The 71,890-nt window shown below is 47.2% G+C and overlaps 3 protein-coding genes across 3 annotated transcripts; all 3 read left to right on the top strand.

The window, feature by feature from the left end:
• Nucleotides 1–1,798: 1,798 nt before the first annotated feature.
• Nucleotides 1,799–9,698, top strand: LOC135902313 (spidroin-1-like). The gene is made up of 3 exons (XM_065432282.1): nt 1,799–1,831; nt 5,004–8,192; nt 9,109–9,698. Exons 1-2 carry the CDS (start codon nt 1,802–1,804, stop codon nt 8,160–8,162), a joined length of 3,189 nt encoding a protein of 1,062 aa, XP_065288354.1. The 5' UTR covers nt 1,799–1,801; the 3' UTR covers nt 8,163–8,192; nt 9,109–9,698.
• Nucleotides 9,699–38,766: 29,068 nt separating this feature from the next.
• Nucleotides 38,767–42,393, top strand: LOC135902311 (uncharacterized). Its single transcript, XM_065432279.2, has 4 exons — nt 38,767–38,918; nt 39,053–39,143; nt 39,349–41,290; nt 42,219–42,393. The coding sequence occupies exons 1-3, from the start codon at nt 38,904–38,906 to the stop codon at nt 41,265–41,267; spliced, it is 2,025 nt and encodes a 674-aa protein (XP_065288351.1). The 5' UTR covers nt 38,767–38,903; the 3' UTR covers nt 41,268–41,290; nt 42,219–42,393.
• A 7,087-nt stretch (nt 42,394–49,480) lies between these two features.
• Nucleotides 49,481–53,927, top strand: LOC135902312 (cuticle protein 16.8-like). The gene is made up of 3 exons (XM_065432281.1): nt 49,481–49,743; nt 50,610–50,795; nt 51,406–53,927. The coding sequence occupies exons 1-3, from the start codon at nt 49,735–49,737 to the stop codon at nt 51,763–51,765; spliced, it is 555 nt and encodes a 184-aa protein (XP_065288353.1). The 5' UTR covers nt 49,481–49,734; the 3' UTR covers nt 51,766–53,927.
• Nucleotides 53,928–71,890: the final 17,963 nt, after the last annotated feature.

The following is a 71,890-nucleotide window of genomic DNA, read 5'->3' as shown; positions in this document are numbered from 1 at the left end:
TCTGGCTCTGCTTCTTCTGGCTGTGAACACTGAGAGCAACAATGTGCATTCGTACAGTACTTTCAAACCTCATTAAAAGTGTTTAAAAGAAGGATTACTCTAAATTACCCGGTCTTGTTTTTACGAATATATACGTAGGGACAGAAGAATATGTCGCATTATTATGGGTGAATATGTATGTTGAACATGAATGATGTAGATGGCGATATGGAAATTGGAGTGAATGACTATATCGCTCATTATCATTGCTCTCATGTAGAAGGTAGACCCCATAATGAAAGTAGTAGCAAACCTTGGTTAACATTCCTGCATTTCCGTGTTGTCTCTCTCTCTCCCATGGGCGGAAAAGACTGCAGGACAATTAAGGCCAGAAAATAACAATGACGTTCAGCCTTCAGCGTAGTCTTGTTAACCGGCACTGATTTCAGCGGTGCACTGCTTTGGTCGCGTGAGCATGGCCGTAAAACTTCAACCTAGTTCCTCGGCGGTGCATTACGCGTGTGTTTAAATGTAATCTGTTTGTTTTTGTACGCTCTTTATTTCTCTTTAATTGTATGTATTCACATAATATATTGTTTTGATGGGGTCAGATGGTCCTGGTCACAATACTATAGAAAAATTAAACCTGTTAGAATGTATTGTGCTGTGTGTGTGTTTTTTTTTCTTCTTTGCTCTTACTTCATTGGTAAAACAACAGGAATAGAAAGACTACGACAAGCTCTTGTCTAAAAGAGGCAAGGAAACTATACATAGTCTAATTCCTATGCAATGCTGTTTCTTATACCTGTATGAAATTTCCAGGCGCTGATGAAACCGCACCGCTTAGATACGAATTGGTCTTCAAGAGGCGAGATTTTTAAGCGAGATTTTTAAGCTTTATACAACTGAGAAGAAATGTGGTGTTCCTTGAAGTGCTAGTTGTTCTCGTTTAGGTTGCCAGACGCAGTACTTGAACCCGCTAATTTTCGTGTGTTGTTTCTATTACTGATCGTGAAACAAAAACAAAATTAATTGAAGGAGGAATAGAAGTAAGCTTTTAACGACGCTTGAGCATTATGGCTACATAGTTTTCTTTTAATCTTTGATCTACATCATTTTTTTGTCGCCTTTTTTCTCTACCTTAAAGAAAGGGGGAAACGAATGTGCCACAGGTGGCACTGATTCCGATCGTTAGGAAATTATCTTTCAGCTTCAGCACATTCATTGACTTGCAATGACCACCCAGCTGAACGTCAAGTAGACTTCCTCTTGTAGCTGCGCGCTCGTGTTACGCGTGCATGTAGGGTGAGCCTGCCCCCTTCTTCGCCACGTCAAGACGACGGTGCACCCACTTCTGTCGCGCCCTTGGTCGCGATTATTGCGATTAAGGTCGTTTGTTGAATATTTGCCCCAGTGGCAAGAGAGGGTATCAGTGCTGTCCACTGGCCGCATGCAAAAGAGGGGCGCCGCGTGAAGAAGAGGACACTGCAGAGCAGCGTCGAGAGAGCGTGAGGGAGTGATCGCACGAGCGTGGGTCTGCGCTCTCTTCCCGCAGGAACCGTTCTTCGCCCAAAGAGAAAGGAGCGGGCCAGGGGAGAGGGGACGACCGAAACTAAGACCTGTGTGTCCTCTCGCCCCCGCCAATCTGCGACGTCGCCGCGCCGTCACTTTCCCCTTCTTCAAGCCTCCTTACAATGAAATGACCCGCAACAACGTCAGAGGGCTGGAGGGGGTGGGGGGTCGCGCCTCTCATCACCGCCTAGCGCGGGGCCGGGGTATATATACGGAGGGCCATTCAGCCATGGCCACAAACCGCACCGCCATGGCTTCTCCGGGGATTAGGACGGGCAAGGTAGGCAGACGCATGTGTTGTTCTGGCGCCGTCGTTTCCCGACGGAAACGCGTGTTCGCGTGTTCGCGTGTGCATCGACAAGCAGGGTCACGTGGATGCGAACAAGGATGCTTTTGTGACGGGACGGCGTGAGATGTTTGAAAGGGCCACGTTCGCCGGTGCTATCCCCGGTAATCGATAGTTTCAGCATTCAGTGGACATATACGTCTTCTGCTCCAGGCTTGCAGTACGTGTTAAAAAATTACTTTCTCGTGGTCGGAAACCTACTGACATTGTTCCGCGTAAGGGTGTTGAATGAAAACTGCTCGAGATGTACCACCTACCAGCACTTCGAAAGTACAAGCGCCACACTTGGTCTAGTCGTGGAAATCAGGGCACGTGGCCCCAAAGCAATTCGTAGTATGTATCAGCACATACAACAGGGGACGGAAAGTCGTGATAGTCAGTGCATGATTCAACGAAGGCAACGTCTTTGACGCGAAGAACGCGAAAGACCGGACATGTGAGTGGCAAACACACACGCACTCATAAATACACGACGTGCGGGTGTTTATCACTCGCTTGACCCGCCTTTTGCGCTGTCCTGTTCAAAGGTGTAAGCAGAGTCCTTCAATACTTTGAGGGACCCTGGATTAAGCTTACCAACTATCTCGGAACCAGACCTCAGTGAAGTCAGCCGGTTGATGGCAAACATTGTTTACGAATGAAAACATTTACCGACTTGGTTTCAGAGACGCTCGTATCTTACCCAGGGCAACAAGACGCTCCGATTTTCCATCCACGCTTCACAATACTTGCCTTATTGGCCATCGGGATTTTTATTCAATACTGAATGCTTGCAAAACACATTGATAGTAAATTAAATTAAGGCACGTGTATGCTTCTGTTGGAGGCACTTGTTGGTGCAGTGAGCAAGTAGGCAGAATGTTAATTCCTTAATTCATATTAAACCTTCAAGGTTACTGCTCCTCGCAGTATAAGGTATATATATATACATGGATGAGAGGGAGCGTGAATCCCAAAGTATTCACTGCTGAATTTTGCTTAAAAAAATTGATAGCCCGCCAATCACAAAATAACTCCTTCATGAGAAAGTTTATTAGTTGAGCTGATGTCTTACGCTTACGTCTAATTGAATGACCGCATCATAGGTGCGATTACAACCAGTAGATATAAAGTACGGGCTTCTTTACCTAGATGATTTATTTAACATAGCTGCATTTAAGGATACGATGACCCTGCCTCGAAAGTTCTCGTAATTTTAGGGCAGTTCTGCACAATAGCACGCATACATATATTAAAGTACCTTAACCAGTGAGTGGGTCCTTAGTATACGCAAGCGCTAGACTGTGTAACGGCACTTGTCAATATTTAGTTATAAAACAACAGAAATCAATAATACTTCATATTTTATTTTGCAATGCAAATTTCTGGTAAAATTATTCACATCTCTCCTCGCTATCTCGGGGAAAACCGGCTTCTTAACGGGGCCATGTATGGCTGTCTCGCGCGCCTTATCGGTACTGTCGATGACGAAGCCAAGTGGAATGTCTCGCTGCATGTAGAGGAGGACCTCTTGTCATCCGTACCGAGTGCCCCAGAACATCCGCAGGCATTCCCGGAAGGTATAGGTTACCAGAACAGCATGCGAACACTCTAGCCATAAAAGTGTGGACGACACGGCTGCTAGGCCAAAATATTATAGCAGTATGGGTCATCTATTTCAATAGAGTGCACTTACAACAATAATGCAAGGTTACCTCTTTAAGCGAGAACTTCAAAGAGCAGATTACATTGGCTATTTTGTTAGCATGAGGATGGTTGGTTTCTATTGCGGTTATGTGGTCCTTAGGCTGCTACGCGCAACAACTCCTCATTAAATGGCTGTTTATTGAGCCCAAATGAGATGCCCTGACTTTCCAGGGACGCGGTTGTCTTCATCTTTGCCGTCCCTATAGAGGCGCCCAACCAGTTTTCTTCTTCGTGTTCCCCAATTTTCTCTTCTGAATCGTGGCTTTCTTCTGAAAAGAACAAAGAAGGAAAACAAGCTCTCGCGCCATAAAATTAAGTCGCAACAGATCGTTCTTCCATTGGGCAACTCTTCAATTGTTAGTGACTCGCCCTCGACAACAACATTCGAGGGGCCCTCTTTACCATCGCGCTTTGTTAATGCGCCCTCCCCTCGACCAGAACGCACTTGTACGTTCTCCGCCGGTCGCTCTTCATAACGAGGTGCATTGTGCAACAGTTACGTGACGGATTATCTTCACCGCCTTCTCCTCCCGCACCTTCTGCGGTCTTCACAGCGGCGAGGAAAACAAAGCCGTTGTGAAAACACAAGGATTTCAGACAGCCCGGAGCGTTACGTTTAGATTCGTCTTTCCTCGTTCAACACTCTCCGGTCCTCTCACCAACGAAAAACTGCGAGGGCACTGGCGTTTTTGTTAGCTCCACGACGACCAGCGAGCAGCGGCCCCGTTTCTATCAACAGTGATGTTCACTCAGCCGTGACTGAGGAGGATCGGCGACATCGGAAGTGATTCTGCATGCATGAGTGTTCGCTACCGGCGCACGGCCGCCTCTCTGGCCATTCTTGTCGGCCCTCGTGGACGGAGCGCTCAGACGCTCCGCTGCCGCCCGTCTACCACCGCGTTCCGAGCGTCGGCCCTTCCTACTCGGAGCACCCGTCTATGGGCTCTTTTGTGTACCGTTACACTGGCCACTTACCTCTCTTTTTTTCCGCCTTCTGAAGCTATTTTAATCAATGTCGCCTCGTTACCGGCTCACATTGTATCTGCACAGCACCAGTTAACGAACCGACAAAAGGGGTTCGATCTCTCCCTCTGGCTTAGAAAGACTAAACTCTATTATACCATGCTATTCGCTTTGTCTACAGATGTTAGTGCGCGCGAGAAACGTAAGTAACGCTGTTCACTGACGGTCTTGTCAAGCTGGCCGGCAACATGCACTGACACTTAGAGTTCCTTTTTTTCACGTTCTCTCCATTGAAGAAAATGTCTGTGCAGATAAAGCTCAAGAACTTCTATCACAAATACCTTTAGCCGTAGGACAAACAAGCGGAATTCATTTGTCCGGGGTGTAGAAGTATTGTTGATTTGCTTGAGTGTTGTGCAAGACAAAATGCTTAACCCATATCGCATTTTTATTTCAGGTGGTGACATTTGTATTTCTAATACTCTTCGTAAACGCCGCTCGTTGCGAAGGAAAGAAAGCAGAAACCACCAACAAAGCAGCTAAAACACCTCCAGAGCCACTGAAGGCGTCAGCGACTGCACAGACGGGCTGGTACGAAGGTGCCGGCGGCTCTTCATCCTGGTCTTCGGGAGGACAAAGCTATGGCGGCGGGGGCGGTGCAGCAGGGCTTGGTCCTTGGGCTGACTCTGGCAGCGTATCGTCGGGCATCGGCGGAGGAGCAGGCGGATCTGGACCATGGGCTGATGCTGGCAAGGGCAGCGGCGGTGGCGCTTTTGGCGGTGCTGGGCCATGGGCCGACTCCGGAAGTGGTGGATTCGGCGGTGGTGTCGGACCATGGCAAAGCTCGGGTAAAGGCTCGGGTGGCACTGGCTTCACTTCGGGCGCCGCACCTTGGGCTGGCGCGGGAAAAGGATCGAATGGTGGCTACGGAGGTGGTGCCGGTCTTGATTCATGGGCCGGAGCAGGGAAGACCGGTGGATTTGGTGGCTCTGGCAAGTCGTTCGGAGGAGGAGGTGCTGGCGTCGGACCGTGGGACCAAGCCGGAGGATTTGGCGGCGGCAAGCTTAGCGGTGGCGGTGGTGCGTCATGGACCCAGAACGGCGACTTCGGGGCCGGTGGCAAAGCAACTGGATGGGACTTTTCACAAGGATCGAAATTCTCTGGCAACACTGGCTCCTGGGATCAAGGTGGTTTCGGTGGTGGCAAGCTTGGTGGCGCCGGTGGTGGTGCATCGTGGTCTCAAGGACAATTAGGTGGCAACAAAGCAGCGTACGGGGGAGGTGCGTCGTGGGACCAAGGCGGCAAATCATTCTCCCAGAATGCTCAAAGCGGGCCCTGGAGAGGCAAGACAGCCGTAGCTCAAGATTCGTGGACCCCGAGCGGCGCAGGAGGCTATGGAAAAACGTCTGCTGCAGGCATCGGCCCATGGACTCAAGGAGTTGGTGCAGGAAAAGGATTCGGTGCTGCCGATGCTTGGCTTCAAGACAGTCCTGCAAGTGCAGGTCCGTGGGCACAAGGCGGAACCGGAAACGGCAAGCCAGCCTCTGGAACCGGTCCCTGGGCGCAAGGAGGGAACGGTAATGGCAAAGCGAGCTATGGATCTGGGCCTTGGTATGGAAGCTTTGCTGGTGGTAAAGGTGGAAATGGAGGCGGCGCTGCCTCTTGGGCCAATGGTGGAAACGGTGCTGGAGGAACGAAGGTATCATCACCAGGGCCTTGGGACTCAGGAAGCTTTGGAGGCGCTGCCAAGGGAGGAGCGGGGCCTTGGTCACAAGGGGGAGGCGGATATGGAAATGGTGGGACTAAGAGCTTTGGTGGGCCAGGACCATGGACAGGTGCAGGAAATGGTGCAGGAACTAACAGCTTTGGTGGGTCAGCGCCCTGGGCTGGTGCAGGAAGTGGTGCAGGAAATGGTGCAGGATCGAAGAACTTTGGTGGGCCAGGGCCCTGGGCAGGTGCAGGAAATGGTGCAGGACCTAAGAGCTTTGGAGGGCCAGCGCCCTGGGCAGGTGCAGGTGTAGGCAACGGTGCAGCACCTAAAAGCTTTGGCGGGCCGGCGCCCTGGGCAGGTGCCGGTAATGGCGCAGGAAACGGTGCAGGACCTAAGAGCTTCGGTGGTGCAGGGCCCTGGGCAGGTGCAGCTAATGGTGGAGGGCCAAAGAGCTTCAGTGGCACAGGACCATGGGCAGGTGCAGGAAATGGCGGTGCCTCTAAATTTAATTCTGGAGCTGCATCGTGGGACCAAGGAGGATATGGCAGAAACGGAAGAACGGGTGGACCCAAACCTTGGGATGGAGCAGGCGCCATTGGTACTGGTGGCGGATCTTGGGCTGGCCAGGGCGGCTTCGGTGGAGGTGCGCCGGGACCTTGGGACAACGGGAAGGGAGCTGGAGCTGGAGCATCATGGGACCAAGGAAGATTCGGTGGTGGCAAGGGAGCAGCGCCTGGCCCGTGGGCTGGAAAAGGAAAGTCTAATGGATTTTCTCAGCCAGACCTTGGAGGAGGCCCTGCGTCTGCAGGTCCTTGGGATCAGGCATCATATGGAGGGGCAGGAAAGGGAGGCGGTGGAGGAGGCCCATGGGACAGCGGAAGTGTTGGAGGGGGAAGAGGTGGGCCTGGCGGTCCCTGGGCTGGGGCTGGAGGCAATGGAAAAGTATCTGGTGGACTCGGAGGAGGTCCCTGGGCTCAAGGAGGCGTAGGATCAGGTGGTTCTGGTCCGGGACCTTGGGATCAGGGTGGATATGGTGCGAAAAAGGGTGGGAATGGTGGTGGAACAGTTGGCCCATGGGACAGCTCCTCAAAGGTTAACGGCGCAGGTGCCTCTTGGAGTGGAAACGGAAATAATGGCTTTGGTGGCGGCAAAGGCTTTGGCAACAGCGGTAGTTCGTGGTCTCAAAACGGCAAATTCGGAGGCGGAAATGCAGGCGTATCGTGGACGCAGACAATGTTCGGAGGCACTGGAGGTGGGCCATGGCAACAAGGCGGTTACGGTGGTCAAGATTCATGGGCTACAAAGGGCGGTAATGGCAACGGTAAATTTGGCAATGGTGGTGCTGGACCTTGGCAAGGCGCCGGTGGGGGAGGAGACGGCGGTGGATGGCAGGCCGACCAGGGAAGCGTTGGCGTCTGGATCGGAGATGTCAGTCAGAAGGGCAGAGGCAGCTTCGGTCAGCAGGCTGGAGGAAGACGGAAGAACAATTACCTGCCTTCCCAAGGCGGCGCTAGCTGGGATGGACAGGCAGGTGGGCAAAACGGTGGTGGTGCAGGTGGGGGGTGGGATGGTGGCGCATTTCAGAAAGGTCGCGGGGGATTTAGTGGGGGACAGAGAGGCGGTGTGGGTAAAGTTCAGTGGAGCTTCAGCAGAAGCGATCCATGGGCACAACCACAAACCTGGTCAGGTTCCTGGACAACGGACGGAGCAGCGCAGCAATACACTTCAGCGGGAGTCGGGCAGATGATGTTCGGTGGTGTAGCAGACTGGATGACGGCAGACAAGTACAGCGCCAAGTACGGAGGAAGCAGCGCCGGAGGAGGATGGCAGCAGCAGCAGCAGCTTGGAACTGGCAATCGGGGCTCCTGGAGTGGAGGTGGTCGAGGCGGTGGTAACAAGTGGTGACCAGACATCTTGCACATTGCGTGAGCTTTGGTTAGTGCCTCGCGGCTTTAAGTCACTGCTGCTTCTACAACCTTGTTTATTTTAGCAGATTATCTATCTTAATAATATTTTCTAATATTTTGTGCACAGTAGACATCAGGCATTAGGAAATGCAAATTATATTTTTTTAAGATGCGACACTTCGATGTTATGTGAGGTGACTGTCGGAACTTTATGTCAAAGCAAGTCATATTTTAACAACCTGAAATCTTTAGACATACGTTTTGTTAGTAAATTTTTTTACATTCCCAGCGTCCTTTCATAAATAACGAGTACATTCCAACTTTCATTTTGGTTAGATTAGGAGAGCGAATTTCATAATAACGAAAAATATTCTATGCGATAAGAAGAGGCTAGATAGCAAACATTCACTCTATACTTTAATCGTTGAGAAGAAACTCTATGAAACTATTACAAACTAGTGAGAGGTGCGGTAGTCTCGAACTGCAGCAATCTTAAAGTGATGGCTCAGCAATTTCTTCCAATTTGCGATAAATAACTAACGCAGGACGCTTTTGCAATAGTAACCCACAATACGCGTAAAGGCAGTCACCATATTTTTAACAACTTACAGCTGCGTCCATCAGGCGAGCTAGTAGCGTGGGAATGGGACAGGGTCAAAAGAAAAGAATGCACGAAACACGGAGTCCCTACACTTCCCTAGTGTTCAGTCATAATTTCATGCTTGTAGTTTAATTACGTTGAACCAACTAGCCCAAACCTGCACTCTGCTTAGAAAGGAAACATATGTATAGATGGGTTACGATCGCGGAACATAATTACGCCATCATTCAGAACAATGACGTTACGCCATGGGCGAAACGCTTTACTGTTTATATTATTAAGCTGCTTTTGTGGCTTCATAATTAAGTGCCTAATCAAATTACTCATTTTCCTTTCTGAACAGATGCCATGAACCACCAATCTTTTGAAGAAGGGATGCCGTCAGCCGGCATGCAATGGCTCATCGTTGATGAAAGCAATATTCTACGCAGCTTATTGTCGTCGTTTGTCCAGAGCGATGCTGTAATGTATGAAATTTCTAAATGATTCAATTGTACAAATGCTTAGTTATATTGTACTGACACGCATTTTTATCGCAATCATTATGATCAACTCCTTTAAAGACATCCTGCGCATTTAAATACAAGATATGTTATGTTCAATTGAGTGTTGTCTGTGTTGTTCAGCTGAATGGTATTTTATTTTCGCATACTCGAATCGCCCTGTACCATAAGAGTTTATCATCTGTTGGTTGTATGTGTGCCAAGACTGATTTTTTCTGTTGACAGGATGGCAAACATCATGTTTTACAGTTTTTGGGTGCGCTGATTATTGTTGGACTTTTTTGTTGTCACATCAAAGCCAGCAACTACGTTTGTTGCTGCTTAGATGTTTTCTGTGTGAACTTTGTTAATTCCAGCAGGCACACGAACACTGCGTTCTCGACGCCTGTGCTCGATTGTAGCTGATGAAATAAAACTGCACACCAATTTACTCGCTTTCTTGTCATTACTTTTTGTTATTCAAATATTACTGCGTAGGATTTCGTACTCGTATATCTTCCACGATAGAAACCTACAGTTCAACAAAGTGGACACTGTGAAAGAGTGAGCGGCGAGATACCGAGCGCACATGTCTAACTGATGAGAGAAAGCACATTCATTCAGTCCGTGTAGAAAGCTGTACTAATAAGGACGAGTGAACCAGCGCGCTCTATGTAGCGAGTTACTTTTGCTGACAGTGACAACGAAAGCCGACAGTACTGCCCGTGCGCTTCGTAGCTTCAGGATACGGTGGTTGGCGAACTCATTGCAGTCGTGGTGGAACCTCATTCACTCATTTCAGCTGCAGATGCAAAAGCTCAACGTCTTTTGAAAACCACGCCTCTTTCCTGACGCAGTCGACGCAGTGAAGTTAACAAATCGCCGTCCTTGTCGCACGCATGAAAGAGGGCATGCATTTATGATTTTCCAGTGAGAAGGACGAGCTTTCTTTTATTGTTACAGAGATGTGTGCTAGTAGCCCAGGAGCAACGAATGCGTGTCACGGTGGACAAACATCATCAGCTACTCGCAGAGCAGTCACGCAGATCGCACGCCCAGAACAGTTCTCGAAGTACAGTAACCGCATTGACGAGCCATTACGCACACGCTTAATGCTGATCGATAGTCCAATGTATATGGTTGTTAACTCTATGGGGCACGACGATATGCCCAATGAAGAAATCGCGGTTTCATGGTGTCTAGGACAGTAACCGTTCGTCACCGCTACATGATTGTGCAGTCTATCCGACGCCTCTATGTCATATCTTTGCTCACAATGCGACAAGAAATAAACGCAGGAAGAACACACAAAGCCACAGGATACATTAATTGCACACGTTTATTAGAATAAAAGAGCCTATGTGCACAGAGAGACGAAGGAACGAAACTTGCGAGATTATTAAAGAATAAGTAAGTATACGAAACACTGAGTCAACAGCCATACGAACGCAGACATATGATGGAAGTTTCTTGTAGAAACTGTCAACTTCCATCTAGATTACATTGTAGATTCATTAAGTATAGTTTACACACAAGGAATCCACAGATGGGCGAATTTCTTGCCCTAATTTCTTCCATGAATAAACGCCCCAGAGCTTTTATTACGTCATGGTTAGCTTGACATCGCGTTTGAAGAGAACGTGTATTTTGAAAAGATGGTTCACATGTTGACTGCTGTAGTGTTATGCAATGCGAACTTTCTAAGTACCTTCGCCGTATGCCGAAAGAATGTTATTTATTTATTTATTTATTTATTTATTTATTTATTTATTTATTTATTTATTTATTTATTTATTTATTTATTTATTTATTTATTTATTTATTTATTTATTTATTCTTATCGGTGCATAATATGTGCTCCGCACACAAGAATGCCGTTTCGATATGCGCACCAATATTGGGCAAAGAGAACCGATGAAATGCTCACGCGAGACACTCATGTTTCCTTTACACCATCGACATATATTTGCTACCTTCATAGAAAAAGGGCGTTTTCTGCAACTGATCGAAGCATAAACCTTAGAACTGACTAACTGACTACTCGATGTCGCAATGTTCAGAAAACGTACCGGTAAACTGTGGTAATGACTATTATATGCCATGTAGTGCCATCAACATGTAACATGTTCTGCTGTAGCTTTTATTTCACTCCCTTGTTTCGTTTTGTTTTTTTCTACAGACGGCTTCCAAGCCATCGGTGAAAAGCAAACGCCCCTCCCATCACAGTAAAGCTATACGTTCAATAACAACATTAGGGCTCCCAGGGGCCCAAAAAGTATAGCTGTAGGCTGCAGTTACGGCAGGTACAATTCATGGCCAGATGGAGAAAGAAAGGGATAGGACATTTGACATCACGACGCCTGCTTCAAAGTGTAACATGTTCTGCTGTAGCTTTTATTTCACTCCCTGCTTCTTTTTCTACAGACAGCTTCCAAGCCATCGGTGAAAAGCAAACGTCCCTCCCATCACAATAAAGCTATACGCCCACTAACAACATTAGGGCTCTCAGGGGCCCAACAAGTATAGCTGTAGGCTGCAGTTACGGCAGGTACAATTCATCGCCAGATGGAGAAAGAAAGCGATAGGATATTTGACATCGCTACGCCTGCTTCAACCATCTAAAACGGATCCCCATGGCAACAAGCACTGGTGCAGCCATATTACGATGACTCTCGTGTGGTAAGGACGGTGCTTCTAAATGAGGTTATACAGTTCCACGCCGCTGGTCCTCACCAATTACGCCAGGGGCCACGTGACACACCGGCATTAAAGTGTGCGACCCGCATGTCGTGTGGACGTAACAGCTGGCGTTTGTGAAACACCGTTCGGAAAACCAGCTCGTGGTTCAACGTTTGCCTCTTGTAGCAACGGGTCACCGACCAGACGCGCAAAACGCACTCTACGTGTGTGCCACCGGGCCTTGCATAAGTGCTGAAAACATTTTCCTCTACGATTCCCCTATATTGCTGCTCAGCCAAATTCAAGCAATCTAGAGGGACTGTACTGTAGGTTAAGCAAAAGCTACGTTTATTGTCAGCTCTTGGATAGAATTCGACAGGCAGCCAATGTCGGCTATTACAACGACGACGCACTCTTTGGGACAGTTAGCAGGCTACGCTACAAACGTACGTGGCACGTATGCAGTCATCTCAGTAACTATTTATACACTTGCAAGGAAGTAGGAACCTCAGCAGTAAAACTCGTTGTGGGGCTAGTTAGTTCATAGGTTTCAAAAGATGAAGCGTCAGCAGAGACAGCACACTAAGAAAAAACAAAGGCAGGAAAAGGCGCTACTTGCAACTGTTTATTGAGGTTAAAGGAGGCTGAATATATAGCCATGGGGAGAGGGGGAAGAAAAAAGAGGGAGCACTGATTATGTGAATATGAAATTTATTTGAAAGAAGGCAGAGGTCGGCCTAAGTTGACGCGCTCTAGCCTGCTACTCTGCACAGGAGGGGGAACGCGGACATGAAAGTGTGAGGAGGGATGATGACGACATAGAAAGAGGGATTCGCCACGGTGAAAGCAAATTCAACATTCTGATAATAAACATTCAGAAAGCTCGTCCACGAAGCCACTATCGGGTTCTGTATCTTGTCTGTAGCCGCCAATATAATTGAACTTAAAGATAAAGGCGCTAGGACGAAGGTGGTGTGTGGGCCTCCCTTGTGTGAGCAGCACGAGCTCCAAACAAAAGCTTTATAGCATGTAAAGAGCTGCGATAAGCGGCTCCAGCACGGCGAGCACCTACAGGGCACTTTAGCGGCCGGATTCTGGAGACCACCGAGAATCACGCGCATTGACTCTACCAGGTGCTGAACGCTTTCCTTTTCATCGCGTCCATCTCCTTGCTTGCCCGTAGTGTCATCGTTTTCATTGACCCCATCATTCTTGGCTTCATGGCACAGAGGACCACTATGGCCCTCTGGCATGGCCGTAGGCCTAGAGGGCAGCAAAGGCCATTCCGTGTCTGTGTGAGCCGGTGGGGGTGAATGTTTGCCGCGTGTGAATGTTTGCCACGCACAGTCAGAGGTGTTCGTGGCGCCTGTGCCCCGCTATGTAGTTCTTCTGAAATTGCTTTGTGACGCTTCTTTCGCGAGCGTTGGTCAATTAGGCGAACAGATTGAGCACTTTCTTTACGTGAATATTGGTCTCTTGCCATTTTTCGAAGAATACGAACTTCTTCTTTTATCTTTGGGCATTCCTTCGAAGTCGCTTCGCGAGGGCCAGTACAGTTGGGACATTTAAATAAGGACGCATCATAGTCGATGGTATTATGCTCTCCAACGCTACGCGAGCAGGTGGCTTTATTTCTACAAACAGCGCTCACGTGTCCTACCTTGAGACATTTGCGGCACTGGAGAGGCCTCGGAATGAATGGTCGTACAGGGTGTATCACGTAGTGCACTTTGGCAGACGCTGGTAAAGTCGAAGAAGCAAATATTAACGTGATACATAGGGAGTTCCCCAAGCGGTGAATCTCAAGAATGCGCACCGATGACCTCAAAGGACTCCTGAGGTCCGCGTGTTTGATTTCGAGCTCCATGTCGGAAATCCCACCAGTCATTGTCTCCTTCCCGTTAGTAGTAATGGAGCGGACGGGAATTGCGGTTAACTATGGAATGGTCTTTAACTTCTCCAGTATTGCGGAATTTTTGCCATTTATTGTCAGGATGTCCTTGCGAGCATTGATCCTGATCTCGTTAATTTGCCCTGGGGCCACACTTTCAAAATATTCTGTTAGAAACTGCCTGCTGAGGGAATTAATGCTATGTGACGTCGAGAGCGGCACGTAAGAAACCATGAAGGATTCCTGCTCACTCTGATTCAACGAAGTCGTCTCAGTCGACATACGGCGCATCTTCTTTATACGGCGGTCCATGACTATGATGTACTCGCTGTCAGAGTCCATGGCTTCTGGCGTTGAGCTCTCCCAGGAGTTGAGCTGGTCCGAGCTTCCAAAGGCACGTCGTCCAAATATGAGCGATGAAGCAGAAGACTGACCTTGTTCAGGTGCTCGTGGGAACATCTTCTTGCTCATCCTTGATGAAATTACTCTCAGGAAAATGGCAGAAACGTAAAAAATTGTATAACAGCGAGAGGCTCAGAGCACCAGTGAGCTCTGCGCACTTCTTTCCCTTCCCCTCGCGAACACACAAGATGTATATGAAGGGAATCACAACATTACCCAAAATCTAAAACTTATCTAAGAACATGCATTCATTTGTGTAAATATTCAAGCGTTCACTCTTTTCTTAATCTGGTTGGCCTCCAACAGTTCACGCGCCACAGTATCTTTGCTTCTAAACACGATTGTTGTATCATGAAGCCTTGCTTCACATATATGATTATTCACATTCCCGCAGGCCTTGCTATGAAGCGACAAGTTTAAGCCATAATCATTCTTCAGCGAAAGCTTGTGCTGCCTCGGTCGTTCATTAATACATCGGTCAGTTTGGCTGATATACTCTTTTCTACACTTCAGTGCTATGCGGGATACGACCCCTTCTTCCCACTTCACAAAAGGGTTTGTATGCTTAGCAGAACACTGCTTTCTTAGAGTCATCAGATCCAATGAGGCGACAGAAAGTAGGTAGTTTTCGGGGTGCGGAAAAAAACCACAGGAATTTTGCATTTCACGGTGACGTGTTTAAGATTATGTGCCACATTGTGAGAATACGCTATCACCACTGGTTTAGCTTCCTTTTCCAATGTTTGACCTTCTTTATTGCTTCTTTTTCTTTCTTTTTTCACCTTTTTCAATAGCGCCTACGAAACTGAGCTCAAAACTAAACAAAGAAAGTTAGCCTTCCTCAACTTCAACGAACATCCTTGACGAACATCCTCCTTTGACGAACATCTGTTCGTCAAAGCTTTCGTGTGCTTCATGACAGCACGCTTTTTTAAGAAGGGCGGATTCAAGGCAGGCAGTGGCAATCGCACGTTTAACAGCCTTGTAGTGTGTGGACTTATCCGGCAACGATTGCTTGTGGGCACGGAGTCGGTACATCCAGCTGGAATCTTCGTCAGTGAGGGTTATCTCAATATCTAAAAACTGCAAGCTGTTATGCTTGGCTAGTTCAAAAGTAAAATCTAAACCTTTCCGTTGCTGTTTAAAATCAGATAAAATGCCCTGAACAGTAAGCGAGTAAGTCATGGGAGGTCGTTTCGTCAGTAAAAATTAAAAAATCTTCAACATACCTGAAAACCTTGAGCACTTTGCCTCCGTCAAACACCCTGGATTGCGCTCTGTCGATGCCCGCAAGGAAAATGTTGCAAAGTACGGGAGCCACGCACGAGCCAATACAGATTCCTTTCTTGTGAAAATCAAACCGTCCTCAAAAAACGTCCTAAATTCAGCTTCGAGCCGAAATCCTGGCACATGAGCTTCTAAGCTACAAAGAATACTTCATGAGCTACAAGGAGAGGTTTCTGATGGACGGAGTTGACAGCCTGGCCAGAACGGTGTCTAACAAAGGAACTCGACCAAGAATCCCCGCAAAACGTATCGCCAATTTTTTCAAGGGCAATGACCTTAGACTCCTGCAGGCCGACAAAGAAGGAGGATTTGTAGCCATGCAGTCGGGCATGTTTAATGAAAAAGCTTCACAAGCCATCCAGAAGAATTTCAAGTTAACGAAACTGAAGCCAAGAAAGAAAAAGAGCCATGCCATTTCTTTGTGTGAAGGCCTTGGATACAGAAACTCCCTATAATGGTGTCCAGAAATGTAGGGATAATAGTCTAAATGTATTCTTTAGTGCAAAAATGCACAAAGATTATGTACCGTTCAGATTTATTGTGAGTGAAAGAAGTTCCTGGTAAAACAACGTTAGCCGTTACCTTCTAAAGCAGCTTAACGTCTTGGTTGTAGATGGTCCGTTTATCGCCTTGACATCATAGCTTTTCTACATGAGACTAAGCCTCTAGGATGCTTATTTTCAATAGATGTTCTTGATCTTTTCTACTCTATACCGCAAAAAGAATTGTTAGCTGCCGTCCTGAGCTGCATTGAGATGAACGGGTAGGTATCCTTTGAGAATATACCGCGGGAATTTCTGTGAATAACTTCATAGCACTCCTGTAGTTCTATTTGTATTCAACTGCTGTTTGTTGTCAAGGCCAGTTTTATGTGCGAAAGAAATGAATCTCCATTAGCTCGTGCGTGGCTCCCGTGCGTTGCAACATTTTCTTTGCGGGTATCGACCCAGCGCTATCCAAGGTGTTTGACGGAGGCAAATTGCTCGAGATTTTTACGTATGTTAGTTTCTTTAATTTTACTGACACAATGATCTGCCATGACCTACTCGCATACTGTGCAGGGCATCTTATCTGATTTTAAACAGCAAGGAAAAGGTTTAGATTTTACTTTTGAAGTAGCCAAGAATTACGGTTTGCAGTTTTTAAATAATGACATAACCCTTACTGACGAAGGTTCCTGCTGGATCTACCGAACCCGTGCTCGCAAGGAATTGTTGATGTGTGAGTCCACACACTCCAAGACTTTTAAACGTGCGATTGCCTCTATGCGCCTTGAATCCGCCCTCTAAAAATCGTGCTGTCATAAAGCCCACGAAAGCTTTGACGAACAGATTTTGAAGTTGAGGAAGGCTGGCTTTCTCTGTTTGGTTTTGAGCCCAGTTTCAAAGGTGTTGTTGAAAAAGGTGAAAACAGAAAGAAAAAGAAGCAGTGAAGAAGGTCAAACATCGGAAAAGGAAGCTAAACCAGTGGTGATAGCGTATTCTCACAAAGTGGCACATAATCTTAAACACGTCACCGTGGAATACAAAATTCCTCTGGTTTTCTTCCGCACACCGAAAAATATCTACTTTTTGTCGCCTCATTGTATCTGATGACTGTTAAGAAAGTAGAGTGTTCTGCTAGACATACAAACCCTTTTGTGAAGTGTGAAGAAGGGGTCGTATACCGCATATCGCTGAAGTGTGGAAAAGAGTATATCAGCCAAACTGGCCGCTGTATTAATGAACGCCTGAGGGAGCAATAGCTTTCCCTAAAGAATGGTTATGGCTCAAACTTGCCGCTTTATTGCAAGGCCTGTGGGAACGACAACAAGCATATGTGTGAAGCAAGGCTTCATGATAAAACAATCGTGTTTAGAAGCAAAGATACTGTGGCGTGGGAACTGTTGGAGGCCAACCAGAATAAGAAAAGAGTGGACGCCTGTGTCAGCGCCCCGTCTCTGATTATTTACATAAATTAATGCATTTTAGATAAGTTTTAGGTATTGGTTAATGTTGTGATTCCCTTCATATGCATCTTCAGTGTTCTCACGCGTACACACTCACATAATCAGGGCTCCCTCTTTTTTTCTTCCCCCTCTCCCCATGGCTATATATTCAGCCGCCTTTGTCCTCAATAAACAGCTGCAAGTAGCGTCTTGTCCTGTCTTCGATTTTCTTAGTGTGCTGTCTCTGTTGGCGCTTGATTTTTTGAAAGGAATCAGAACAGTGTGCGTCAAGATTAGAATTCATGGTTGTGCTCAACCAGCCTGCAGCAATCTGTACCGGGTAGTGGGATGTGCTAATACCACTGGAGTTTACGAGACCTTCAAAAAGTTATATATATATATATATATATATATATATATATATATATATATATCTTTCTATTTCTTCCTGTCTATACTTAAGATCGCCCAGACGCAACCAGTGCTCCTAATGAATTGCTATATAATGGCAGTATTCGGTAAGAAAATATCTAAAACTCCCCATAACGTAACCGAGAAAAGGTTGCAATGCCGCTCTTTTTCCATTCTATATTGGCCGGCAGATTTTTTTTTTATGCGAAGCATATTACGAGGGCTCAACCCAGCTCCTCAGGCGCGGCGGTGACCATGAAATCACGTGACACCGTGACGTCACGACAGAGGAGAAGTGGCTTTGGCTCAACTCTTGCAAGACGGGCTGGGTGGGAATCGAACCAGGGTCTCCGGAGTGTGGGACGGAGACGCTACCACTGAGCCACGAGTACAACGCTTCAAAGCGGTACAAAAGCGCCTCTAGTGAATGCGGTGTTGCCTTAGAAACGCGCTGTTTCTAAGGCGTGCGTCTCTTGCTCAGGCGCACATTTCGTTGCCGCGCCGAACGCTGCTTTGCTCGACGCTCACCGCGTCCAATGCGGGGCGCGTAGTCGCTGCCCTGTAGCCCATTGTCTTACACCCCTTGGCGGGTCGACGGGAACGCTGTCGCGTTCCACTCTTGAAGGCGAAGAAGTAATGCATGAGTTGTTTCTTCGTCTAGCCGAACCAAATATAGCCAAGCAACAGCAGTTCACCAGGCTAAACAGTGGTTCAACAACTAAAATAAAGGCTAGTATGCTTCGCATCCTGGGCTTAACCTTACCTAAGCCACAGCCATTTTTTCACCACCCGGTATGACACATAGGAGATAAGACAGCACTGTAGTTGAAATCGGTCAAAAGTGAAAAGAGATAACTGTTATGTGCCGGTAACTCGCATCTACGTCACCGTCTGACCATCTTCACTCTGCGAGGAGGGATCAGCCCGAGTGAGAGTCAAATGCACCTTGTACTGGAATCTGAATTTTGCCAGTACTTGGTAAAGGTGAGTAGATTTTGCTGAGAATCTAATTCTTCTGCTGCGGTCGTGTTTTCTACCTCAAGTCTATGCAACACCTCAGTATTGAAAACGATTAGAGGTAACGAATTTGTGGTTCGGTTACGCAAGGAAACAATTTAAGACAGAAACAACAGTTACGGGTGTGTGAGAATACGAAAGCAAATTATTAACTTGTCGTACAATGTAATGACTGAGCTTACTGATCGATAGAGGTAAGTTCAGAAGACCTCCTATACTTTACACCTCTAATTTATTGTCAGAAGAAAATTGAAGTATCTTAATTCGGTGTACTGGCAGTGCAATCAGAAATTTAATTTCATGGCGGCTAAGAAAATATATTTTATCAATTTCGCCTTCATGAAACTTACTTAAAAAGATTCTGGATGGTATCATCGGGAAGTAAAACAAGCGTCTTTCTCTATTCTTCTTCTCTCTTGAGCCAGAGCGCGCGAACCGGAAACGCCTTTCTGGGTAGCCCACATTCCCTGTCAGCTTTTGTCAAAAGCTGCATTTTATATAAGTGCCGCTCAACGTCGTCCGGCCTTAACGTCGCTCTTTTATAACCCTTCATTATCTACAAAGCGAATTACGGGACGGCCTGCATAGGCTTCATCAAGAGCACCGCGCCTTCGTGTGGGACGCAACTTGAGCCCAGCTCCATCGAGTGATTTGGTACTTGTTTTCCAATGTCTCCAGAAACGCACAACGCGGATATCCGCGTTCTCGGGCTTTCAAATATTTTGGTCTGAAGTGCTCGAAGCGCATGGTCGAACCACGGTTTTCCAGAACGAGGCAAACTCCTCCAAGAGGTTATCCTTTGAAAGTTAATCTCGACAAACGAGAAATTGACTTTATATAAGACGCAGTTTTACTTTTATACATTGTGGCTCATATTTCGTCATATATATGAAAAGTACACGTGCCACACAAGGCTTGTTAATAATAAGACAATACCATTTGGAAGCAAATGCTGACAGTGTGGCGATGGCTCAAAAGAGGAATGTATGAGAATCATACACATTTTGTCGCGGTGCAGTTGAGCTTGTTTTGTCAAAACATATTCGCTCGGCTGTATTTTCATCGGCAGCCTGAAGTTATAGACCGAGAAGGATGTCGGTGCGATGTATGAACACCAACATAGGAACGCGAAAAAATATTGAGGCAGCAACATTGTTGGTGGCTATTAAGGGATGTAAAAAACGCTTTGTTCAGAGCGATATTTTTGTGTATCATTCACAACCTATTTTAAGTTCACTGCAGGACTAAGGCCTCTCCCTGCGATTTCCAATTACCCCTGTGCTGAGCCAACCGTTTCCAACTTGCGCCTGCGAATTTCTTCATTTCATCATCCGATCTTGTCTTTTGCCGTCCACAACAACGTTTTTCTTCTCTTGACACCCGTTCTCTAATGCTAATGTCCCATCGGTTATCTAACCTACGCATTACAAGTCCTGCTCAGCTCCATTTTCTTCTCTTAATGTCAATTCGAATATCGGCTATAGCCGTTTGCTCTCTGATCCAAATCGCTCTCGTTCTCTCTGTTAACGTTATGCCTATCATGTTTCTTTCCATAGCTCTTTGTGCGGTCCTTAACTTGTTTTCGAGTTTCTTTGTCAGCCTCCAAGTTTCTTCCCCACATGTTAGCCCCGGTAGAATGCACTGATTGCACACCATTCTTTTTAGCTACAATGGCAAGCTTCTAGTAGGAATCTGAGTATGCCTGCCGTATGCCCTCCAACCCAATTTTATTTTTCTGAAAATTTGCTTCTCATGATCAGCGTTGCCTATGAGTAATTGACCTAGGTAAACGTATTCCTTCGCAGACTCTAGAAGCTGACAGGCGATCCTGAAACCTTGTTCCCTTGCCAGGCTATTGATGTGTATACTGCCGCCTTAGTGCAATGTCATACTGTCGTCGTTGTTCTCATTTTATTGCGATAGCAATTACATGGACACCCCAGGCACATTTCTGCCGTCAGCGTCGGTGTCGCCGTGAAATTCCGTATAAAGTTCCAGGGCGATAACACTGTCGCCGCGCGCGGCATGCTGTAGGGGCGAGTAAAAGCGCGCGAGGGTAGCCGATGATGGCGGCTCCCCATCATCAAAAGAGGAAAGCGGGAAAGAAACGTGCAGGCTTCCGTCATGCGGAACGGCCCAGTTGGAGGGGAACGAAGGGGCGGGGGCGTTGTACTCCGGCAGTAACCGTGCCCAGCGCGCCTTATCCTAAAACCCATCTGCGTCGGGGGCTGTGTATAATAGTCCGGCGTTCTCGGCACGCCAGGCCGCGGCAGGCGAAGTCGGATACGCTGCGCTAGCGACGCCAGGGGTGCAAGAAATTTGCTTGCTCTAGAGTTCGGCGTGCGCGCGCAGCTCGAGGCTGGCGCCATCTGTGCGTCCGGGAGCGCAACTTCACCGCCGCGGCGAACAGCTGTTTACATGGCGCATGCGCGTCTAGCATATACCCGCGCCGTTCGGGTAGCGCGCGCGCTTCTCGTTCCGCGCGCTGTTTGTGCGCCTAAAACGAAAACTTTTGCGGCATGGCGTTAACTTGTCCTGACAGCCAGAGAGAGAGTGAACTTTAATGAGCACCAGCAGTTCAGTCGGCTGGGCCTCGGCCTCCCACGATGGGACGTCGAGGTCTTGCCTCTTCGCCGCTTCGTAGGCCTGCTGGGTCGCCCAGAGTTGGTCGTCGAGATGGGAGCTGCGCAGTGCGGCATGCCATCTCGACGAGAGGGTCGCGGGATTAAGCTCTTGGTACTGATGTTTGCACAGCCAGAAAAAAAAAATTATAGGGTTTTACGTGCCAAAACCACTTTCTGATTATGAGGCACGCCGTGGTGGAGGACTCCGGAAATTTCGACCACCTGGGGTTCTTAAACGTGCACCTAAATCTAAGCACACGGGTGTTTTTCGCATTTCGCCCCCATCGAAATGCGGCCGCCTTGCCTGACAGCCAGAACATCGCACTCATATAGCTAGTACTTCGGCTACGTCAAAAACGGAAGCGGACCATGTACATGCGAAACCTATTCGACAAGCGCCCTCAACTCGGCGACTACCACCAGCTAGTACAGGAGCTGCGAAATGCAGCTTACCTGTGGCGAGACCACACTGCTTTCGTATAGCTTCCCACGCGTTGTTCTTCCGCTCCGTGTCGCGGTAGTCCATGCGTCTCACATCGTATACACATGGATGGTTGCGAATCGTTTCAAGCAGGCGTCCTCACTCGTGCTGTCATCACACACGGATGTTGAAAAACCCACAGCTGCACTGTCAGTACGCGCACCGCAGGCCGCCATTCTGCCTTCTGCTCGCTGCCGCTACAGTGCGCAGTGCATTCTGGTCTAGCGCCAGCCGCGTGAAATAGAACACGCTCTATGTCCGCGCCGGCGGCGTTGAGTTCGCCAAGCGCACCTAGGCACGCCGGCTACTCCGGGACGCCGGATTGTAGACTGCGCGCTTTTCACCGACGTCGCTTAACCGCGCCGCGCGCGTTACGCCGGTAAAAGGCGTAAACGCTGCTCCGTAAAACCGCTGGCCGCCTCAGCGTTGTCCGCATGCGCAATCGCGTCTCCGCTCACCCGCTCCGCTCCGCTGGCCGTAAACGCGCTGGGCTAAAATTCTCTTATATTGCGCTTAAGTGCGACGGCGACGCATACCGTTGTGCGTGCTGCGTTCTCTCTGCTCAGTTTGCATTGAAGCTATGCACAGTCGAAGGTCGCTTCGCTCGTTGCTGCTGCCGCGCTTCCTCACGCCAGCGTTTTGAGAGCGAGTGTCTGCATTCATCGAGTGTGTTGTGTTCATGTTTGCCTGTAGGCGCTGACACGATGCTTGTTAATTTAGATAGTAAGGAAATGTTTCCAAGTTTATACAGCCGATAAAACATATACTATCCTTACTTCGTATAGGCGTCTGCGCATTTACTATCTCAATCGATGGTTCGCCTTTCGGGTGAAACTGCGTAATTTCACGGGGTAAATTGCTTTGGATGTTATCTTGAAATGTCATTGTGCGTGCATTGACTTTTTCTCTATACATTCTTTTAAAGAAAAAAATTGGAGGACGCTTAAGCTTCGCCTTCAAGACTGGAACGCGACAGCGTTCCCGTCGACCCGCCAAGGGGTGTAAGACAATGGGCTACGGCGCAGCGACTATGCGCCCCGTATCGGACGCGGTGAGCGTCGAGCAACGCAGCGTTCGGCGCGGCAACGAAATGTGCGCCTGAGCAAGCGACGCACGCCTGAGCCTTAGAAACAGCTCGTTTCTAAGGCAGCACCGCATTCACTAGAGGCGCTTTTGTACCGCCTTGAAGCATCGAGGTCGTGGCTCAGTTCAATAAAGAAAAAAAAACTCGTGGCTCAGTTGTAGCGTCTCCGTCTCACACTCCGCAGACCCTGGTTCGATTCCCACCCAGCCCATCTTGCAAGTTGTTTTTTATTCATGAAGTGCCTGCAGGGATTTATCTCTCACGGCCAACGCCGCCAACACCGATGCAGACGACACCGGCTTTTCTGCGACACGAGCTCCTTAACGCTGTCGCGTTAATATGCGCATAAGTGTACGAACCTATATGTCTATTTATACTACCTGTTCGTTAGCCACGCAATAGCCGGTGCTGTATCAGCGCGCCAACATCTACTGCTATCATGTCTATGAAAATGTGTGATGACATTCTTTTTTAAGAGCGCAAAGGACAGGGACGAGAAGAATGCACATACACAGTTGTTATACCAACTTGCCGAAGCTTCTACAGTGTTATAAGAACCCTATTCCATAAAAAAAAAAGGCCAGGTGCTGCACAGACTTTGCTTGCTGCGCATTTTGCCCTTTTGACAAAAAGGTCAAAAGCCGTCCTGTCAATGCTGCTTTTTAATTTCGCTCGAAGAAAAAAGAAAGAAAACTGCCATATTCAAATAAGCAACTTAACGAAGCAAAAATAAGTTATTATAATAATAAGATACTAATTGCGGGTAATAGCAGCACGAAACACAGGAAAATAATTGATTTTAAACAGATCATTCCTTGCTCCGGCTCTCACTGAATTATGATCGTCTGACACCAGATGATATTGCAAATGCCTTAAACCAATTCATTTTTCTTTTGTATTGTAGCTTGAAAGCAAGTGCGCATATCGTATACCTGATTGATATAATGCTTACTGCTGACGTCCAGCAAGTACTTCATCAGCCATTCGCATTTAAGGCTACTGTGCTTCCACACTTGGCCATAATTTTGTTAGCCGATCTATTTATTTATCTATTATTTATTATATCCTTAGGGTCCGTGGCATTACAGAGGAGAGTGGGGAATAAGTTCAACAAAATTATGTCCAGCAGCATCAGCAAACAACCAAAATATACTAGTATAAATATACATTAGCGGATAATGAACCAAAGTAAATAAATAGCATTATAATTATTCAACCTACATACTTCAACGTACATAGATTACATAAGCCAAGAAAACTTTGTTTAGCGCAAAACAACAGACACAAGAAAGACGACAGCACAAAGCGCTTTGTTCTGTCGTCTTTCTTGTGTCTGTTGTTTTGCGCTAAACAAAGTATTCATGGAATCGCACCAACAAGCCCGCCAACGCATTGTACATAAGCCAAAGTGCATAAGTGACGTTAATAAGCAGAGTTCACAATTCAATGCGAGAAGAGGATTCAAACCATAGCTAAAAACACAGGGAAAATAAGAAAACGAAAAATGAAATGTCGCGTAGGGTTTTTTTCTTTTTTTTAAACGCTTAGTGTCACTTATGGAGGCAACAGTTACAAGAAGGTGATTCCACTCATCAGCTGTCTGCGGAAGAAATGAGTCTAAGAAGGAGGAGGATCTATAATATGGAATACCAACTTTGTGTTGGTGATCAAGCCGAGATGATACGTAATGCGGTGCCGAAAGAAGCTGGTTTCGTAGTATGGGATGATGACACATCATGAAAGAGAGAGAGCTGCGTGTGTTTACGTCGCAATACTAAGGGTGCTAACTCTAGATTAGACTTCATTGTGACGATGCTGGCTGACCTGTTATAGTTGGAGAATACGTATCATGTGGAATTATCATGCACCATTTCGACTGACTCAATCAGTTTATTTTGACTAGGATCCAAACCTGAGGCGGCGTATTCGTGTTTAAGCCGGATAAGTGTTTCATAGAGAATAAGTTTGAGAAACTGTGGCGCACGTGAGTAATTGCGTCGGAGGTAACCTTATGATCTATTAGCGTTGCTTATTACGTCTGCAATGTGTGTCTTTTAGGTATGGTCAGAGGAGTCGTGAACACCGAGGTATTTATAGGATGAAACGCAATAGAGTGGGATGTTGTCGATGTAATAAATAGGCTGGCGGAGTATTACTACATCTGGATACTGGCATTGCCTTACATTTTCTTATGTTTAATTCCATACGCCATGTTTTGCACTATGCACTGATAGCATCAAGATCAGATTGAAGAGTGGCTGGATCCTGGTTAGCAGTCAATTATCGAAATATTCCGCAGTCGTCAACAAACAGATGAATACAAGATGTTATACAAGAAAGTAAGTCATTAATATAATTTAGAAATAGCGGTGCTCCAAGGACAGAGCCTTTCGGCACGCCTGATGAGACCAGATTGGAGGGAGATTCAACGCTGTTAGCAGAAACGAACTGACAACGACTCATCAGGAAACACTCAAGCCAAACAAGTAATTGGGGATCAAGGTTAAGTGTATATGCAATTCATACATTAGTAGATTGTGGCATACTTTATCAAACGCTTTCGAAAAAATCTAGAAATATACAATCCGCAACAGAAGAACGATCAAAAATGGCATGCATCTTATGTGTAAACGATACTAGCTCTGTTTCGCATGAATAAGTTTTGCGAAAGCCATGTTGCGAGTGCGTGAAGAAGGAATTAGATTCGAGAAAGTAAGCAAGATTAGAAAATAAGATATGTTCATAGAAGTTTGCATGGGATACTAGTGAGCGAAATGGGATGATAGTAATGTGGAGAGTGCCAACTACCTGTTTTATGAAGTGGAATCACCTTTCCTATCTTCTATTCCACAGGGATAGAACCCGTGTAAAGTAACTCTTCAAAAATTTTGGTTAGTATAATGCAACTATACTCGCTCGTGCTTTTCAAAAACTTTGGACTGATCGCGTCGCAACCAAGGGAAGAAGAAAGCTTGAATTTATTAATTAGATGTTCTACGCCACACGGAGCTACTATAATCGGACACATTGAAGTGGAATATTGGCAGTGTGAAAGTGGGGGCGAAAAACTTGTAATTGATGAAAAGTTAAAAACAAAAATATCGTTAAGGATAGGTGCGCACTGTTCAGGAGGTATACGGTCTCCCGCGTTATGCACAAGGCTTGTAGCGTCATCGTCTCTTGGGTTTATGACGCGCCAGAACTTTTTAGTGTCGGTAGCGAGCATGGATGAGAGAATGCTCTCCAAAAAGTCCTGTTTTGCGCAACGGAGTGCAGATCTATATGCATCAGAAGCGAGTTTATGCGCATTCCTATGATAGTCACAAGGTCAAAGTTTCGATCATCTGAAGACACGCTTCTTTTTATTCTGTGGACGTTTTACGTGGCTGTTGTACCATGACGCCGATTTGTTTGAAGCTATCAAGCGAATGCGTACATATTTCTCAAGCAAGGCTTTAACTTCGTTCATAAATAAATCCCAGTTGTTCGCAACCCTACGGCTGTCAAAGTCGATCAGAAAAGTATGAATAAATGCACGCAATTCTCCATTGATTGTGTCAAAGTTCGCATGTTTGAAATCACAAATAGTTTTGTTATTGCTTTTGTGCTTAGGCCGTGGTAACTTTGTTTCGAACGTTGACTAGGAATGATCACTCAAACTCGGCAACAAAGCTATATCGGAAGCAAGATCTGGACGAGTGGTGAGTATTAAATCAAGTGTATTGATGGAAGAAGTTGTCTTCCTGGTGGGTTCTTTGACAAGTTCTGAAAAGGAAAAACATTACAGATGTCAAGAAACTCTTTTGCAAGCATCGACGAAGGATTCATGCTGGGTGGATCGCAGTCCCGTGTGAGATCAGTGATATGAAAATTACCGAGTACGAACAAAGGTAGTGTGGGGTATCGTGACAAAACCATGTTAGTGACACCATGCAGTTCGTTTACAAAGCTAGAGGAAAATGCGAGTGGGCGATAAGAAGCTCCGATAATTATTTTTTTAACTTCAAAAAGAGACCAAACTGTCTCATGTTCACTACAAACTTGAATCCGCTAAGATGGAAGTGTATTCGATATTTCTATGAGAACACAGCCGCCTTTCCGCGTGGCGTGGTCACAACGAAAAAGAGAGACGTTTTCCAAGAACGGTTCACTGTCGTTTATTAATGGGTGCAGCCATGTTTCAGTGAGTATTATCATTTCGGCATTACAAGTATCAATAGCTGAATTCCGAAGGTCATGTTTGTTATTGATGCTCTGTATATTGCAAAAGAAGACATGAAGCGGACAAAAATCGCGCCTACCACCCCTCTCGATTTCCCATTCGTTTGCGCGTGGCGTGTTACTGGCATGACGATTATGTGACGCCTCATTCGGCGCATGCTCTACTACGGTGGCAGCCGTAGCATCGTACACGTACTCTTTTTCGCTAACCAGAGGCTTCCTGTAACAGAGGTGAAAAGGCGGCGCAGCAGGTTGCTTTTTGGCGAATTCAATTAATTTATTCCCGATAATACGCATGCTATAGGCGAGAAATCCTCACTGACGACGATGCCTTCGTCTTTAAGCTTGCGACGCCTGATAAAGCACCGTTTATTTTATTTTGTCAGTTGAAAATTTAACCATGATCGGGCGGCTTGTGTTAGGTTCAAAGCGCCCTAAGCGATAAGCACGTTGGACCACATTATCTAATGGGCTTTCGAGCACGCCAGTAAGGGCGTCAATTACACGTGCCTCGGACACTGCCCAGGTTTCGCGCGAATCAGGCAAGCCTCGAAAAAGTAGGTTTTGGCGCCGTGATCTATCCTCTAATTCATCGAGCTGAATATTTAGTCAGTTGTTCTCTGTAGAAGATTACTCTCTGTTGAAGATTGCTGTTGAAGAGAACGATGTGCTGAAGATTACTCCGTTAGTGTAGAGCCTAGTCTGTCTGATCGTGAAATGGCTTTTTTTCATGTTCTCTTGAAGTGCACAAAACACAGCCCGTTATTTCAATAGCGACCAAGGATTTTTCGCGTGCGAATGACTATAGTACCCTTACCCGCCGTGGTTGCTCAGTGGCTATGGTGTTGGGCTGGTGAGCACGAGGTCGCTGGAACGAATTCCGGCCACGGCGGCAACATTTCGATGGGACCGAAATGCGAAAACACCCGTGTACTTAGATTGAGGTGCACGTTAAAGAACCCCAGGTGGTCTAAATTACCAGAGTCCTCCACTAAGGCGTACCTCATAATCAGGAAGTGGTGTTGGCACGTGAAACTCCATAATTTAATTTTTAAAGTGTCCTTGACTTTCTGTACTTATATCTCAGTAAATTTCAAGGACAGGATAATAGTGAACTTTAGAACACATTTAAATCTTCGTGCAACCACTACCTTGACAAATTTTTTCCAAATAAAGTAAAAAAAAACATACAGTAAAAAGTCCTGAATTACACGACAAGTATTGCACGTCAAGACAAAAATGAAGCGGTTGAAACGACGAAGTGCCAAAATGAGCACAGTGCAAATGACTCGAATGACACAGAACGAAGCTATCAGTAGCACGAAGCAGCACTACTTTAACCACCCACTGCCTAGCTTCATTCTTAGAGCTCCACAAAAGTTTTGGCAATTTCTTTCGAAAAGCAAAAAGTTAGTAGATCACATTGTGCAGGATGGCATAGTCGTAGTTATTAAACAAATCATTGCAGAAGAATTTCATACCTATTTTCATAGTATTTTTTCTAACCAGTCTTAACCCGTAAGCCAGAATCATGATCATACTAAAACTAATATTAGGTCATTATCCGGTGTGGTATCAATGTCACTAAACCTTAAGGCAAAAGCATCACCTGGTCCGGACAGCATACCAAACATTATTCTTCGACTTAATGCTGAGATACTAGCTCAACATCTGGTCATTGTTTTTCACAATGCACTGATGACAGCTCTCATTCTTGAGGATTGGAAAACGGCCCGAATTGTACCAGTGCTTAGAAAGGGTGACTCCTCATTTGTAATAAATTATAGGCCAATACCTCTAAATTCGTCTTGCTGTAAGCTTCTTGAACATGTTATCGCTAATTACATAACCAAGTTTCTCAACGATAACAATGCACCCTTTTTCTTTCAACACGGATTAAGGAAAGGTATTTCTACAGTAACTCAACTAACCACAATTGTTCATAACTTTGCCTCTATTCTAGATAAGTCAGGCCAGATGTAATTTTCTTGGACTTCAAAAAGGAATTTGATCTCGTTTGTCATGTAAAACTAATTTTAAACCTAAAATACATAGCGCTACCGGACTTCATAGTTGCTTGAGTTTCCGCATACCTTACTATCCGCAAACAGTTTGTTAGTATTGACGGTCACTGTTCACGACATGTGCTTGTTAATTGAGGATGGATAGCTGGGCGTGTTGGTTAAGCATGATCTGAAGTGAAGGTGCGACAACGACAGTGGACGAGGAGGGACCCACACACACAGACAGGGCACCCTGTGTGTGTGTGTGTGCACCTCAAATGTATCTCGCACCTCATCTCAATTCAATTTACTACTATAATTAACCTCATATTAAATGGGCAGCTTTCGTACACAGCTTAAAAGGGGCAAGGTTATCACAGATATCAAAAAGGGAGATAGAGCTTCAATTCCTAAAGGCGACTTATTGCCATTCTGTCATCGTATAGCAAAATTATAGAAAATGTACCGAGAAGCAACTAACTAAATATATAACTAAGTTTCGTACCTTATCTCGGCCGTATTCGAACCTCCAAGTTATTTCGAACCGAGCGAGCCAGCACTTTCGACTCAGACGAACTGAAACAAAGAACGTCGCTTGGTCCGTCAGACCACGACGTCCTATCATTTGTCAGCCGATGCACGGCCCGATCCTTCACCGACACGGGTGGCCAAGTTGCAGTTTGCTCTCACAAACGACAAGATGCACATCTGAAAACCACTGGTTCCTGCCCTTCTGTCTGCTATCGTCTGGAGTTCTTGTGTTTTTCTCCTTCATGCCTTTCTCGATGTTTCATGTTTCATGTATTCTTGTTTCGCGAGTTTATTTACATTTATTTTTTCACATCGCCGTTTTCATTTTCCCGCGATGCCTCATATAAGAGCCAATGGACACACTCATTTCTTCGTATACCTTAAGCCCTAACCAAACCTTTATCTTCGTGACTGTTATCCACTTCGCAACCCTTTCACAGCAGCCCCTACGGTGATGGTCATACCGACCAAGATGAGAAATAAGGAATGGCTCTTCACTTGCACCAGCGTTTCGTATCATTGGCTCCACGCGACCGTACAACAGCCGCTCCTGGCATGAATTAGAAATTCTGGGCCGCTGTTCCCAGCAGCGCCCTTCAAGAAGAGGCTTCCGTGCAAAGCCCGCAGGGGAACTCGGTGTGGAGAGCAAAGCATCGCTCGGTGTGGCCGCCGTGCGAGCGCCTTCTTTTTTCACTTTCAGGGCACGTACCGGGCTCGCGAGATAATGCGTAGCAGCAGTGCCTTGCTTGCGCCGCTGCAAGCCGTCTGAAAGAGCCGCCGCCTCATGCTCCGGTTGCAGCGAGCACAGACACGGGGGAGTAACGAAGGAGCGCCGCGTATTTGAGCTCGGCAGTACCGTTGTCTCGTCTCTCCCGCGTATACTTTCGTCCCTGCATAGCTGAGACCCTTTTCAGAACAAAGAGGAAAAGGAACAGAAAATAAGAGCGGGGGGCGGGCGGGGGGGGGGGGGTGGTAGTAGGAGGAGAGAGGTGTCTGAAGCCGAGCCCGACAATGAGCGGGATAAACGACTCGCCGCTGAAACAAGAGGCTTATGTGCGCCCGGCGCTCATAGGAAACGCAGAGGCCTTTCCTCAATCATACGAGGCTTCCGGCGTTTTGTCTTTGCATTACGTCACGAGTGCGCGCAGAAGCCTCCCCATTCTGATTAAATTATGCCCTCGGTATCTTCTCCTTTCTTTGCCGCGGACTATCTGCGGGACGTCCGCACGGATGTCGCATATTAATGCTTTCTTTTTTCCTATTGGCAACGAATCTTCCTCCCGGCTTGACGATAATACCTCTGCACTGGTGACGAGGCTATTTTCGACTGGCGGCGGTCTCGACATGGCGGCAAACTTTCGCATATCGGTTTCTACGCCTGAATGCCGACGTATTTCTGTTTTGTCTGGAGTCATGCGTACGCTTTCGTCGGTATAAGTTGGATGGTGCCTCACCGTCGAAGAGCTTTCATGGTTATATTGCGCTCAGTTTTACAAAGACGATATTAAGAAAGGACAGGACGTGGACGGACGTAGCGCAAACGTCCTGTGCTACGCTACGTCCGTCCATTGCGCTACGTCCGTCCAAGTCCTGTCCTTTCTTAATATCGTCTTTGTAAAACTGAGCGCAATATAACCATGAACGTTCACCAACTAGCCCCCTTCATTGCTTTACTAAACGTCGAAGAGCATTCTTCTGGCAAAGATATGGCTACCGCAAAATGTTCTTCGCCACCACCTCGATGAGCGAATGTGGTTCTCGTCTTCCCAAGGTTCTCGAGTCCACGTCTGCAGACGTCTGCAGACGCCTTCGTCGGCTAGGGCTAAGTTGAGAAAATGCGGCGATTCTAGAAGAAGCTCAAGAGAGAAAAAGAAATGACTCAGACCGTCGTTTCTCCAGACGTGTCAGCGCTCCTGTATGTTTTTATTATACGCTGGGAGGTCGAGCGTGCTGTAACTGGCATTAAAGGGCACAACCAAGCTAAGAAGATTGGAAGCAAGAGCAAGGAAAAAAAAAACGAATAATCTTGCGGGTGCTTTCTCTAGAAGGCGGACAAGGGTCCACGCACAGGCAAGAGAGGCGCGCCACTTTGTGGGCCCAGGAACGCATTAAATGTCTCGATGCCTTATAAGCCGCCAGGCTCTTCCCAAGTCGGAAGTCCTACACTAAAAGGCGCCGCGTTGTCGTCGGCGTTTTCGAGGCGCTGTCGACAGCAAGCGCTGTCGTATGCACCGCGCGCGAGGCGCGCAAGCACTTAGCAGCGGCTGACTGCCCCGGTTTCTTGACAAGTTGACGCTGCTGCAGCTCTCCTACCGAACGCTCGGCTTCGCTTTGTGGCTCGCGTGCTGCACTCCGTTACAGCGTAATCGAATAAGCAGACGCAGTGGCCGTACAGGGTTTTTTGCTGCTGCTGTTGGTGGCGGCGGGGTTGACGGTGACGCTCGTCTTGTTTTTGCACGGGCCTGCTCAGCTAGAAATGGGAACATTCCCCATGCTGGACTTTCAGTGGCGTTTGTTAGCAAATTCATCGCAAACGTTTTCGTGAACTAAAATAGCGGTTAGGCTATCCGAAATTATGGGCTAAGTAATGATCGGGACGGTTAGATTAAAGATGAGACCGCACTTTGTTGGCCTTGGTTATATATGAGCTTAGTTCGGCTTTCCAAGTTGATAAGATGGCGGCCTCATCGGAAGGATTTTCACAGCAGTGTTTCGCACGAGCAGTGATCAAGGATAAGATTTTAAAAAGTGGACATGCACTAGCACAAATTTCGCTTGTCGTTTCTCGTTCGCGACAAATACAGCTATGCATTCGTACCAACTAGCCCACTCGCATCCACGAAAGGCGCGATGAGTAGGACCAATAAGCTAAAGGCCATTAGCACCAGGCGACAACACGGAACACATCTCGACCCAAGGCCCAAAGATAATATATGCTCAATGGGGACATCTGACACGTCGCATGAGATTGTCCACAAAGGCATTGTGTTCAAGCTATGTAACCGCCACGCGGTGTCTCAGAAACACCCTTTTAATGCGGTCAAAAGAAATGCATCACTCGTGCCGACATGCAGTACTGCTTAGAGTACCTACACAAGCGTATACTAAAAAAAAGAATAAAATAATGGAAACTCAGTCCATACGGACTATGTTGGAGTTAAAAGGTCGATGCACTTTAGAGATACCTATGAGTCGACGTATGTCGAGGTTTTAAGTCCAATCAACTTTTTATTACGAAGTTGTCGCTGTGCGCTGCTGTGCAAGTTCCAATAACTTAGTTTTGCTCGAACTATCTTATTTCTGAAAGGACGTGCTTCGACGTGATATGAGGATGAAACGCTGAGCAGGAACTCCTGTCTACCACAGGACTGGACGTTCGTCTGTAACGCCCCTGCTCTTCTTGTAACTGTGTTATATGTTGAAAGTTCCTCTCTTTTTTGACGTGCGACGTCTTCAAAATCAGTCATAGTGGGTCGCTTGCTAAAACGCCATAAAACGAAGATATGTTATAGCGCTATTGCTTATACCTTTGCAACCGTACTAGACACGCGCCTTTGACGTCGTTTTGTAGAGGAATGAAGCCTTTACACGGTCATACATGCGTTGCTTCTACAGATGGCGTTGTTGTGACACCGTGGACGACGTAGTCGCAGCTAATTTCGACCTTTCCCTTGGCGTTCAGAGAGGAATAGCTCGGCAGTACTTTTGTGGATCTAAGCCGGAGTGGTCGCATTTGAGAGAGCTAACTCATTCTTAGTAGGTATAGTCCATCAAACTCGAACCAATGTTTATCAACAGTGTGGAACTTGTTGCAGAAATGTCACGCTCGCTCGGTTATAGCACCCAGTGTTCGACACGCGCGGTCCATAAATGGCGTGAGAAGACTCGGGCTGCGAGACAAAAGGACGTCGAACGCTTTTAATCGTGGCGGCACGTGTCCGTCTCCGTAAGGTGCGCAAGCGCGGGAGCCCCGATCGTCTACTAGAGCAGCGGGCTCGTGCGGCGCAGTGCAGTCTCGGGCGCCACCAGTGGGGAGGTCATATCTTTGCCTTAGTATGCAAGACGAACCACCACACTCCGAATAAAGCTGGAGTACGATTGGAAAATTAGATTATAAGACGCCCACTAGCTGTAATATAAGTTAAGCATGTAAGCTTTCTAATGCGTCAAGAAATGCAAATCGTGCAATTGCTTACGTCATTTCTTTAGCCTAATGCCCACACACAGTCTACATTCGGCACGCACAAGAAGTTTCATGTACCACCCTGCGTCTGCGTCCCTGTCCCTGATACAGCGTACCCAATTTTTTTGTTTCTTCCTTCATCTAGTCTCTCGATGTTTTTTTCTCTCTCTCTTCTCAGTGAGCAGGAAGATGTCTTGTCTTTTTTTTAGGAGACAATTGTTAGCCCGCTTTTCTTTCTCTTTGTGGTGTTTGTATATGTTTAGTTTGGTATTATTAACATTATAGGCGCGATTACTGCACTAGATGTTTGTCGGTGATCATACAAGGCCAGAACATGCCAGTTTGTTGGGACTTGTATTCGCAGCACTCATAACTTTCTCATGCATATATCTACAATTATATGCGCCGTGATGCAGACCGATCCAACGGCAGCCAGCAGCCGCATGAAACCCGGGAAGCGAAGCTTTCCTTTAAAAGCAGGCCAGGAAAACCAATACATAACAAGAGTCGGTGATAATTATTCGGTAGCCTAGAAACTCTTTAGCCGGTATTCATTGCTTAACCTATTGCGTCAATAAATCCGTAGTAATGCCTGTGCATCAGTAATGTCTGTACATAATTTACCAGTTGGTGCATACAACACACCGATTGCGTGGGCATCCTTCAAGGTCGCGATTTACAATGTGAGCAATCACGTAGTTACTTCTCTGATATTCAATATAAACGTATGGAAATATGATAGACGATAAGCCTGAAGAAGCCATGGAAATGTCAAGAGCACTAGATGTTATCCACTGCATCAAAACAAACATTAGGTGTTGTGTTAAAAACAATTCATTATAAGCTCTGGAGACAAAAATGTCACCATTCCTTTCCCCTAACCCCCGCCAGAACAGCGCCCTTGGCCCGACTACGTGCTATTGGATCCTTTCAGTCAAAACGCATGGAGCCAGTGTTCTGTGAATGTTGTCTGCTGGCAATCAGCTCCAAACTGAGTCTGCGCTGGTATGTAAGCGGCAATCACATTGAAGAAGACGTGAGCACACAACATCGTAGCCACAATGTCCTAACTACACCATCCCACCTCACAATGTGACAGAAATCGGAAGTCATTAGGAATTGCTAGAATGTTCGGCTAATCTCAACGTCAGTCACTAAGTTCATGATAAAGTAATTACATTTGATGTGTTTACATTTTTTTAAAGGAAAACCTCGATTGCCTTAATCATTAGGACTTTCTGCGGATTCCCCCTATAGGGGCCTTGGTTGTTCGCTTCTTCATGGATGGTTTCCTTTGCGGCAGTACGCCAGTGAGAACTGAGGACACTGAAATGGCACTTACAGGAAGGAGGTGCTTGTTCACAAACTGCCAGAAGTCGGAGAGGAGATGACCAAGACAGCATACTTCCCGTGGAAATACTGTGCCATTTTTCACGAATATATGTTGAGAGACGGTGTAACGCAACAAGACGCGAGATGAACTCGATGATAGTCAATGTATAGCATTTTCCACTTGGAAAAGGGAAGTAATAAGGAACGCGCGAGAAGGTTTTACAAGTGGTGCGAGCAGGGAGCGTTTGCTTTCGAGATTCCGTCTACCAAATGTTTCCCACCGAGCAAACAGCTGTATTCAATAAAAATTGCCTTCAGAGGCTTCCTGGCTATTGATTATTATGACGCCTGTGGCGGCAGAGCTGTGCCTCCCAGTGCCGCCGCCGTGGGCGAGGCCTAAGCCTGGACAAAGTTGAAGGGGCGAAAACAATGCTATGTCATCTAGTCGCAGAGGATCGGTAACATTCTGGAAGGCTCCTTGAAGCGTTCACTGGCCGGCCGTGCTCATGTTGATGCGCCCCTCACTCCATAGCAGCCCTGCCCACATCAGCTTTCCTTCTCTTCATACAAAACTGCCTTTTTATAGACTTATCCATTCTGTTGTCTCTTTACGAAGGCAGATGAAAGGTTGAAAATTGATCCATGTTTCTTTCGACATTGGGGCATTGTGGATTCTCGCCATCTACTGCCGCATGATCATAAGTTTTGAGCGAGACTACATCGCAGCTGAAACATAAAGGCACCTGCTACGTACCTGGAACGCCGAAACAATGCACATCGCTGAGTGCCATGGCCATAAACGCGATATTGAGTATAACCTACTGACTCCCCTCCCTGTTCAGTATAATATACTCGGTGGTTGTTTCCATGGTAAATACAATACAGAGATTCGGTGATTGTCCGAATGAGCGTCCAGACTCAACCGGCACTCTTTGAGCATGCAAGGCTTTGTTGGGAGCAAAACTACATGTGGCCCTGCAGCTCGAGATATGACAAGTGACGAAAATTTGGAGGACGCTTAATCTTCGCATTTAGGAGTTGAACGCGAGAGCATTCAAAGATCCCTGACTGCTTCTCACGCTTCCCGGAAATCGCAGCTTATCTAACCATAATGTTTACCGTGAAACATTGGCAGGGAATGCTATGCCCGAAGGGAGAGACGCGGCCTCTTGTGTGGGCCGCGGATGTGCGGAGGCGAGTGCCATCTGGATGGTGCGCCACTCTATGAATTGTAACAACTCTGGAAAAGGGGCTCGTGTATGAGTTTCCGCGTAACAGAATTATGTTTTCTCGCACAGTATATTCTAATTACAATTCAACACTATCACCTCTGCAGCTTGTGTGTAAGTCGTACTCACAATTTTTCTGACACCTTTTACTTTGAGGAATTCAATTCGTTCAGTAATGTCTTTTCGCTACAAGGAGGGCCTGCATAGTTGGGTATGCATGGTTTGGAATGATCTAGCTCACAAAATGGTCGACCCTGGAAGCGGGACGCCGATGCCGGATTCTCTGTGACGCTGGGCCCTTAACGCTCTCGCGTAAACGTTTGGGCCTGAAGATGGACCCCCAAATTGTACAACTATGATAATAATTGGGGCATTTATATATATGTATGTTGTTCTGCTAATCGTCTGTCCAATTAAGCTACTGTTCAATCACTATGATTTCTTTGCTGCTGTTCAATGTAACAACACCCGTACGTCAAAAGCTAATGTGCAGTACAAATATTGTACCGTAGATAGCCGGTGCACAATTATCTGCTTTGAATCTATTTGTTATCTTTGAGATTTCCTTTCTTCAACACGTGTTATTTTCGCGGATCTAAAAGCTTTACAAAAAGCTTGCCGCCGCTAAGTTTAGAACCACTTAGTGAACTGCGCAGTTGATTCTTTCTCATTGCGATTTAATAGCATGCTACCGGCAGGATATAAGCCTCAAGAAAAGTCAACAAGTTCAGGATTTAGTTTACTCTTCGCAAACTGCGCGTCTCATTGGCAAAAAGGTAGATTGCGTAAGATGCAACGCGGCACGCCATCTTCTTGAAGCATCCGGTTGTTCGTGCGCCGTTGTGAGAAACGAAGCTTCCGAAGCCATGTGTTCTCTAAAGCGCACTTACAGATATCGTTACTAAGCAGGATTTCTCTTCTGCACACCGCCTGCTAGCTGTTACCAAATAGCAACACCCTCGCAGGCCTTGAAAGCGAGCACACTCTGCGCCCTCCCCTTCGTACCGTAAACCTTTCGATTTTCCGGAAATACATCAAGGACAGAATGGCGCCACCCACCGCCCCCCTCCACCCTCTCTGCTCATACATACGCTACTACCACGCACCCCTCCTCCCGCCACTCATTGGAGTATTAGAGCGTATCCGCCCGGCATGTCGTTTCGCGCTGTCTCCAAAGTGGAGCAATCGCCCGTTGCCCGGAGCGGTCGGCGATATTGAATTACTCGACTGTGACAAGTCACTTTCCATGCTTGTCACGCACATGCTTTGACGTCACAGCACACAAAAATTTGGACCGATAACTGAGCTCATACGCGTGCCCCCTGCTAGGGCGCTTTTTTCATGGGCTGCTTTTTGACCGCCTTGACCTTGATCGTTAGCTTGTTGTCTGGTTGGAAAAGGCTGCCGCGGGGCGCGACAGAAACACCGACGTTTTCTACAGGAAGCCAGAGAAAAGCGCATTTGCCGAAGTGCTTTTCGCTCGTTGACTTTCTGCCTGCTTCTTACGTTTTACTTTTCCTGTTACAACCAAGCAAGTGTGCAATTGCCATTCTGCGCTATATACCAGCGACGCCCTTGGCGCTGTGCACGCCTCGCACAGCGAATTCATTCTCTTCTTTAACGCCTTGGCTTGGCCGAACACCTTACTCTACACGCCACCGGAACTTCGCATACTCCGTGAGTTTCCGTTATCCTCGAAATAGCAAACAATTGCGCGAACTCTCCGGAGGCACGCGCCAGAAGCAATACAGAGATTCTGCTGGCCAACTTTTCCTTCTTACGCCGTTCAGTAAATGCGACGATCAAAAAAGAAAAGGAAAAAAAAAAGAAACAACAGTTGTAATTCGAAAAGGGAGATACGGGTGGCGCGTAGACACAGGAAGCTAGCGGGCAGGTGTTTATTCATTGCGGTTTCGCGGCGACCCAAGCGAGCCGGTAGGCAGGCCGTGCGCGCGTCTGATGCCATAACCTTGCCGTCTTCGGGCCGGACGTCGACTCGTGGCAGTCTGGCTAGCGGCGCATGATTTAGAATGCGGAACGCGTCTGCTCAGATGGTCTACGCTGATACAGCCGAGCTTTCTGTACCGCGCTCTCCGTAGCGCACTCTCTCTTTCTCTCTCCTGCAGAGCTCGAGAGCTCTGTAAACCCCGTTCACGTTAAGTCGATGAGCGCAGAAAGGAGGAGGCGCCCATACGGATCTTTTGCAACCGAAAAATACACTTTCACCTCGGCAGTAATCTCCAGGGGGACTCGTTTCGCGCGACGGAGGCTCTCGCTCGCGCATCGGGATTGGTCACCCGATCACGCCCGTTATAAAAGCGAGCGACGAGGGTGAATACCTCGCCACATTCGACATGAAGGCGCAGCAGGTAAGCGGTTAACTTCAGCGGCTTGCCGCGTGCGGCCATGGTGACCGCTGCGGTTTTCTAGGTGTGAAATCTGCACATCTGAGGAATGCACCAGCCAGGATTAATCGCGACACGTTGTTTCCTGCTCGTTTCAGCAATTGGCATCCGCACTGCTAGCCATATTTACCTGTGTCCAAGGACAACAGTACGTCCCATATGGCCCGGGACTCAATGGAATTCAAACAGGTAGGTCTGTTGGTGGATATGCACTTTCCTTTGCTCGGCTCGCGGGGCCCGACTGTTGTATCAAGAGGGCACTAGTCAGAATGATTGCGGCCAGTTTGCGATAACTAAGCAGTCTGTCAAAATTTAACTTCGGCTATTGCGATTATTATCACGATGTCGCTGCTTTAGGCATGGTGACTGAGTCAACCGCCTTTTCTCCATGCAGGTCAAGTTCCCGCTGCAAATATTATCAGAGCGCCGCCATTGCCAAATGCGCCAGTCAGCTCAGGCCCAGCGGTCAACCTGAAGCTTCCTATTGGACGCTCTTACAAAGCACCCGAAGGCACATATGGCATCGGTTCCGTGGTACAAAATGGGCGCCTTTCCTCTCCCCCCGGGGCCACAGTGGCTGCAAATGGTAATGGAAGGCTCACAGAGGCGCTCGGTCTCGGAAGCCTCTACATCGAAAGAGGAGTCAACGGTGGTTCTCTGACATCCCCCGGTCGCCTTGTTCGTATACAGAAACGATCTGTTGATCAAAGTCGTGACCTGCGTCATCACTACGAGGAAGATCTGAGAACGGCCGTCACTGAGCTTGCCGGAGCAGGTGTCTTGCCCAGGCACACCAAGCATGATGAGTACGATCGTGTAAGTCTGTACAGGCTCGCAAAGGAAGCAATCAAGAAGAATCCGCGCAAAGGTGTCTCATTTAAGAAACCCGAGGGGGAATATGGTGTCGGCTCTGTTTTTGATACCGTGAATCCACATTTCAGTAAGGATACCGAGAAGCACAAGAAATTAGAAGCCATGGCCAGTCAAAAGTACCCTGTCCGTGAGGATGCACCAAACTCGCCAGAAGAAGCCCTGAGAGCTCTTGCGGATCACCCTAAAGTGGTATCCTACAAGAAGCCTGAGGATGAATACGGCGTTCCTTCATTGTTTGATAGAACTACTTTGTTCAACCCGTTCTTCCATAGGCGCTACAGGAGACAGGCTGTTGGCTCCGGGTCAGTCACTGCCATTCTTGTCGACTTTGACAAAGACACCGACTCACCGGCACAGCCACCCTCAACTCCGACAAGCAGTTTTGCTCCCGTCGTCGGATTCACTGTTCAGGAGCCCGAAGGTGGTACTCCAAGCAAGCACATCCTCAAAAACGTAATTTTCAGGAAGCGCCCAGGAAGCTTCAAGACGGGACTTTCACCGGACTCATCCCGAGCCAAGCATGTGCTGAGAATTCCAGACAGTATTGAACTACCACCACTTGGTGGCATACCCGAAAACACTGGTAAGGAGTCGCCTGACATCCAGACTGTCGCTTCTCAAGGGAGCGCTCGGCCGAAGCCGATAGTGTCCCGAAAGACCACCTCCACGGCGACTATCGAGTTCCGACCGACCTTCCCTGTGGAGCACATCAAGCCGGCCCTTCCTCCTCTGCCAAGACCATCATCTCGCCATCATTCGAAGGCTTCGCACTCGCACACTGACGCCAGCGCCCTCAAGAAGGCGCCTGCTAAATCGACAACAGAATCGCACAAATTGGCTACATCACCTCTGGTTGCTGTGCCACCTGGACAAGTGGTTTACAACCGACAGCTCTCAGCGTCTGTGCCCGTGCAGCCGGTGCGAAATGTTGGACTTCAATCCAGACCTCCCGCCGTTCCCACCCAGACTTCAAGACCGACGCCAACGGTGCAACGAGCGTTCTCGCAGCCCCAGCTTCAAGCCACGGCGCAGCCTAGCGCACAAGTACATCCGCAGCTTCAGGCGCAGCACAGCATAGTCGCCGCAGCACCAGCAGCCACTCCCCAACCAACACTGCAGGTGCAGCCGGCGCTGGTCGCCGCTCCACCTCCTACCGCTCCTCAGCTTCAGGCTGTCGCAGCTTCCCCTTACCCGGGAGCGTTGTACCAGCAGTACACACCATTGGACCCAACCACGTACCAGGTGGCGCAGCCGGGGCAGTACCAAACTTTCCACCATTCGCCCTACGCGCTACCTTATGCTGCTATCGTCGCGGATCCTTACAACCAAGCCAGGATAGTGCGGTCAACTGCAGGACGGCTGAGGCAACAGGCTTCACCTTCTGACTCATCATCGATCTACTACTTGACTAAAAGGATTATCCAGGGAGTCCACTCGTGAACGAAGTTCTGATCTCGATCCATGTGAGTACTCTGCCACGTCACTTGCTAGGGGAAGCTCATTCTGTCTCGTTTTTTTTTTCTCCGATCTGCTCCATTATTTAAGGCTTGAAACTTTCTCAATTGGTATTCTGTAAGTCTGAGCGCATTAAATTTTTCTGTACAGCTATCAGTAGCTGCGCGTGCCTCGGCATGTTTAATTCAGTTCCGCTCGCGCTCAGCCGTATAATTTATTTATTACTATTTTCTTTATTGGCAATCGAGGCACTTCGCGCATTGCAGCACCCGATTAAGCGTCCTTCGATTTGGTTCCCTTCATGCGCGTAAAGGCATAAATATGAATGAGGTTCGCGAGCTCACTTTTATATTCGGTGGCTGTCGGAGAATATCACGCAAGAAGTGCATTCGCTCCATTTTTGTTTGAACTTTACTGATGCCCGAAAGAAACCGTCTCATTAATTTCAAATTAATTGATGCAGAGCTATCCTCGCTCCAAAACTAAGTTCGTCACACATTATTTTTTGCGCAACAGATACAGACCTCATTTTAGGACGAACTTCTATGTATGAACACTGCCAAAGTTCCATGACATAATAAATTTTCTCTGAACGTCTTAATTTTTACACAGCTGTCACATCAAAGCGTTATGCTTGTCCCTTCAGAGAAAAAGAACTTGTTGATTTATCTTTCATACATTTCTTCATGGCGATATTAATCACGTTCTTTCTAGCTAGTGCAATAAGAAACACCATTTAAGCACATTTATTGTTCATTTAGCCATGCCATATATTTATTGAAGGGCTGGCTAGGAAAATATTTGTCTGTACGCTCACCTATCGTTGTCAGCTGAATGCTGTTTACGGTTTAATCATTGTAATCTGTCACTAAACGTCCATAATTTTATCAGCATTACCTTCATGCGGCAATCTAATCCCTTTTCTCTCCTTTACAGAGCATCAACTGTACAAATTCATCGAAGCACTCATCCACAAAAACAAAGAATCACCTACTCCTCGTCTCAAGCAGTTCGCTAAGGCAGAATGACGTGAAAGTTCATTTTTATCTCTCACAATTCTCACTTCTGATCTTTATCCATTTAGAAAACTGAATAAATTATTGTTAATGTAGCTCGCTTCTCATTTTTTGACTATTATGACACATTTTGACGGAAATATGTGTACAGCACCCAAAAGTTTTGGCCGTAATATTTGCACTATCATTCAATTAAGGGCACCGCTCTTCCACTTTATATGTGTGCATGTACTATACAAATTACATACAAGGTGAGAAGATGAAGGGATACTTCAGTCGTTAAAACAAGTTCCTTTAAATTTTGTTCAGAACATGTTAACCGGCGAATGTTCATCAACGACACAGTACGAACTCGCTAGAGGTCAATAGGGTTCGTACAATCTGTCGACGCGTAATTTTATGCATTGCCAGAAAAGCTGAATGACATTTTAATTAATTTAATTATTAATATAAAAGCCACTCCATCCCGCTTGCATTTGTTTGACGTCTCTCCTTTCTCACAGTAAGATCAAGTAATAGGTTGGATGGATGGATGCAACTTTATTGAAGTCATTGATTTTTTCCAATTTTTATATAATTCGCTGATAATTAGTTACTTGTGAACTTTACAGTAGAACAGAACGTACGTAGGTGCGTGGGTAGTATGTTTATCTTAATTGGAGTGCGGGTTGTTCTCCGCCTATACCAAATCACACAGTCGAAATCTGGTCAGCAAACTAAGCAATGAGGCAGCTCAAACGTGTGCAGTGCGGCTACTTAGAGTATCACTGAACTGATCTGCACAGCAACTAAAAATGACATGACCGCACAAGGCACGCCACATTGCTTCGTTCACTACCTGATGAGTGCGTCACAGAAAGAGGCTATTTCCACATAATGAACTCGCATTTTCCGAATGAAGTTGCCTTTGCGTACTTGTAAGTGCGCATTCGTTTTGCAAAATGCTGTAATTCTAGTCAATGAAAAAGTGAAAGATCGACTTTATCGAGGGCTGGCTCATATTCATCCGCCCGTTGAACGTACACTTTTCTGTGGTTCTTGCTAAATTGTCTACTCGAGAACTGACCTCACTCTTACGATTTGTCAACTTACGTCCGGCGTAGTTCTATTGTTACGATTTAGGATGATTTCACGAGCTTGTCATTCAACCGTCTTTTGCATCAATTAAGTAAATAACACCGAAAGATGATTATTACATGAGACTGGCCTCAAAGCGATTTTAATTCTCCGTGCTCCTGTTAGTATACATGTTCCCACATTTGCGGCGACAAGCGTGAACAGGTTACAATATCGCAAAAAAGAAAGAGGAGTGATAGGGCGACCATAACTTTGAACCAAGCGTTAGCATAAGGATAATATTCTTATTTGCACTTTTATGCGATGTGACTAAGAGAACTGCAGTATGACGCGGAGCACCGAGAACAACGACGAAATATGTGTTGTGCAGACAAATGGCAGTGCCGCTTGTGCACGCGCTGGCGTACATCGCAAGAGCATTTTACCCTTTTGGCCTTACTAAAAGGCGTAGTGGGTCGCGCCCTATTATTGCAACACATGGGAGACGTGATCCCGGCGACAGTTCTCACGCGGACAGTACTCAATGAAAGACTGAGTGGTAAAGAGGAAGAATAGGCAGCTGCTATACGCCATTAATGTGCGTTGAACAGTAACATTACTTTGGAACTTTAAGAGAATTTTATTCTGGAACTTAAATTATGCTGTTTATATTTCAAAGACGCACTGAAGCACGCTTGGTAACGTACGCATATGTGCTGTTCAATATCTAGCGAAATAAAGTTGCTGATAGAAGAACGACTCAACCAGCGTGACCTTTATTAACTTGTAAAAAATGAATCTGGATGGTCTTTCTCATTTTGCTCATAGATAGCCTAGAAATGTGATTGAATATGATTGAATTTGGAATAAACGCACGATATGTTTTATCCTCTCTGCAGAAATTCGTAGACTCATATGAACTTATAGACCACGGAGACAGTGTGTTAATTATAGAACGGCAGTAGCCATTTCCCAAATAGAGCCGATGATAGTTCAGGTATGAGTGTTTACAAAATTTCCTCCTCAACTTTTTCTGGGTGCAGACAAGGTCGCAGGGGTAGCTGGTAAATAACAATATCCGACCTGCAAACGGTTTTGGTAATTCAGCCTCTAGTTTGTTGAGGCTAGATCCAGCTTCCATGTCACTGTACAGCATTGTATTGCCGCAACCACGTTTGCAAAACTTTACTTTTGCAAACACCGGAAACGTGCTGACGGGTTCTCGGCGGCAAACAAGGCCAACGTTCCGCCGCTCTAGCAACAGAAGGCCGGTCCAGTTTTTTCAAGAGGTCCCTGGGTCACATGTGGCGATAACTTGTTCGGCGCCACCTTTTAACCTGGTTGCTACAAACGATGCGATCGCACCACCGAGATAGGCCTTAGGCGATGTCTCCTTCAAACCGTTCAGCTAGGTTTCATTGGGTTTAGAGGTTGACGTAATGACGCGGCCTCGGCTGGACAAGTTCTCGGTTACGCCTCGCTTCTCACAGGATAATGTTTTCCGTTCTAGCTTTTGGAAATGTCCGGCATGTAATACTTCGGAGGAGGGAAGAAATTGCGCTGTCCGCTTTCTCTCGGTGAACAATGACGATGTCGTTTGCAAAGACGAAACTTGCTGAACTTCGTTAGTCTGTTTTCTTATTCGGAGAAAACTGTACATTCTGTCCTGCAACTCTCATGCATATATCTCGCCCTTTGCTTTTTATCATTCTGGGAGCTTCAGCATGAACGTTTATTAGAACTGCTGAGTGTTGCATGCAGTTAAAAGTTGGATTTTCGTCATTCATTTCGGACAGAAACGTGGAGAGAATATATGGAAGAGAAAATTTATTCGGAAATCCTTTAAGTTTTGTTCATTTATAAACTGGACCCCTAGCTATGACGGTAAATAGCGGTCATTGTATGCTACAAAAACAAGCGGCTCGGCACAGTCTTGCCAAGCCATGACTAAAGACGTACGCATTTTCATTATCAACTCGGAAGTTTTGACTGCGTAGGAGCTTAGGCATTTGTTTGGTTCTGTGAAGAAAGACAGCTTACCTTCTAGGAAACACCTGTTTACTAATAACGTAAATGGAACAGCTTAACTTTCCCTAATGAATATTTGCACTACAAGAACTTCGCGTTTTCTTGTGTTTTATGTGAATGTTAGATCACAATATTTTGCTCAGAGTCTTCCAAAAGTAAAATAAAAGAAAGAAAATGCTCAAATCATTCGAGCCTCTGTGGTAGTAATTATCGACAACTTCAAAATTCAACCATGTGGTGCTTTGAGCAAGTTGGCTTCACTGCAAGAATTTTAAAATTTAGGACGCTATTGACGTGTGCGTTAGATAATGATCGCGATTATGTAAATTTTTAGTGGCATCCCCTCTGAAATGGGGCCGCGACAAATAGTCACCAGCCGCTTGATCTAATCCGGTTTTTACCATATCTACTACAGTCTAGCATTTTGCGTATCTGTCCTTGATCTTCTCCCTCCTCATTGAAACTTCTATCTCTATATTTCACCGTTACCTATGCTTGTAACGACGACCCCTTCATTGATCTCTCCCCTGCTCCTTTCCCCACCAGTACACTAAACGTCTCATGCTTATCGCGGCCGCTGACCAGTACTCCAGAGAGTACTCCAGAGAGTACTCCGCGTCCGCTTTGAATCTCAGCGCTTCTGGAATGTGCGCGTTGCCTACGGTTCTTGCCGGGTGAATATCTTGGTTACGTGAAAGCCGCAGCGCCATCTGTCGCTTGAGTCGCAAGCAATGGTTGTGCCAGCTTCTCCACTCCTCCGAAAGAGGCTCTGCGTTCGGCGACGCCACGGCTCTTTCCTTTTTCTCAGACCTCCTCGCTCCTCTCTGCCTTGCAGCGAGGCCGGTAGGAGAGTGGTTGGGCGCGCAGGTTGACCTGGCGACCCGGTTTCTCCTCCGCCTTGTGCCTTCCGAGCTGCTCCTGTTGCTCTTGGGGGGAGGCGCTTCTCAGTCATTTAGGCCCGCGTGCGACGACAGTAAGACAAGAAAGAAACAGCCTACGTCGGCAATTAGAGCTTCGCCCACATGCCGTCGAGGCTCTGCATTTCCGCGCGTGCCTTAAAAAAAAATTAAAGGTCCGCGCCGAGGAGAAGCGCTGTTCGAAAATTCATAAGAACCTTACGAAGGTACCAGACCAAAGAGGTCTCCTTATGCTTTGAAGTTTCAAAGATAGAGTTTTCTTTCAGTGAGATTATTTTGATTCGCAAATAAATCGTGGGCTTTTGGGTTCTTACTCGCTGCTACAAAAGCAAACTTAAAATTGGGTATTAGTGATGATGATCTGTGGCAGCTATCTGTAGATGCAGGGCACCATAACACTGAGTTGAAACGCAGTTACTATAACTTCCATTCGCCTTTCTGTGTGGAGTTGTCATCTTGACGAAAAACAGCGGCCATTATTAGTTGAAATAAAATCAAATTATTCTAGCCTCTCAAACAATTACATGCAAGAGCAGCTTTGTGCTTAAATTACATGTTTTTAATATTACTGCGATAAAGATATTCTCGTCTCAAGCAACTTGGCGATTTTGCTAACGTGCTGTCGCTCACATGCGCCTCGCTTGATTAACTGAACCTATTAACTGTTCCCATTTCACAGCGATAAAAAAAAAAGAAACGGAGATGTATGCTTACAGTTGGGTATGTAAATTGTGCATTAACTTGCTACTTTACCTTCAATGTACAGAGAGGCTGACTTTTCTATAACCAGAGCAAGGTATTAAGTTGTACAACAATTTTAGTAAAGCAGGCGTAACGGCAGCGAAACATGCAGAGAAATCTCCAAGGAAGTGCCTAAATACATATTGCTTGGGCGAGTGTCAGACCCTCGTTGAACGACTGTTTACGCTTCTTTCAAGTAAAAAGAAGCCTTCAGCGCATTTAGTGCAAAAATGTGGCATTACAGGGCATTATATAATCGGTTCCCTGCAGTGAGCCAGTTTCATTACCATAAAATCGCGTCAAATAGTTCGCAGTGAAGCGCCGCCCATTAAATATAAACACGCGCCGCCGAATCCACACCAACGCGCCAACGGCGTTGCCACCTGTAGGTCGATCTCGTCTCGAATAGCCAAACATGATGGCCAACAAAGCGGCGCCTCCACTTACAACAAGACGGTGCGTGCGAACTATGTGAACGCGGCCTCTGATAATAAGGTATTAAAATTCAACTTGGCCTTACATTCACATTTGTTTTGATCCTTTTTCACACACATTTTGCGGCTACGCTCTCTGAAGCATTAATAGCGTTGAAAATTAATAATTGTGTGGCATTTCGTCTGTTAAGGAAGTCATATTAAGAACACGTTAAACATGCCCGATCATATGGTGTTCTCGAACGGAGTAGACGTGCCGGCTTCCACACGGAAGGCTTGTTCCCTGCTTTCAGTGGACAAGGCTTCCATGCAGCTACGCCCTTCGACAGCGCCAATTTGGTCGATGTTTTGTTGACCGTGTTGTTAATATGCAATAATAGCGTTAGGCTTGTGAGCTAGGGCTCTCGGCTTCAAATCGCAGCCATGGTGGCCGCATTGCGGTGGCGCTGGAATGCAAAACCGCTTGTGCACATAGGCTTAGGTGCATGTTTAACAACCACAGGTCATCGAAACTATTTCGGAGCCAACCAGAACGGTGCTACGAAAGCTATAGTGTTGCTTTGGGACGTTAAACTCCAGCTATAATAGGTAATGAACAAATCAAACAGTGAATTGATCAATACATCATTCACGGATGAACACACGGTGCCTTCTTGATAGCGTAGTCCGTTTCCTATTTGTTACTTCACTTCGTAAATTATTGTCAGATGAATGAGTTACATGCTTTAGTTACGTGCTGTTGGTATTTGCCTGTTAATAATAGGCAACTCCCTACCTCACCTACCGCCTCTTCATCCAAAGAGGATGCAAGATACCCGGCACACTGTTCCTCAGTGTTTGATTACGGTGCATCTAAGGTTACTATGCAGGTGATGAGTGGAAGTGACTACATTATGTAACCGACAAGTGTCCAGTTTTGTATCTTGCATTTTATCGTGTCAGACTGTTATTCGTAGACGTAAAGTTGTTCAGTTCTAAATTGCTGTCTGATTTATTTCCCGTTAACATCAAATAGCACTACCAATCAGTATTTGACAGACGCACTAGTAGCATCGAGCAATGCTACGAGTGGCGCTATGAGCATGCGCGATACCACCTATAGAGGTGACCTAACACCAGCTACTATAGTTTCAGCGTGTACTTGCCGCGAGGTAAAATATCCCCGTTAGGATACCTCGTTTCGACTAAATCATGCTCGGACAGTTCATTATTTGTAATATAATTTACAAGGTCACACGCGTGATCATGCATTTACTAGAACGTGATGGTTTCAAAGCAGCATGCATAATTATGACAAAGCAAAAATGGAAACCCACATTTGCTGAAAGGATTTAACGGTAATTTAGTTGAAACCTATTATTTCATGACCAGGCTGCAGATAAATAACACGTCTATACAGCAAACAGTTCATGCATGGATATAAATAATGTTACAGTTCTTCATTCATATGACCGATACAAGTACTTCCAATTAAACAAATACTCAAAACCTTACGTCATCCGACCTGAAAAGCTCCGTCTTCATGCCGGGAGTCAGGAAGCGGAATTAAAGTCTGCAGACTCGTGCAAAAGCGACACTCTTTTCAAACGAAGGAATGTGCCCCTAGGTGTGGGCGAAGCAAACGCACTAACGACAGCCACGACCAACGACAAACACGACAAAAACAAAAGGCTAGAGCGCGCACATCGTCGCCCGAAAAGTGACGACACCTTCCACGTTCACTTTCTTACCCTCGCTTCGATGTAGGCCGCCTAGAGAAACAAGGATGAGCGAGTTTGAAGGACCTCCAACAAAAACAAAGGGGTACAGAAATAAAAGAATAAATGTTTTTCTACACGAGTCGCGCGCGACAACATAGGAGGGAGTCATCTCGCCCGTCTCCGATGCTGCCAACGACGGTGATGATGATGATGATGATGAAGACACTCTTGCCTTTTGTCTTAATCTCCCACTTTCTCGCGCTGACTTCCTCCCCTTTTTCGGAATAAGTGCGGGACGTCGAGGCAGAGAAACTGCTGCGGCTATAAAAGCCTCGAAGTCGCCAACTTGTCGACACCGTCAGACGTGCTGCCAGCCTGCGCACCGCGCCGTGCGTTTTAAAGGCGCGAAGCGAAGCGAAACCCGAGCGCTCGTGCAAGCGGAAGTCGAAGCCCAAGTTTTCTTTTCGTCTCGGAGGACGAGTGGCGTCTTCTTTATCGATCATCGCTTTCTTCTCTCCTCATCGCCTTCGGAGGTTGTGGTTTCGAAAGAAGCTTCGGGAATGCTGACGGTACGTATATGCCTCTTTTCCGTCCCGTCGATCTGGGAATGGATTCTGCTTGCCCCCCGAAAGATGGAGCTACACAACGCTCCTGTTTGGCAGCCAAGTCTTGGTTTTACAAACAACGACACTTACATTGTTATTTTTCGGTTAACAAGCTAATAGGACGTTTTACTGCGATATTTGATATCCTATAAATTAGATCTAGATAGCGCACAAAATTGCATGTATGCTAAGTTATCCAGCCTTGAAAAGTTTTAACGCTGTCATTTTCGGGATGTCGTAACATGCTAATATATCTCTTTTGGTGTTGTTTGCAGAATTCCTGAGTTATGTAGGAATGCATGGTTAGAACAACGTTTACCGTTGTATCTAATAAACATGAATGTTTATAAGCGCGGACCTTATTTAACTCTTCGAGGACATCGTTGCTTTCTTGAAACATTATTTAACGACATACTCTGTCTTTGCCGCGTTCCTGATCGAGTAACTAATGAGTGACACAGTTCCGGGAGCACGAGATTTCCTTATGCTGTCAGTTAAAAGTATATTTCGTTAATTCATGATTGTTACGATTTCTTTAGGAAAGATATCTTACTATTAATGCAGAAAAATTCTATTTTCTTCCTTTCTATTTTTTCGATGAATGGTGGCGCCATATTGAAACGCTAACAACACATTCAAGACAATAGTCTTCTAGCACGGCCTAAGACAATCTGAGTGTGAAACACGGCGTAAGAATGTTATATTCTTACACCGTGGTGTGAACTAAATAACGGAACGTCCTCACGTACGGCCGGTCTTCTCAATTTTTACTGCACGTGTAAATATATATTCAGTTCAGATGCTTTGATGTTTACATTGTGTTCTCACAGATTCTCTTACTAGGTCTTCTACTAGCGATAGCCTCTAGTGAAGATGGCAAAGGGGAAGAGACGCTTGAAGCAGAAGGTCACAGCTTCGGTAGCCTTGGCCAGGCTACGACGTTTAGACAAGCCGGAAACTTCCTGCAGGCAGCTCCAACGTATGGACGTTCGACGTACGGACAGTCAGCAGGAATAGTGAGTTCGAATCACAATTATGTCTTTTTTAAATGTTCTTGGAAATAACCACTAATACAGAAAAACATAGATTCACATATGTCTAGCTGCTTCAAAAATATAACTCCTTACCGTAATCTGGATAGTCTTTATCACCTACGTGATTAAGCTGCTTTCCGTCTCTCTAACGTGACAGCTTCCCTACGGAACCTTAGGCTCAGTGTACACTCACGCTTCCTCCAGTCGACCACAGAACATGTTTGCCTACTCCAATAGTGTTTCTGCATTCTTAGCTATATACAGACAGCTTCAGAACGTTGCCTTAATGACGCAGTGACACTTTTCTTCCCCTAGACATGATGTAAATGTAGAAAAAATACGCTTCGTGTCAAGTTATCTGCTGCCCTTCCGCACCCTTCAGAGCTCTCCTTTGCAAAAAATGTCCCAACAACTAGCCCAGCAATTTTCTTTTTTAAACTACACTCGTAGTCAACCCTCAAGGTCACTAACATTGGTCATTCATATGAACGAAGTCTTCCGCTTGCTTTCCAAGTTGCGCGTCATCCACGTGTGCACCCGTACTGACATGCCGCTTACTCCTTTTGCCCACCCTTTGCCCTCTCGGTCGCAGGACCGACCGCAGCCATTCGACTTCGGCTACAACGTTCAGGACGAGTTCGGCAACAACCAGTTCCGCCAGGAGAAAGGTGACGAGTCCGGTTCGGTGCAAGGCGCCTACGGTTACACGGACGCGTTCGGCGTCTACCGCAAGGTGCATTACGTGGCCGACCAGAACGGTTTCCGCGCTGACATCAAGACCAACGAGCCGGGCGTCAAGCAGGAGAACCCGGCCGACGTGCAGCTTGTCGTCGAGCCCCCGCCGCAGGGTGTGCTTCAGCAGGCACTGACGGGCTCAAGGTCCGCCGGCTTCGCCAAGCTCCCCGCGGCGGCGCCCGCCCAGCCGAGATTCCCGCCGGGCCTGCACGCCTGAGAGAAGGCGGGCTCCTGATACGCCCGCGGAAGCTGCCTCCGCGCGTTGCGGAGCAGAGGCATCCGGTGAGGTGGGGTTACTTGCCTCACTGGACGGGAGGTCGATCCACGTGTACAACTATAAGCCAGCCAGTGGTTGAACTTAAGTTGAAATATTCGTATTGCGGCTTCTGCAACGCCTACTTAAAAGCGGGGGCAACTGATAAGGAAGTGCGCAGGACAAGCGCTGTCTCGCAACTCTGCATTCTTGAGAGCTTAGAGCTCTAGTTTTAAAAACCTGTCCCCTTCGTAGTGCCTAGACAGCAGGACTCCGATTTGCTTCTTTATTCGAGTTACTCTTTATTGCAGGCTCTGTAGGCATCAGCAGAGTGGTGGCCTTCAACGTAGTCCCGAGCAGAAGAACGTAATGCGCGCAGAATGTTGTCAGCAGACATTTCCTCTTATACTCCTGACAAGGGAGGTTTGCTTCAGACACAAGTTCCTATACATTGGTGCTCACCACATGCGCTTAAAGAAAATTTGTTGGATAAGTTCCGAACGGATGCTAGTTCTGACTATGGTTCAAACCTCGTAAGTCTTGTAGGACCAGATAAATATTTGTGGCGAGTAGTGAACATCCTTCTTAGTAATGTCGCGTTCCAGTAAGTAATTAGTTCACATCCCACACGAGTGATGTGCTGCTTCGAAGCGCTGTCGTCGGGGAGACTCCCTGAGAGGTGGGGTTTTCATTACTGGAGGCTTCGTTACGGGAGGCAGTAAAGGTGCCGCATACTCAGGTGAGGCCGGGCCTTCACAAAGGCTGCTGATACAGAATCATTCACGTGGCATCCGCAAATCTCGCACCTTGTCAGATACCCTATTCCAAGGGCTCAAAAGAGCAATAACCAGCAATCCGTTGAGACCTATGATGTACACCATCAAGATAGAGGCACGCACGCGTCCATTATTCCTAATGAAAGACAGGGCTTGGGCAGAAGATCCTCATATGTTTAGTGACCGCTTGGTGAAGGTCCTAGAACAAGCCGCCTTAGAAGGCCGTTTTCTTGTAGATTTGTAGAGACGATGTCGAGAAAGCTTGGAAATTCTCTTAGTGGTGGAAGCTTTCTAGACGTTCTTTTATGTAGTTTGTTTGCACAATCTCTTCTCCACTTCACTTCATATCTTAACATTAGCTTTGCTTAAGCATGTTATTTTGGGCGATATTTCTTATATATAGTTCTCTCATTTAGTGGCCGTAGATCACCCCCACCTAAACCTTGCATCATACAACTTCTCGGGGATCAATAAAAGCAGGGTGAAGAGGGTGCTAGTCCTATATCTTAGTAGTCATATTGTTTCACACTAGCAAGAATGAAGTATGGGAGAAGGAAAACTGAATTCGTGGTGAATATTTTGTCTCTAATCTAAGGAGCATGTAAGAAAAAGAGAAAGATAGAGAAAGCAAGAGGTGAGAGGCAGAGAGCTTAACCAGATTAATTGTCCGGTTGGAAACACTGTACAGGGAGATTGGGTAAGCAAAATAGAATGCACTGGGTGAAATGACGAAGGCTTCCAGTCCGGCGTAAGACCGCTCCAACGCAGTAAGCTCTACCGGCGGACGGAATGACTTCGGGCATACCTGTATCGTGATGAGTTCATACCTCCGCAGAAATGAAGCATTCCTAAGGTGCATACCGATTTTCAAGCCTCGCTAGGAGTATTATGCAATAGGCGACTTGTTTTCCATGTCCTTACGGCTTTCGAAGCTCCCGTATTATGACAGAACACGATATACCTCGTACGAGGCCAGGTTCGTAGACACGTCAGTCGGGAGCACAAAAAGAGAAAAGGAATGACGTGATAAGCCAAGTCTCGCCTTTCTCCCACTCCGTCTTGCGTGGTTGACGCGTGTCTAGAAAAGGGAGTTTGTACGCTGTCTCACATATTTCACATGAGAGTTCCCCTCCCGTTTGTATTTTGCCTTATGCCTATCCTTTCTTGGTGGGGTTTATTCTTTTATGCGGCTGCACTACAAGACGTGTTATGTATCCCATATGCTTGTCGAAGCCGCTGTATTTCTCTGTTGTACATAAGTGTCATTCCTTTCTCTTTCCCTATGCTGCTTGCTGTTGACTCACGGCTTCGAAATGTCGGGATCAATAAACAATGTGTCTTTAAGTGCGCCGTCATAATTGTCTGTTTTACTATGGTACATTTTTCTTTCAACATGGACGAGAACTACATGTTCGAACAGAAAATTTCTCTGCCGTGACGCTGCTACGCGAGTGCGTAAGGCGCGCACGCGTTTTGTAATAACTATGGAGCACACGACGCGTCCCTCAAGAAAAGAAAAAAAAAATGCCGCAGCCTGAGCATGAACTCCAATCCGGGTTGCTTTGTCCCCTTGAAAATCATGACACACACACGTTAATACATACATACATACATACATACATACATACATACATACATACATACATACATACATACATACATACATACATACATACATACATACATACATACATACATACATACATACATACATACATACATGCATGCATACATACATACATACATACATACATACATACATACATACATACATACATACATACATACATACATACATACATACATACATACATACATACATACATACATACATACATTGATGATACCATTTAAACATAGAGATAAGAATGGCCATTGTCGGCTTTTTGTATTCTTCAGCAGGCTAACGCCAGAAAGCTTTTATTACAGTGAAAATAAATATGACTGTCTTTGCCAGAATGCTTCGGTGATAACTACACCTTATCTTTTAGTCTGTCGTTGAAAGAAAACGAATGATGATGATGAATATAGTGTATTGTGGCGCAAGGGCCAAGTATGACTGAAGACTTAAGGTGCATACCGAGGAAACGAGGAATTAAAATTGAGTACGGATACGTGGTCTGACACATCGAAAATGAAAGGCAGGCAGGTTAAACGCAGAAGATTCTGGTTTTCTGCCCTACACTGGGGGAAGGATAAGGGCAAACTAAAGGCGGAAAGAATAGCGGAGAAAAGGCAAAGACAAGAAAACTAAACAGAGGAGATTAGGAACGTCCGTGACGACAAGAGTTTCTCTAATAGGCCATTCGAACGCAAAAATTTCAAGAGCTCCCTGGCTGTCTTGTGGTGTGACGACTGTATAGTTCTGCCTTTCAGGTCTGTCTGCTCCGAAAGTGGCCGCTCGTCAAGACGCGCCAGCACGGTCGCGAGTGACTGCCCGTGTGCGCTGTATCGGGGACAATGGCAAAGAACGCGTTCGATAGTTTCCTCGTTGCCACACTGGTCACACGCAGCACCATCTTCCCTTTTGATGCGGAAAGCAAAGGATTTTGTAAAAACGGCAACAAGCCACAGTCGGCAAAGAACCGTTGTCTGGGGTAGGGATAGTCCAGGTGGAGGACAAAGTGAAGACAGGGGTCTAGTCTATGAAAACATGTGTGCTTTAAACTAGGGGTGTTGCACAACGATTGTATGACGTCGTTTGCAAGCACTCGAAGTTTCGCTGCTGCATGTGGTTTTGACAGTGGGATTGGTTTCTGCACGCCGTCTTTAGAAGCAAATAGAGCAGCTTCACCGGCATGTTCGTTGCCCATTACGACTTAGATGTTAGGGAGCCACTGAAGTATGACGTCGTGTCCTTGATCGACTAGGCGGTGAAGGAGCTCTCGGATTTATAGAACTAGTTGTTCATAGGGTCCATGGCGTAAGGCAGAAAGTAAGCAATGTAGAGCTGCTTTGGGGTCACTGAAGACATTCCATTTTTGACGTGGTTAATCTCAAATTACGCGAAGTGCACTGCGAAGAGCAGCAAGCTCAGCTGCGGTCGATGTCGTCTTGTGCAATGTCTTGAACGTCTATATGATGACTTTTGCAGAAAAAATCACTGATCCTGCAGAACCGTCCATGGCGACTGAACCATCAGTGTATAGATGGGTATGATTGCTGTATTTTTCGTTCAGCAAGAGCAGCGAAAGTTGCTTCAGAGCTGGTGATGAGAGTTGCCCCTTCATTCGAATTCCTGGTACTGTCAGTCAAACTTGTGGCTGAGCCAAGCACCAAGGGGGAAAGAAAACTCTCGCTGCATCCGTAATCTGATAGAAGGCGTACACGATAAGGTAGTATCGTCTAACAAAAAGACGCTCGTGGTTGATCTTTTGGCAGTGAGGCGAGATAGTGGAAGTGGAAAGGCGCGCGAACAAAGTGACTGAAGTGTCCTCTGAGTGCATTTTTGACAATGTGAATCTCGGCTGGGTAGTCATGCGCAATTTCGATGGTTTCAGATGTTGATGTACATAGTGGCGACCCTAGACAAACCTTAAGTGCCTAGGCCTGAGCAATTTCGATTGTACGGATCTTATTTATGTAGGTATTGGTCAGCACTGCCAAGCTTTACCTCAGATACCCGAGAAACAGCATCCTCTACAGTTGCATCGTCACGTATACTGAAGTACCCCAGCTTTTCCTTCAATAAACTTGAAAACATGACAGAAGGCTGTCAGGCGCTTTCTTTAGGTAGACCACATAAGGACTCCAGCAGAGGTAACGGGTAATGATTACCCCAAAAAACTGTGCGTCCGGACGTAAGAGATATTTTGTCCATTGATAGATATGGAGGAGGAAGTCATTCGTTTCCGGCTAAACGCGAGTAATGCACATTTTGCTGTTGGAATCCTGAGGTAATGTTCGCTAACCTACGTCGTTATCAACTGCGCAGATTTCTAGAGCCTTGGACGCACTTGAGGACGCGTCACGCCAGATGCTCACACTCAGATGTCATCGGCATAGATTGACAACTTCACCGTATTTGGTAGGCCCTCTACGAGACCAATGAGCACAAAGTTGAAGAGCGTGAGACTCAAGACACTACAATGCAGAACTTCACGGTGGGTGTATTGTGGAGAAGTTGAGCCGTCTTCGGTATACACAATGAGAGTCCGCATAAGTAAATAACTGCATCTCCAACAATAGAGTCGACCGCCGAGGCCAAGCATTTCCCGGGCCTCTAATACAGCCTCACGCAGAACATTGTCATGTGCTCCTGTGATGTCGGAGAACATGGCAACAGACAATCGCTTACACGCATTTTCATGATGCTTAACGTATGTAACCAAATAGATGATGCTGCCAATGGAGCATCGGTAACATCGAAGGCCAGCCATGGCCATCTGGGTAAACTTCATAGCGTTCAAGTCTGGGGAAAATCATTCTATCGCCTTCCCAATTGAACTAGCGAGTGCGATTGGGTGGTATGAATTACCCTCTATAGAGAAGACTTTTCAGGTTTGAGGAGCTATACCAGGCGACTGGGCTTTCATTCTTTAGGAACGTTTCCATTATCCGAGGACTCATTGAAGATGTGCACCAATGTACTTCACGCTCCTTCACTGAGGTGGCACAATATACGGTAAGATATACTATCTGGGCCAGGTGATGACGACCGATTACATAAGGCAACTGTCGCCTTGAGCTCCAGAGTGGTGAAAGGGAGATTCATGTGTAAGCCCTATGGGTCCAGAACGTATACTAAATGTAAGTGAACTTATGCCGATTGGTTCACTTACATTTAGTATACGTTCTGGACCCATAGGTCCAATGTAAGTGAACTTATGCCGATTGGAAGACGAAGAAGTGATTCTATTGCTGAGTGTTTGTTCTCCGTCACCAGTATTTTGCGGTAATTCTCGCTTTCTTCCGGGGAACACTGTTCCCTGCCCGACGGGAATGGAAGTGGAGCCGCCCGCAACCCCACCTGAAGTAGCGGCGCCCGCGTCGGCAGCCTCAAGGAAGCGGAACAGCCTCTCGAGCGACAGCGAGGCTACCCTGATAGACTCGACCGAGAGCGACGACAGCTCCGACGACGACTACGTGACTGTCCTGAGTCAGAAAGCAAAGCGGCGGATGCTTAGGGCCTCTGTGGACACATCTACTATGAGGACTCCGCAGAGTTCGCCGAAGTACACCATCCTTTTCTTACCTGTGCTACCCTCCGACAACATGAGGTTCCTCAACAGGCAAGTTGCATCGGTTGAACTCGAGAGACTGTTGCCAAATGGCATTGAGGACGTACGAGTCAACCCTCGGAAGAATATTGTCGCGGTAGACGTCGCCCACGCGTCGGCGTTAGATTCTCTGCGCGCCGTCACTGTTCTCGGTGGCATGAACGTCCGTACCATCATCCCGATGGGAAAAGAGACTACTACAGGCGTCATATATGACATTGATGCGGCCATCTCAGGCGAGGATCTACCACTTTTGATAAAGCCTGCCAATCATGGGACCCAGATAATACAAGTGGCCCGTCTCGGAACTTCCAGATGCGTGAAACTTGTCTTTAAAGGTGACTGCCTTCCATCGCATGTGAAGGTAGGTCATTTTCGACATGCTGTCCGGCCCTTTGTTCCCAAGCCGCTTCAGTGTAGAAATTGTCAGAAATTCGGCCACGTGAGCGCCGTCTGTGGAAAGTCTGCTGTATGTTCCCGCTGTGCAGCGCCACACTCTGCAGGCAACTGCCAGGCAAAAACTTATAAGTGTCCGAACTGTCAAGGGCCCCACGATGCCTCATCAAAGGACTGTCCTAGAGTTAAGCGAGAACTCTCCATCTTGAAGAAAATGGTGAGGGACCGGTCGACCCATCGTGAAGCAGCTGCTGACGTCAGGCGACGTCGTTCTCGTCGCAGACGCTCATCAAGGAATTCTGCTCTCCGCACAAGGAATACGCGTGCCGCACAGCCTGTTGCTGTTGAATCTGCTCCAACCTCAGTGCAGAACGTTTCCAAACCGTCTATGGATAACGGAGCATCTCAAAAGGATGCCGTGGATGAGGAATGGCCACCATTGCCAAGGATAAGCCCTGTGGAAAAACCTCAACAAGGAAAGGCACCACAATCCTCCACCCCTCACCCAGATGAGCTGACAGAGCATGACCGCCGAATCGTAACCATGCTGAAGTCTTTGATAAATGCGATTCGCACGCTTGTGGGCAACTCGAATACGCCAACAGCTCGAAGCGCAGTGCAAGTGTTGGATGCCCTGAGCCCAGTGCTTGCAAATCTTGCATAAGCACAATGGCTCTTCCACTGCCTTCATTCCGTGATGAAGTGCGTAGCGCGACGATTTTCCAGTGGAATGCCAGAGGACTTAAATCACGGATTTCATGTTTCCGCCACTACGTTTTCACGCACCGATTTCCTGTAGTGGTAATATGTGAACCGAAAGTGTCCAAAGCGCTAAGACTCTCTGGATACGAAGCCTTTATGGCGTCGACGTGCGGGCAATCCAGCAAAGTAATTGTTTACATCCGTACAGAACTGACTTACATTCCCCACTCGGTGCAGCCTCATGATGGAAACCAATATGTGTGTCTCCGCATTACAAAGAATAAAGTGGCCTTCACTCTTATCGGCGCCTACATATCCCCATATAGTCGGTTCGACGGCGACGGATTGCGAGACATCCTGACGGCGACTACCGGACCCTGGATTATCACGGGAGACTTTAATGCTCATCACTTGGCTTGGGGAAGCTCCAGAATAGATTCCAGGGGCCGGAAACTTGTGGAATTTGCTTCCGACCATGAACTTTGCATTATGAACGATGGCAGTCCGACGTACTTGCGTGGTTCGAACTACAGCAGTTGCTTAGACTTGACCTTGGTGTCACGGCAACTTGGTCAAAATGTTCGATGGTTCGCTGACATCGAGACTCATGGTAGTGACCATCTTCCCACCTACTTAAGTATCACTGGATTTGGAAACTCCTCCTCCTGTACTTCCCGACAAGCATATATAAGGTGGTCAACGTATAAGACAAAGGTGGAAGAGGCATGCAAAGGAGGATTTACCGGCACCATTGAGAACCTTATTACAAGTGTACTGGAATCGTCTAAGTACACATTTACATCCGCTAAAAAACGTACGGATTTTGACATGGAACTTGAGCGACTTCGAACGATTCGCAGAAGAGCCGAGAGGCGATACAGGCGCACGAAGTCCATTCATGACCTTAGAGTCGCTCGACGTATACAGAAGAAAATCCAACGTCGTATGGACAGGCTGGAGGAGCAACGGTGGAAGACGTTCTGCGAATCACTTGATCCCCGCAAGCCACTGTCTATCATATGGAGGACGGTGCGCGGCCTTGGCTCGTCTCCACAGCAACGACACCCATTCTCAGCCCTAGCCCTCTATCAAGGCCGCTCACAGGTCGATATAGCCGAAGACTTCTGTGTGAAGATTGCAGGCAGTGTGGTCACCATCAGTGGCGAAATTCTGGGTGAGGTTCCTGCGACACGCTTCCCAGAATTGAATGTGTCCTTCTCACTTGAGGAATTGGACGCTGCTTTGGCCTCCTGCAGGCGCTCCTCGTCGCCAGGACCAGACGGCATCACCTACGCTGCTTTATGCCACCTAGGTGAAGATGGCCGAAGCAGACTCCTGGAATGTTATAACCAGTCGTGGAATGATGGCGTCGTTCCTGAGCGGTGGAAGTCCAGCCGCTTGATACCACTCCTGAAGCCTGGAAAGTCGCCACTTGACCTAGCGTCCTACCGACCCATTGCGCTGTCCAGCTGTGTTGGGAAGGTCATGGAAAGAATGATTCTCACCCGCCTAGAATGGTATCTTGAGCGCCACAACGTATACCCCGATGCCATGGCTGGTTTTAGAAGAGGCCGTTCCTCTATTGACAACGTCATCGACCTAGTCACGTCTGTACAACAAGAAAAACACCACAAGCGCATATCGGTTGCACTATTCCTCGACGTGAAAAGCGCCTATGATAATGTAACGCATGAAGCCATCCTTGATGCCCTGGAAAATAACGGAATTGGTGGACGCATGTTTCGGTGGATTCGGAGCTATCTATTCAAAAGATCCTTCTTTGTGCACAGTGCAGATGGCCGAACTGCTGACCATTACACTTACCGTGGCGTCCCTCAGGGTGGGGTTCTTAGCCCCACTTTGTTCAACCTTGCAATCCTTGGCCTTGCCGACGTTCTACCACATACAGTAAACCTTTCAATATATGCTGACGACATATGCATATGGGCCTCGGCAGTTACACGTCTTCAGGTGCGTGCACGACTCCAAAAAGCAGTGACCCTAACATCATCGTACCTGAGTGCGCAAGGCCTCAGCATTTCGACCGAGAAGTGCGCCTTAGTCGCCTTTACCCACAAGCCCATGACCTGGTACCCCATTTCTATTGACCACCAACCAATTTCCTACGCAAAAACTCACCGATTCCTAGGCGTTATTATAGACAGAGACCTTTCATGGAGCCCCCACATCTCATACTTGAAGAAGAGGCTTACTTCTATCTCCCATATACTAAGGTTTCTTGCCGGAAAAACGTGGGGCACATCTGTGGCATCTATGCTTCAACTATACAGGACGCTCTTCCTGGGATACTTGCGATACAGCACACCGGTGCTGTCCAATGCTAACAAAACTAACATCCATGTCCTACAGAGCATTCAAGGCCAAGCCCTTCGAACATGTCTGGGGCTACCTCGAAATGCTTCAACCGTGGCAACAATTGCCACCGCGAGAGACAACCCAATAAGGACCTATATAGATATCGACGCACTCCGGGCGCATGTCCGCCATATATCCAGAGTCCCTGACCACCATCTCGCTCACTTGCCTGAGAAAAGACCCAAGGCAGCGTTCTCCAGATCAATTGCGGCTAACCGGCACTCTTTGTCTTTGAGGCACTCACCCGCAACAAGAACGCCATCCCCTATGTGGTGCTTGAAGAAGCCTCCTGTGTACCTTGCTGTTCCAGGAATAGTGAAGAAAGCTGGCCTGACCACCGCGGCTCTCAAGCAGATCACATTGGAACTTCTTCATTGTTCATACGCTAACCGAATTCATGTTTACACGGATGGTTCCGTCTCGGAAAATTCTACGGGCGCCGTTGTTCTACCATCTCAATCGGTCGTCATCAAGTTCAAGACTTCACACGTAACGACATCTACAGGTTCTGAACTGGCCGCTCTTCGCGCTGCTATCGAATATATTGAAAAAGAACCGCCCAACAGATGGGCAATATTTTGTGACTCGAAAGCAGCCCTCCAGAGCTTGCGAAGTTTACGACGTGGCAATTATGAACAGCTGGTGTCACAAATCAACGAAACCTGCCATTGCGCATCTGAAAGAGGACATGATATCATATTTCAGTGGCTGCCGGGACACTGTGGCATCGTTGGTAATCACCTCGCCGATGACGCTGCCCGACGTGCCCAGGCTGGCTCACCGACACTCCTTATACCTTTATCCAGAGTCGACGCTGCAAGAGAGCTTCGCAGTCTCGCTCGTGCAATCACGTTAGGTTGATGGCACACACCACAGAACTCTAAGTGTCGTTTACACGGCCTCGACCCTTCACTGAAACTTACATTACCAGCGAACCTTCCACGACGTGACGCAACACTGCTGTGTCGGCTGCGGGTAGGAGTAGCATTCACCAACTCCTACAGCTACCGTATTGGAATGGCGGATTCACCAATGTGCGCTAAGTGCAAGTGTGAAGAGGCCATCAGTCACCTTCTGTGCCACTGTTCTCGCTTCGATAATCAACGTGAGACTCTCCAGTGTGCCTTAAATAGACTGGATGACAGGCCATTTACGGAAGCGAAGATCTTGGGAGCCTGGCCTCACAGTTCCTTGGCCCAGAAAGCCGTTCGAGCGCTTTTTCGCTACCTGAGGGCAACGGACTTGAGTGCCCGGCTATAGACATCCTACACTTAAGTTCTCTCTCTTCCTCTTTCACTCCACATTCCCCTCCCCACGTGTAGGGTAGCAAACTGGACTCAGTCTGGTTAACCTCCCTGCCTTTCCGTCTTCCCTTCTCTCTCTCTCTCTATGCCGATTGACTGGATTGCAATCGTAGCACAGATATTTCTCCGCTACATCAAGGTCTTGTCGGCGTTCGAAGAGCGCGAGGGTCTTGAACAGAACATAGGCTCCTCACAGTTCTCGATATTTGAGATAGCGGTTTACGGGGATCAAAGGACTCACAATATTTTCCCCATCGCTCGGATTCCAGTTGATCTATGCGACGTTTAATGTTATTTGAATGCGCCTGGCTGTCCGTAGATTGTGAATGGACTTCGTGTGGAAGTATCTTTGTTCAGCACAACGACGGATAGCGGGAAGTCGCCCCCACTCCAGGTCGAATTGAGAGCTCTTTGGTGAGCACATGAGCGTGCGCACAGTGGTCTGCGCCGCTTTTTAAAAACTTTTTTGCCGACCAGAGGGGAGACCTTTCTGACAAGAGTCCTCCAGCAGGTTTTTAAGCACAATCCAATCTATTCTTCATAGTGTATCAGACAAATGAGTCTTAAATATCCCTTCAATTGTTATTAAGACACAGCGCTAATTAGCACTGTGTCCTGTTGTTTTCTTCTCTGTCGCCGTCTGTGTGCACTGTTAACCATTTAAGGTTGTTTACCAACTAGCCCAGCCAGGCATCCTTGTGAAAAATATCCCATTGATCTTAAGGTAAATGGGGATGTGATAGCTCCCCTGTTTCTCGGTGTCCAAAAACCACTTAGCGCTCGTGGAAAAGCGGCGTGATACAAAGGTGAAGTCCAGGCACCTTGTGTACACTGTACCCCGTAGAAATGTAGGACTAGCGTTATTCAGCAACAAGAGGTCATTGTTAGAAACAAATGAAACGGGTCTTCGTCCCGCTGCGTTAACTCTTAAGCTTCCCCAAATGGCGTGATGACGTTAAAGTCCCCTGTTATAATCCAAGGACCAGGATATGATTTTATTTTGTCTTCTAGGCTTTTGATGTCAAACGGGCGTGATGGAGACAGGTAAGCGCCTACGAGTGTAAAGGCGAGTTTTCTATTTTTGACTGTTAGGCAGACATACTGTCGTCATGAGGTTGCACAGGCTGGATGACGTAAGTAAGCTGACGGCGAATGAAGGCTACCTTCCTTGTTGCTCGAGCACGTAATTGACTCGTAACCGGATAATCTGATCGGATGGGATAATTTTGGGTCTCAGACAACGATTATTGGAAAATAGTTAACATGCACAAATTTATGAAAATCCGCAATGAGAGATTTTGGACCTCTGGCGTTATACTGAATAATAGATGTATCTCTGACTTCCTCACGAAATTACTGGTGATTATCAGCCATGGCTCACTCAAGGGTGGGTAGAACTGGGCTCAGCGAGTCCAGCACTTGTAGTCCCCTTCCAGCGGATGCAGGTTCGATGCTGGTCAACATTACTCTGAGGAGATCGATTATGGACAGCAGCGTCGGAATGATTCGGTGGCCTGCTGTTGGCGAATCAAAAAATGAAGTTTGCTTCGATGGAGGCATCAAGCGTGTAGATTCCTTGGAAGACTGGGTGCTCGGGAGCGCCGGCCAGTCACCTGCAGGGGAAGGCTTTTCTGTTTGAGGCCTCTTTGGGATCTAGGATCTGCTTGTACTCGAAAGTGATCTCCTTCACAACGTCTGTGCATGAACTGTACCTTGCGTTGTACGCTTCCGTCGATGACAGATCTTTACAGAAGCTTAACTATGAAATTAGCTGTCTCTAACTATTTGTTGCAGAACAGCAAATTCTTCTTTTATCTTTGGACAATGTATAGATGTGATCAAAAAGCGAAAAATGTGCAAGTTGGTATGGAAGCACGGCTAAATTCAGAGCGTGAACAACTGGGACACAAGCTAAGGGACAAGAAAAGACAGGAAACAGCGCTTGTGTCCCACTAGCTTGTGTCCCAGCTTCTGTCCTAGTTGCTTGCGCTTTGAATTTAGCCATGCTTAAGATGGGGCTTCATGAGAGTCATTACATTGGCCGCACCTAATACTTGTCGCATGGCAGAAATCTCAAGTGTGTGACTCCGCGTACCGGGGGCACACCGTAGACTTTGCACAGGTGCCCTTCACATGTCAGATCCTGAAACACTTGTGGCATGGAAGCGGCTTGAGGACAAACGGTCGAACAACGTGTCGGAAGTAACCGACTTTGTCATGCGAAGAGATAGAGTGGCCCTTGAACACTATCTTCACGCAGTGGCTGTTTCCGAAGCGCCATACGTGCGTTATGACCACTCCTTCATAGACTGGTTTAATCAGAATGGGCAGGTCTCAGTTCGTCATTGCCAGGTCGATGTCGTAGATTACGGCGGCAGTACAAGTTCCATCGATTGGTATAACCGGTTGTATTTTAGTGTTTCCCAACTCAATGATCTGCCGAAGCTTGTCTAGTGCATTTCCGTGGGTCGTGTCCCCAGCCAGGACATTCTTCCGCATGTTTAGTCGGTCTTCCTGAATTTCATTTGGCGCTATTCTCTCAAACAAAATGGAGAGAGCTTGCCTGTTTAATCCTCGAAGGCTGATGGAAGAATCCACAGCTGTGAAAAGGATGGTGTGGGGCCAGCGCTCAGGTTTTGCCTGCAGGGTTGATATACTCCTAGGTGATGACGTCTTGATGAGTCTCCTTTTGACCTTTCGGCTCCTCAACGACCCAACGCCGTCATCCGTTGAGTCATCGCCTGTGACTCAGTAGACCTCATTGTCTTCGCTGGTGCTGGACGAGGTGCCTCGCTTCCTTGAGGAGCTTGTCAAGGTAGACCTCCGAGTTGCCGGGATGGCAGGCTTCGCGTCCGTGGTCACGATGGCAGGAGGCTCAGTGGAGTTTCCACTGCTGGTGAACCAGGGGCGCTATGTCATTGAAGAGCTCCCCGCAGCAGGCTTCTGGCCGTGCGGGCCTGTGGGAGGCTCCGCGTTCGTACCCGCGATTAAGGACGCATAAAGCGCCACGAAAATTGTGGAAAATTGGACGAAAAATAGCTAGCCGAGACAGATGCGTTCTAGCAAAGAGCAACTTTGTTGAGTAAAGGGGAAAGTTGGCCTAGTTGGTGATTGATCATCATACCTTGCCGGTGAAACAGCGCACTGACACTGACATAGAGAAGACACACGAGACGACACTCGCTGCACTCGCAACTATTTTATTTCAGAACACTTCATGCTTATATACCTGCGCACACTCAGGCGTCAACGAAAATCAAGGCAAGATTAAAGGCATTTTTTTAAATCATTTGCCCGCGCATACTCGGGCGTCAAAGATATGGCACCAATCTATCATGGTGTGCAATCCTATCGTATTTGTTGCACTCCTAACAAAAAGTTTTTTTTTTGTTAGGGGTACAACAAATACGACAATATTCGATACGATAATATCACGCCATAATATACAGGTGCCTTATCTTTGACGCCCGAGTATGCGCGGGCAAATGATTTTTAAAAAATGCCGTTAATCTTGCTTTGACTTTCTTTGACGCTTGAGGGTACGCAGGTATATAAGCATGAAGTATGTGTTCTGAAATAAAATTGTTGCGAGTGCAGCGAGTGTCGTCTTGTGTGTCTTCTCTGTTTCCGTGTCAGTGCACTGCTTCACCAGCAAGGTATGATGAACAACTTTGTCCTTGCACCAAAGCTGCCCATTGTAATGTGAGGAACACCGTAAGGACGGACTTCGCATTAATTCTGACCCCCTGGATGTTCTTAATTTGCACCCAAAGCACAACACGCGCGCGTTTCAAAAGAACAACACAATAATAAAAGATTGTCGCATAATAGCATAAGAATTATTCCTACGTACTTAAATAGCACGCAGCTTGCCTGGTATTCTAACATTGAAGAATTCGCACTTGGTTGCTATCGTTGCGTAAAACTTTCAAATGCACCTCGGGCAGAAGGAAGGAAAGAAGAGCAATACAAAGAGATTGGTAAGGAAAGCGAGCGCATGAGGATGCAGGTGGTAAGTTCAGCAGACGGAAGAACTGAATGAGCGTGTTGGTTCATATATCGTCATTCATTATCCTTCCGCTAGTAATCCGATGCCTCAGGTTACTCAATTATGGGAAATTACTAGGTAGTGCATTCTGATCATCACACTTCAGAGAAAAGTATCACGCAGAAAAAAAAAGAGGGGTACCAATGTGATATCGAGCGCCGTTCGTCACCTTTGCGGAGTAGAAATTTCAACATCTCGTTTGAGCGCATGGGAAGAAAAAAGAAAAGGACCGAGCAGAGAGAGAGAGAGAGAGAAGAATACAGGAAGGCAGGGATGTTAACCAGTCAATAGTCTGGTTGGCTACCCTACACTGGGGGAAGGGAGAAGGGGAAGAGAAAGAAGGGAGAGAGAAGGTGTAGGTACGCGTACGGACAGCACTTCAGTTAAAGTCGCTCGAGCAAACCAGAAGTTCTGAGAAAACACAAAAGTGCCTTCACTGCCTTCTGAGCCGATGATCGGTCGGGACGGTGCTCTAATATTGTCTGTTCACTCAGAGGACGATCGTCTAGTTTCCTCAATGTGTCGGACAAATACTGTCTTTGGGCTTGAAATTGAGGACAATGGCACAATATGTGGTCAATGTTCTCCTCGCATGCGCAAACATCACATGCAGGACTATCAGCCATTACAATTAGTGCTGAGTAGGCATTCGTGAAGGCCACTCCAAGCCATAACCGACACAGAAGAGACGCTTCACGCCGGTTCACACCGGCTGGAGGTCTGAGTTGAAGTGATGGGTTAAGACGGTGCAGTCTTGTGCGTCTTGTATGTACATTATTCCACTCTGCTAAGGAGATCGTGCGTGCCAGAATGCCAAGTTGTCTCGCGGCGTCGGTCCTTGAGAGCGGAATGGGGACGCAGCGGTCTTCTTGGTTTGACGTCCGAGCTGCTTTATCGGCGTCTTCATTACCAATGATACCGCAATGACCTGGTATCCACTGAAAAGAGATATCATGGCCTTTTTCTCCTAAGTGATGGACAAGTTCCGCGATTTCGCACGTGAGCTGATCGTGAGTTCCATGTCGGAGAAATGAATGCACACATTGCAAGGCCGGCCTGGAATCGCAGAAGACTGCCCATTTTCTAGGACTTTCAGTATTTATCACTTCAAGCGCGTCGCGGAGAGCCGCGAGCTCTGCAGCTGTAGACGTAGTGACATGGGAAGTGTTGAACCGCTTGGTTATTCTCATTGCTGGTATAACTACAGCGCCGCCGGAACTGGTTGATGTAGTTGATCCATCAGTGTAGACGTGTGTGCAGTCGCTTTATTTCTCGTACAAGAGAAATAAAGTTAGTTGCTTGAGCGCTGATGATGGCAAGTCCGACTTTTTCTGAAGTCCTGGGACTGTAAGGTTCACTTGAGTACGGCGCATACACCATGGAGGAATAGAAGGCCTTGCCGCAGGTGTGTAACCTGACCTGAAAGAGTCACGGTGCGCGAAGACAGTCGCACTGAATATCGTGTGGGGCCTATCTACTGGGAGACTTGCTAGGTGGTGGGTAGGGTTCCGGGCGAAGTGTCTTAGGTGCACACGCATTGTTTCAATGCTAATGTGCGTTCTAATAGTGAAATCTTGAGCCACTGCAATAACTTCAGTCGTTGACGCACTCCGCGGTAGACCGAGACATATCTTGAGTGCTTGGGCTTGGATGCTTTGGATTATGTTCAGGTTAGTTCTGCAGGTGTTGGACATGACAGGTAAGCTGTATCGCAGGAATCCAATAAAGAGGACCCTGTACAGTTGCAGCATAGAGTGTATTGGCACTCCCCAGGTCTTTCCTGCAAGGAACTTAAACATATGGCAAATTCCTGTCAGGCGTTTTTTCACATAATTCACATGAGGGGTCCAGGAGAGATTTTTGTCAAGGACCACCCCTAAAAATCTGTGACTCGTGCTGTACGAGATCATGTGTCTGTCGACGGATATCACGTATGGCGACATTGATTTCCTGGTAAATGCCACCGCTGCGCACTTCTCGTATGATATATGAAGTCCTTGTTCTCGAAGGTAGGATGATGTCAAAGTAGCTGACTTTTGAAGCCGCGCGCGAAGCTGCAGTCGCGTCACAGCCGACGTCCAAATGCAAATGTCGTCGGCATAGATGGAGAGCCTAACAATGCCTGGCAGGATGTCGGTGAGTCCAATGAGTGTTAGACTGAAGAGCGTTGGGCTGAGTACTCCGCCCTGAGGCACCCCACGGTTACTGTAATGCTGGGAGGTCGGGCCATCCTCGGTAAGTACGAAAAAGGATCTCGTATGTAGATAGCTACGTATCCAAATATATACTTTGCCGCCAATTCCTACTGCCTCTAACGCGTTCAAAATCGCTTCGTGCGTTACGTTATCGTGCGCTCCTTTAACATCCAGAAACAGGGCAGCAGATAATCTTTTGCAGGACTTCTGGTGCTCGACGTACGTCACGAAGTCGATAACGTTGTCTATGGAAGAACGGCCCCGCCTGAAACCGGCCACTGCATCTGGGTATACCTGGTAATGTTCGAGGTACCATTCTAGCCGTGCTAGAACCATCCTCTCCATTAGTTTTCCGATGCAACTGGCAAGCGCAATTGGTCGGTATGATGCAATGTCTACAGGCGACTTGCCAGGCTTGAGCAGTGGAATTATGCGGCTGGTCTTCCATTCTTGGGGAACCGTACCTGTCCGCCAGGAGCTGTTGGATAGGAGCAGGAGCACTTTTCGAGCCTCATCACCCAGATTACACAGGGCACGGTAGGTTATACCGTCGGGGCCTGGTGAAGATGAACGCTTGCACAAGGCCAGTGCAGCTTCGAGCTCGTCCATGGAGAAAGGACTATCCATGCGGGAGTCGCGTGAAATCGGTGAGTGGCGGAGCGTCGATGTTCCAGCGCAACTAGTTTCGCCAGCAATCCTCCTGCAGAAAGCTTCCGCTACGTCAATCTCGCTGCATTGTTGGTGAAGGGCCAAAGACTTAAAAGGGTGGCGCTGCTGAGGGGTTCCACGGAGACCACGAACAGTTCTCCATATGTGAGACAATGGTTTTCGTGGATCCAAAGATTCGCAGAATGATTTCCATCTTTGTGATGCAAGTTTGTCCATGCGACGCTGAATTTTCTTTTGAGTTCTTCTGGCCAACCTCAAGTCATTTACAGACTTCGTGCGCCTGTATCTTCGCTCTGCACGACGACGAATTGCACGAAGCTTCTCTAGCTCAATGTCGTATTCGGTGCGTGTGGACGTTCTCGGAAGTGAATGTTTCGCAGCCTCTAGGGCACCTTTTATGATGTCCTCTAGGCTAGTGGCCAAGTCATCACGACAGCCGTCTTCGACAATTGACTTGAACATTGGCCAGTCGATGCATTGTGTGACGGCGGCTAACCTGGAGTCCGTCAACCCTTCAACCCTAAGATAAGTGGGTAGGTGGTCACTTCCCCGCGTTTCAATATCCGGAAACCACCTGACCTTTCTAGTGAAGGACCGTGAAACAAAGGTCAGGTCCAGGCAGCTACAGTAGGCAGTTCCACGTAGAAAGGTGGGGCTTCCATCATTTAACAAGCATAGTTCTTGTTCGGAGGCAAATGACACTAATCTTCTGCCTCTCGAGTTTATCTTAGAACTTCCCCAGAGATGGTGGTGGGCATTAAAATCTCCAGTAATCACCAAAGGCTGCGGAGTCGCTGTGGTGATTCGCCGTAATCTCTCGCAGTCCAACCGACTTGAGGGCGATATGTAGGCTCCAATTAATGTGAAAGTGAGCTTGCCTTTCCTCACTGTCAGACAGACGTATTGGTTTTCTTGGTCAAGCGACACTGGGTGATGGACATACGTAAGATCACGTCGCATGAATACGATGATCTTGCTGCATTCTCCGTGGGTGGCGGACATGAAACATTCATACCCGGACAGTCTGATGTTATCTGATAGGGGCTCGCAGATGACGATGACTGGGAACTTATTCGTGAACACAAACTGTCGAAAGTCCGACATGCGTGACTTCAGTCCTCTGGCGTTCCACTGAAATATCGACGCGTTTCGGACTTCGTCACGAAACGACGGCTTCTGGAGAGCCATGATTTTAACCAAGAGCTGCAAGTACTGGACTCAAAGTGTCCAGCACCTGTAGTGCGCTTTGCGCAGACGAAGACTTCATGTTGGTAAGTATACCGCGAATGGCACTCATGAGCGACCGCAGAATGTTGATGACCTGGAGATCATCAGCCAGCGTCGCTTCAACAGTGGCAGAAGCCGTTGAAGCCGGTGCGTTTTGAGGTATCTTAGCAGGGAGGTGTGCCCTCGGTAGCTCAGGCCATTCTTCAGGACGGGCGAGGCTCTCCTCTTTGTTCGCTTTCCTTGTATCTGTCTTGGTGGCGCAGTGCGGAGATGCGGCAGCCCTTCTGACTGTAGCTGGCGTGTACCTATCTTCAGTTGCGGAATTTCTTGAACGTTTTCGGTGTCGATGCCGACGTCGCCGAACAGCGGTAGCAGCCTCTCGATGCGTCGAATTGTCGCGCACCATGCGTTTTAGAATCGTGAATTCCTTCCGCATCCGCGGGCAATCCTTTGATGAGGCCTTGTGAGGACCACTGCAGTTCGGGTACTTTAGAACATGTGTGCTGCAGGCGTCCTCTGAATGGGACTCAGAGCACCGCGGCCACACTACACTGTTCACGCAGACACCCTTCACGTGGCCAATCTTGCAACATTTGAAACACTGGAGGGGCTTCGGTACGAATGGTCGTACTGGATGGCGGACATGTCCTACTTTGACGTGGGAAGGAAGGCTGTCTCCTTCAAACATAATCTTCACACAGCGTGTGTTTCCCAATCTGGAAATTCTTGTAATGGAATTGCCTTCTGTCGTTGGCTTTATCAGCGTTGGCAAGTCGTCATTAGGAATGGCAACGTCGACGTCATAAATGACGCCCGCAGTACCATCGCCGCCTGTAGGGATCATTGATCGCACCTTTACGTTGTCGATATCAGTTATATTTCGTAGGTGTTGTAGGGCACTACGATGTAGCACATCAACTGCCAGGACATTTTTCCGCGGGTTTATTCGCACGTCTTTAATCTCATTTGGTGCGATTCTCTCGAGTAAGGAAGAGAGGACCTGCCTGTTGAGGAGCCGCAAATTGGTCGCCGGGTCCACGGGCATAAAGAGCACAGTGTGCGGCCAGCGCAGCGGTGCACTCTTCACGGTAGAAGCACTTGGCGACGAAGATGCCTGCAGTAGTCTTCTTTTCGCTGATCTACTCATCACGACCTGGAAGTCATCGTCCGACCAGTC

Source organism: Dermacentor albipictus, chromosome 5 (genome assembly GCF_038994185.2).
Source record: "Dermacentor albipictus isolate Rhodes 1998 colony chromosome 5, USDA_Dalb.pri_finalv2, whole genome shotgun sequence".
In the NCBI taxonomy this organism is placed as follows: domain Eukaryota; kingdom Metazoa; phylum Arthropoda; class Arachnida; order Ixodida; family Ixodidae; genus Dermacentor; species Dermacentor albipictus.
This window is presented reverse-complemented; position numbering and strand designations above follow the sequence as displayed.

Bases quoted from the DNA above. Each gene is read 5' to 3' on its own strand.
- LOC135902313 (XM_065432282.1), top strand. From the start codon at position 1,802: ATGGCTTCTCCGGGGATTAGGACGGGCAAG. The intron at 1,832-5,003 runs GTAGGCAGACGC...TTTTTATTTCAG, and splicing joins CGGGGATTAGGACGGGCAAG to GTGGTGACATTTGTATTTCT.
- LOC135902311 (XM_065432279.2), top strand. The intron at 39,144-39,348 runs GTAGGTCTGTTG...TTCTCCATGCAG, and splicing joins ACTCAATGGAATTCAAACAG to GTCAAGTTCCCGCTGCAAAT.
- LOC135902312 (XM_065432281.1), top strand. The intron at 50,796-51,405 runs GTGAGTTCGAAT...TCTCGGTCGCAG, and splicing joins ACGGACAGTCAGCAGGAATA to GACCGACCGCAGCCATTCGA.